Below are 60,948 nucleotides of genomic sequence, written 5' to 3'. Positions count from 1 at the left end.
TTGAAGTTTTTTACACTTATTATTTATCTGGACTGCAATTCAATATTTAACCACTAATAAATCAAATTCCATATACGAAAAAAAAATTAAAAAAATGATATTCTAAAAGTACATATTGAGAGTTTGAGACTAATCTAACAAGATCTTACTCCCTTTATTCCATAATGTTCCTCATGTTTACTATTCATATGGTCAAAGTTTAAAAACTTTGACCGTAATTAATAGTATGATTAAGAGTATAAATGTTAACTTGCGGGATATCATTGGATTCGTTTCAATATAAATTTTCTATATATCAATTTTTTATAATTTTTACTAATACGAGATTAAAAAGATTAACGGTCAAAGTAGTGCATTGGAGACCGCGCATAATGAAAAAGTGAGGAACATTATGGAACGGAGGGAGTATATGATAATGTTTTGATGTATATAATAATGGTATTTACTGAAACTTTTTCATATTTTGGACACATATTCAAAGGCGTAATGAACTTTCGGGAATAGAGGTAGTATATACGGAGTACTTCTTAGGAAATACACTATCGTATTTCTATATATCATTCCTATTTTGTTAATAGTTTGACCTTTCTTACTTAATAAAAAAGTAATATGGAGTATTAAAATCTAAAATCTATTATTAGTAAATTTATGTTTAAGATGAGTTAATAATAATTTGATATAGAATTATACTTTTTTTAAGCTCATTCTTGTGATACTCCGTATAAAAGTATTACATGTAAGTATTACGGAATCATTATAACACATAGTCCAGTCCAAAAGGGAATTTTTTTTGTTAAAATCACAATATCATATATCATATAAAGGTTAAAAATCATATTGGATAAACTTATTCTTAAAGTTATTTTAAGTGTCGCCTTCGTTTTCGTGCGTCCATGCATTATATTCACTATATTTATATGGTAAATGGAGTTGTACGTTTGAAGTGTCGCATGTTTTAGAGAAACTATTTGAAAGTTTTTACAAATGTATAGTTTTTCGATCTTCTTCTTTTTAAACTAAGTAGAAAGTCAATCTACCGAGCATGAAAAACTTGATGCAAAAGAGGGTATTAACAAAAAAAATTGATGCAAAAGACAATTAAATAGGACGAATTCACTAATTTAATATTGTATAACAAAAACATTCATACTTAAAGTATAAGTATACGATTGAAAATATGTAAAAATTGTACTTTTAAACTTGCATAATACCATACAAAATCTCTTTTGATATTTTTTTTTTGTTAAAAATTAATAATAAGAAAAGCTTCATACTTTGTAAAAACTAGGAAAAAAAAGGGTTAGGGCATTATGCAAATTTCAACCCTGGTAAAAATTAACTACCATTGACCAGTATGTAAAAACCCGAGTAAATCTTATTTCGGATTTTTCATGAAATGAACCCGAGGTTTGCGTTAATGCACCAAATACCCCTAATGTTTCCCAAATGCACCAAGTACCCCTGACGTTTTAAAAAATAACACAAAATACCCTTAATAAGCATTTTCCGTCCATTCCGTTAACTTTAACTCTAATTTATTTACGTTTTTTTCATGAAATACCCAGAGGTTTGCAAAAACGCACCAAATACCCTCGCGTCTTTTGAATCACATAATATACCCCTATTTTTCATACTGTTCATGAGATGCACTTAGAGTTACACGTTAGTCCTCCGTTAGCTGTTGTTTACCATTTTGCCCTTAATACATTTTTTTTCGGCCTAAATTTTTTTTTAAAAAAAAACTCAAACTTCTCTCCAAACTCTTCCTTCGATTCCCTAACCTCAAACACATCTCCCTTCCCGATTTCCATGGCGAACCCACTTCAATTCTTCAATTCATTTCACTTTCCTTGACCTATCTAATCACACCGATTTACCTTCGAATTCGATTCAACAACCTCCCAATTCATCTCTCAAGTCGATTAAATCGTTTAAGCTGCACAATCTTTCAATTGTTATTGATTCCGATTTGGGGATTATTTCCCAGTTCATCACAAATTTGGAGGAGTTGGATGTTAGTGATCCAAAGGATGATTACTGTGTTACTGATGTTTCTGGTGGTTGTGGTGGTGGTGCTTTAGGGATCACTGATGATGGCGTTGTTTTGATTGCTTCGAAGCTCCCTCGTCTCAGAAAAGTTAATTTGTCTGGTAATTACTTCATTTTTGATAAATCTCTCATTAATCTTTCTGAGAAATTCTTAAATTTGGATGAGATTATAGTCAAAAATTGTAATTTCGTGACTCAAACTAGGTTTGCTTTTGCTTTACAAAATTGCCAGAATTTGAATTTTGTATCTATTCTAGGGATGGATTTGGTTGTTTATCTTGAGATTGATTGCAAGTCTGCAAGGGTGCAGCTATTGAGATTGATTGCAAAGTCTGCAACTAATCTGTCATTTGAAATATTGGTTTTTGCCATTATTTTGTCAGTGTAGAGTGTACTTAGATGTTGCTGACTTGCTGGTATAGTACTTGGGACCCATTTGTTTCATAAATATTGAAGTGGTAAAATTGGGGACTTGACATAGAATTTGATTGGTGGCCTATATTGCAACTGATTTGGTATTCCTTTTTACTGGTTTGGAAAATTAGGCTCTTTTGATTACTCCCTCCGTCCCGGAATACTTGACCTGTTTTCCTTATCGGGTCGTCCCTTAATACTTGACCTGTTTCTAAAAATGGAAATATTCTAACAATATTATATTATTTCTCACTCCACCCCTATTAACCCACCTACCCCTTACTCCATACAAAAAATAATTAAAAATTCAACCCCTATTCTCTCCCAACCCCACCCTTTCACACATTTCCCACTAACTACATTAAAATAATACCCCACTATCAAACTACTACCTATTAAATTAAATAAGTCAATTCAAGTCCCTTAAACTCTGTGCCGGTCAAACTGAGTCGAGTATTCCGGGACAGAGGGAGTTCAACATATTAACTTACTACTCCGTAGATAGAGACCCAGATGGAGATCGACCAGATAGCTGAGCCTGAGCATGAGCTTCAGGCCTTCAGCCTGAGTCGACTGACTTCACCAATATGACACTCAAGCCTGATTCTGATAGTCGTCCGCTCTGGACTTGTCCGAACGGCAGAATTTTCCTGGAAACTTGTTCGAAATATTATGAACAAGCTAGTGACTTCTTGATCACGGTTGCTGAACCAGTTTGCAGGTATGATTATATATATATATATATTTATTCTTTTCGGCGTTATTAGGTCCATTAGTTTTAAGGAATAGGTCCATTAGCTTTAAGGAATAACGAGTGACAAATTATTGAAGCTTGATTATTTTTCAATGAATTAATGATCAGTGAAGGTTAATTGGGACTTGGGAAAATTTTATAGTAAACAAAGGTTAATTTAGTACTTTTACGGATACTTAACCATAGTTAATTAGTAGAAGATAGGTTAATTAGATCAAAATTAATGAAATAATATTATATTAGAGAAAACTTAGATTATTAATGTTATTTTAGAAAAAGTGACAAAGATTTTGCAAAAGTATAACGAGAATTAATTAATGACGGTTGTAGGCTTATGGACTAATTGACTAAAGAAAGGAAAGAATAAAAAAAGGGTAATGACGGTTGTAGCCTGTAGGCTTAGGAATTCGCTGTGTACGATAAATATATGGTAAGCTCTCATTAATCCGTATAAGCAAAACGCAATCGCCTACTCCTACAGTCCTACTCCTGCTGCCATTATACCGCCACCGCCGCTGCCATTATACCGCCACCGCCGCTGCCATTGTACCGCCATCGCCGCTGCAACGCCAACGCCACCAGAAGTAAGTTTTTGTTCAATTGTTTTGTACAATAGTTATGTAGAATTGAATAAACCCTAAGTATTGTTGAATATTAAAGGTACAATCAATAATCAATCAACATGCAATCTTCAAAGGCTTTAAACGATGCCACAAATAGCACGGAAACCCAACAACACCATAGGAGAATCAAGAAGCTGAAATCATCAAATTGCGACTTCGACTTCCCTAAATCATACCTCGCCAACAACAACATTATAGTCTACGGTATGATTTGATTTGATTTGTTTATGTTATAAACCCAATTCCCAGTTCCCAATTCGCAATTACAAGTCTCGAATCCAATTTTTAATCAGATTTGGTTTAATTTTTATAGCTGAGCCTGAGTCTAAGACTGACTTCACCAATATGACACTCAAGCCTGATTATGATAACCGTCCGCTCTGGACTTGTCCGAACGGCAGAATTGTGCTGGAAACTTGCTCGAAATATTATGAACAAGCTAGTGACTTCTTGATCACGGTTGCTGAACCAGTTTGCAGGTATGATTCGACGACTCTTCCGATTAAATCTCCTGTATGTATGTGTAACTTATGTTTTTACTAATGTTTTGCAGGCAAGAATACATGCACGAATACAAATTAACCGTGCAGTCATTAAACACTGCTGTTTCTGTTGTTGGTATTGGGATAGAAAAGATCCTAAACATCCTCACTATCTTGTCAAAGAACATTCTTCCTAAAGAATTAATTGATAGGGTTAGTGTTTTCAACATTCACCTACACATTTTCTTTCATTGTTTGAAGTTGTTATAATTATAACTTACTATTTTCTTGTTTACGTACAACATACAGGTTGAAAATATGAAGCTGTCAGATCCAAAAATGTTGGAGGAATATGATTTTCTTAATGACACAGTGGGTGATTCTCTCATATATTTATAAGCATCATTATCTCATCTCATCAACTTTGTCTGTGGGTGTTTAACATCTAATGTTTTGCAGAGTTGTCCTGATATCAACATGCTGTTGAAGCCTAATGTAGAACTGCGACCATACCAGAAAATGAGTCTCTGTAGAATGTTTGGGAATGGTAAAATCTATACTTGTTATGCTTATGATGTACAGAGATGGATTATGATACAAGTATATGAATTGTTTTTGATAAGATTTATTTACAGGTAAAGCTAGATCTGGCATTATTGTGTTACCTTGTGGGGCTGGAAAGTCTCTTGTTGGTGTATCTGCAGCATGCCATATAAAGAAGAACTGCCTTTGTCTGGCCACAAATGCTGTCTCAGTGGATCAATGGGCATCTCAGTTCAAACTTTGGTCCACTATTAGAGACGATGACATATCTTGTTTCACTTCTGATAGCAAAGAGAGATTACCTGATAATGTTGGAGTAGTTGTGACAACATACAACATGCTTGCTTTTAGTGGTAAACGTTCTGAACAATCTGAGATGATCATGGAACAAATAAGAAATACAGAATGGGGATTAGTTCTCATGGATGAGGTAACTACCTAGTTGAACAAATAAGAAACTTTGCTTCAAGTTGAAGGATACCTTACAATGTCTGACTTCTCATAATTTTCTGATTTTATGTTAGGTACACGTTGTTCCTGCTGACATGTTTCGGAAAGTCATCAGCATTACAAAATCGCATTGCAAACTCGGTCTTACTGGTATTCTTTTTGGTTACAATTTGAATAATGAAATGTATGTGTTGATTTGATATGTTGAGCATATAAGTTGATAAGTGATATATAATTGTTTATAATCAACAGCTACCCTTGTGAGAGAGGATGATCGAATCTCTGATCTAAACTTCCTTATTGGCCCCAAACTGTACGAAGCCAACTGGTTGGATTTGGTAAAGGCTGGCTACATTGCAAATGTACAGTGTGCTGAAGTTAGGTGTCCGATGACTAAGGAGTTTTTTGCCGAATATTTGAAGCAAAAAGTTTCCCAGAAAAAGCAGGTATATATTTGATTGACAGATTGTAGTTAGTTACCCTGCTTCAATAACTTTGAATTAAATTACTTTTTGGAATAACTTCTGCAGGCATTATATGTGATGAATCCCAACAAGTTCAAAGCATGTGAATTCTTAATTCGGTATCATGAGCGGGAGCGTGGTGACAAAATAATAGTTTTTGCTGATAGCCTTTTTGCTCTCGAGGAGTATGCAAAGAAGCTCGGGAAGCCTATGATTCATGGTGGTACCAGGTATTGTTGATCACTTCTGCAGATGCATCTTGTCTACTTTGGCAATCCACCTACCTACTTATGCTTATGTTTCTTCTTTTTTATTTTGTTTATGTGAAAGTCATTTTGAGAGGACTAAAGTTCTAGAGGACTTCAAGACTTCTAAGAATGGGAACACAATATTTCTTTCTAAGGTATGATGTCTAAAATCAAATTATCTAATTTGGCTCATATGTTAATATCTAATCAGAGATGTTGTGTACACTTTATGATACATCATGTTGGCTTTGTAGGTGAATAAGTCCCTTCCCTAGTAGTTCAGTTTCTCCCTGGATTGGGTAGCTTACTTTACATTCCTTTGTGCATGCATGAGTGACTGGTAACTTAGGTAGTAAATTCACTATACTGAGCATTTGTATGTTTATGTTTTGTGAAAACACTATATGACCTCTGTGGGTGGTATTTTAAGATATACGTAGTATTTATTTGATTATTGAGTGGTGTCTTGAGATATATCTCCAAGTCATTGGTGTTGTTTTGAGGATTTTTAGATCTCTTGTGATTCCATTTTTTTCCTCTTCCAATGATATTCCTATGCATCTGAATTTTGAAAACATTGTCTTAGAAGCTAATATTTTGTTTCTGGGATGCACGCACAGGTGGGTGATAACTCGATAGATATACCTGAAGCAAATGTGATCATTCAAATTTCATCCCATGGTGGTTCAAGGCGTCAAGAAGCTCAACGTCTTGGCCGTATTCTCAGGGCAAAGGTGAGAAAAAGTTATAATTATTTGCTAAGCAAAAAAAACAAGATCAGTTGAACTTGCACATCTGTTGAAATGAAAATAATTTACACATGGAAACTCAAGATTTTAGCAGCAAAGATAGGAGTTTGCGATAGAGATAAGCAACTAAAGGAAGAGTTGTAAGCTCATGTCGGTCAGTGGTAGCTCCGGGCAGTAATAGCTCGCACAGTAGTAGCTCTGAGTATTTGGTAGAACATCATAAACTAAAGTAATTATTGTCTCTCTAAGAACACTAGGGAATGAACACATATATTCAACTTCAACTGTGTACTTGTGTTTCCACTCATATTTCACATCCAACAAATGGATTGTAATTGTTTCCCGGTTCTCAAAATTCAGTGAAAACACTTGTATATTTGATTTATTCATGTTTAATTTACAGGGTTGTCTTGAAGATAGGCTGACCGGAGGAAAGGAAGAGTATAATGCCTTCTTTTATTCACTTGTATCCACTAATACACGGGTAATGTCAACGTTTGATTGTTTTTGGAAGTGATTATTTCTTGGACATTGTTGTATTATATTTGCACTTAATTATTCCGTCTCATTTCTTTTAAAATGCAGGAGATGTATTACTCTACTAAAAGGCAGCAGTTTTTGGTTGACCAAGGTTACAACTTTAAGGTAACATCCTGCTTTTGTCTTTTGACGAGTTAATTGAAATGGATTTGTCATCCTATCTATTACGAAGTAACTTGCACATGTAATTTGACGAATTCATTTTTGGTTTTTTAAGGTAATAAAAAGCTTGCCTCTTGATTATGGAGCAGAAGTCAGCGACCATGCACAAGAGATGAATCTCCTGTATAGGGTATTCCTACTTTTAACAATAACAGATAGAATATCACCTGTATAATTATTTCAGGTTAGATTATAATTATCTACTTTACATATATTTTGGTTACAGGTACTAAGAGCAAAGGATGAGATGTTTGAAGATGAGGTATCACAGGATGGTTTACAGCAATACAGGTAAGAATATATATTTGGTTCTTGAAGGCCATGCTCTAAGCTTAAATAAATCTGCACATGATTTCCACCACTGGCCTGGTGGTTGAGATTTTCAGTCAACAACTTCCTTTATCATCCATCGTAGGATTTAACTCTATAGTATCTATACTTGACATCTCCTTTTACTGTCTTTATGAAACTGTCTATGCACACTAACTTTTGGTGCCAGTCACTTCATTTTTTCCTGCCATAGTTGTAAATCAGAGCTACAAAACATGTTCTATAAACCCCTTTTCTGAATATGGAGCAGTTTCCATTTCTCAAGCCTATGATTAAACTTTTGATACTTGTGAACTTTTGACTAAAGCCGAGCCAAGTCCCACATAACAGACACTGTTTGTCTGCGATTATACCAAAGATCATAAGTTTGTCCTTGGTTTTTAGCCTTTGCTTCATAACTATAAACTTGTTTTTAGTCAGCTGGCAGGATTATACACACTTTTCATTTTTTTTACTTGACTTAACACACTTGTTTCCAGTACCAACTACAGTTACTCTTAGGCGTACACTTGCATTTAGCTTTTTGTATACATCAGTCACTATCCTAAGTCCACTGCGGTTAATTAACAACATGCATTAATTTTGAGAGTTACTGCTGGCTTATATGTTCACCGTGTAATGTGCAGCACTGGACATAAGAGGCCTGCGCATGTGAAGACCAACCCCAAACATCCACCCAAACGGCATCATCTTTTCAAGAATAGAAAGTTTTGAATGCCCTTGTGCTGTAGCTCTGTTCCCACTGTTCAGTTTGTAAGCAGTATAATCCAAACATTGTGCATATGCAACACGATAGTTGAGTGTAATTAGTGGTCTGGTGGTAAACTTACAACTTTGACAGTTTTATGTGTAATTAGGACATCAGAGTACCCAAAACAGAATGCAAGCATAACCTTGTCCTTAGTGTCTTGGTCCATGTCTCTGTGACTGGCCGAAACGGTGTGATCAAGGGCTATGCTCAACAATTTGATCAGTATTTCAGTAATGTGTCAAGGTTTTTAAGCTTCTTTTTTGTTAATTTGTGTAAATTTGTTTGATTATGAACTTCTTCATCTGATTGTACATTTGCAAAACCCTAACACTGGAAGTCTTGTGTTTGAGAAATCAATCGACTAATAAGTTTGCTAAATTGCTAAATCAATCAACCCCTAACAGCATATATGTTTATTGAAAGTTAAATGATATTACAACATTCCCTCCCTAAGTGTCCTTTACTTGGATTCTTGTCAACTTCACCCTGCAATTCCATCATCAACAATTCTTCAACTGCTCTTGGTGTTGTTAGCCTTCGATCTAACCATTTAAATGACACTCCTATATATATTCCAATGGTTGTTCAACTTGAGTGAAAACAATAACCAAATACTATATCTTGACCTTTCTCATATCAATAATGTTTACATAGCAAAATCATCCTTAAAACACAAAATAGAGTGCAACTGGCCAAATCTTCATAAACTATACAACCAAACCTTCAAAGAACAGGAGAATGGAAACACCAAGTTCTTCATTCAATTGCATCACCTCAAATCTCTGTATATCAACTAAAATCACAAGCTCACCTACGTTGACACGGAGAGAGCAAAACCAAGATTTGACAATGGCTATAATAAATATGGATTGGAACAGACTATATTCTGTCCTCCACTGTATCAACACCACCTTAAATAGAACCTGTTTCTTCGACTCAAGGCCATACAACAGTGAAATACCAGAAACTAGTATAACATGATTCTTTAATCTAACAATAGCTGCTACATATGAACAGGAAAAGGAAGAGGAGATACACACATACATACATGAGAAATCACCAACATATTTAATGGACACAAAATTACTGTAAAGATCAAGTATAAGCAACAGTAGTAGTAATACTAGCGCTTGTTTGTTCTTGACATAGCAGCTGCCTTTTCTTGGAGACTTGTTTAAGGATCTTAAGCTGATATACTTGGCACAAAATATATCAGCTTTTGTCACTAGAAATAAAGAGCTAACTGTATCAAGAAATGCAGTTAAGATCCTTAAACAAGTCTCCAAGAAAAGGCAGCTGCAATGTCAAGAACAAACAAGCACTAGTAATTACTACTACTAGTCTACTACTGTTGCTGATGATGTGTCCAAGGAAACAAACGTCAACGTGCTGCTGTCCAAGTTGATCAACCTCAACAATCTGGTGTTTTGGGTATGGTTCAAGAACAAGAAACTAATAATACGGTGAATGCTGAACAAGAACAAGTCAATTTTGAGGATTTTCAGGTGATCATAAGAGTAACCAACAAGTCAATTTTGAAGATAATCTGAATTCTGATGATAGCTTTCTACAAATAATCAATCAAGAAGTGTTGCAGTAAAAGAATCAAGTTGGTGGCGATGATGTTTATTATGTTTTTGAATTTGTCTACAATATAAATTAGATTTGGCCTACAGGTTTTTACCTTCCCTTCGGAAGGGTTTTTCTTGTTTGAGACATTAGGGGTTTAAGGTTTACGAGTCTTTTATACTCTTATAAATAAAGACTTGATTCGTCTTTGTACATTACATAACGTACCTTCAAATTCAATACAAAAGTTGGAAGCTTAATTTGCTTATACTTGATCTTTACAGTAATTTTGTGTCTATTATGTTGGTGATTTCTCCTGTAGGTATTTTATGTATGCATCTCCTCGAATCATGTTCTACTAGCCATTATATATATAGTCTCTTTCTCTTCCGATCCATTATATATAGCCATTGTCAAATATTGGTTTTGCTCTCTCCGAGAACATCGAGGCAAAGAGATTCATCCAGAGGGGTGTGTCTAGCTATAATGAATATCTCATCCGGTATGATGAAAGAGGCTACCGGACAGTGAGACCTCGTAGGAAAAAGAGGATGATCTATGGCAATTCCGGGGCAAGATCGCGGAGTTCGAGGCACGGCCTTGACAGGGTCGTTAAAGACTTGGGTGGGGGAGAATGTCACGAGCCATCTCTAAAGGTCCCTCACCAAGGCAACAAGGCATCCGAGGCAACAAGGCATCACTAGGCGGCAAGGCAACAGCTTGGGCCACAGGGGCGCCCATGGGCACTAAATGCAAGAGGAGCACTCACCCTCTATAGAGGATTATTTTGAATTAGCCATAATTTGCTAGTGACCCACATGATAGTAACATAATAATGGACTGTTTGGTGGGCCAAACGAACTTGGATTGCGCTCAAACTTTGGGGTGCTATATATTTTGGCCCATGAACACAATGGTTGGGCCATAATTGGGTTTTGAGACCCGCATGGGCCCGATGGTGCAGCAAGCTTCTCAGTATGCCTCCGGAAGGTTATAGAGTGCTCTTGGGCATTCTAGCTTGGCCTTCTCTATAGTGTTCTAGCATGGATGACTCTAGAACACCCTTGTACATACTTATAAGTATTTTCTTACCTCCTTGTATTTTCTGATTCCTTGGAGGTGGGAACATTCTAGATTCTCAAAGAGAACTCCTTTGAAGGAGCATTGTAGAAACTTCAGTGTAGAAATGTCTAGGGCATCAAAGACCCGAGCATTGTAGAAACTTCAGTGTAGAAATGTCTAGGGCATCAAAGACCTATAAATAGGCATTGGCATTCATTTATACAGACCACCAAACACTTGTACAATTCTCTCAAGAAATACAAAACATTCTTTTAAAAACCAATCACTTGTGCCTTAGCATTTTCCTCAAAATGAAGGATTGTTTTAACCCCAATGGGCTTAGGATATTGACTAATCTATACAAAAAAACCAAATGCAAACTCGCAAAGAACATGGGTGTTACCTATATTGCGGTATACCATCATGTGATACCTCATCAGCATCTTCAAACATCTCAGGACTTGCTGTTAGTACTTGTTACCAAAAATATATAAAAAGTAGATAATTACGTATAATCTAACCTGAAATAAGGCACTTAATTATACATGTGATATTCTATTTTCAACAACATATTGTTACATTTTCAACAAAATAGAATACATGTGATAACAATATGTGATTTGCTAAGCAAATAAAACATACTAGGGAATTGAACACATATATACATGTGATAACAATATGTGATTTGCTAAGCAAAGTTATAAAAAATTAGGTCAAAGTTATAATGATCTGCATAAAACTTATCTTGGTGTACAATAAATTTATTGTATACCTTGTACGCGCAAGACCTTTTGAATAAATAATTGGTGCATGGGAAGTTAACCACTTTTTAAAGTGTAGAGATATATGCAAACCTCAAAGGTAGGCATTAAACGGGCTAATTAATTATCTCAAATCAAATTCTCGTACTAAGTTTTCTTCTACTTGTCACCACAACAATCTAGTTAGTTTTCTGTTAGATTATAAAATTTATGCATTTTTTAATATTATTACGTGGTGAGATGTGTTGTAGAGAAATAAATAGGGGAAATAAGAGAAAGATTTTTGTATTTTAAAAGACGGGAAAGATATTACCACGCATAAAATCAGTTTGGAATTATCGTCTTATGTCCAGCTTCGAGATCAATTAGACTTGAACTCATACCATCAAGACTAAAACTTAACGATTTTTACCATCGGTTAAAGATTTAATCGATTCTAAAAGAATGAATTAGCATGTATGGATTGAAAATTTGATAAATATTTACTCCGTAATTAATCAATTTCATAAAATATACAATAGTCATGCATGCAAATATGGTGCTTTCCTATATTGCATATTTGCATGTGCATTGTGAAGTATGTGCGTCGTTGTAGGCCTTGTAAGTTGTAACCGATCTTCTAGTGCATGCGATTTAATTAAAATGTGAGTGGAAGTGTGATTTAGCAATATATCTTCTGTCCCTTTTTGTCTGCTTTATTCAATTTATTACAATTTTCGAAACGCAATTTGAAATCTACAAATCTAACCGCACACGTAAAATTATAAAATGCGAATTGAAATTTTAAAAATATGCTTTAAATCAAATCTAACAAGTTTTCTCGTGACTATTACGGAGTATTTTATATAGTTTAATGTTAATTTATAGTCAAACATTTTAAAGTTTGACTCAAAAAAAAAACAATGGTGCAAATATTAAAAGGGGAAAGGAATATGCATTAAATCGAATCTAACAAGTTTTCTCGTGACTATATTATTTTTTTTAGTTTAATGTGAATTTATAGTCATAAAATTTAAAGTTTGACTAAAAAAAAGCAATGGTGCAAACATTAAAAGGGGAAAGGAATACTCCGTAACCAAAGTAAAGAATAGAGACGTGTACAATTGTACCTAATTAATTAAATTGAAGCATATAAAAGGTTTCTTTATTAATTAAATTGAATACGGATATATGAACATTCAAAATTTAAAAGAGAATTTAAATTATTAAAATACTTCATTTATTAAAGAAAGAAAAAACAATTAGGATTGACCGTGGTCCAAGTGACGGTTGACGAACAAAGAAATGGGTTACAAAAGGAAGAAACAGAGAAAAGGAGCGACAAAGACAAACAAAAATGTCGATGATGATCAAGAAAATCTACCATTCTACCCATCTTCCAATTTTCAAAGCTCTCAATTTGCCTGGAAGAAGAAGATGATCTGCCACACCCTCGTCACCTTTGCTTCAGTTTCCCCTTCGCCGTAACTTGTCCGCATCTTCACTGTATTAAGGTATTCAATTTCACTTTAACAATCTCCTTAATTCTTGTTCGGATTACTAATTTGTACTTATTTACTCTTAATGCTTGAATTAGTGTTTGTTTCTAGGGCATGATTTGTTTTCTTTTACATTTGTGATTGTTTAGTGACTAGGGTTTTGATTGGTTTTGGTTTTTGTGATTGCAATTAAGAACAGATTGTGGGTTCAATTGTTCAATTGAGTGAATATGTAATGTTAGTTGTTACCAAATTTAACTTTAACAAGGAGGAAATCAATACCTTTTATAGCATTAATACGCTTCTGATCGGCAGAAATCAGATTAGGTCATTTTGGTGCTAGTAATGTTATTGACATGGCAGCTAATTGAAGAGCAATACTAGCATTATCATGTTTTTGAGCAATTATTAAACAGCTGCCCAGATTGCCAATTGAAAACGTAGTCAAGGCCATTTTATAAACATGTTTTTGGCATGTCTAGAGGTGTTTTTGGATTTCAGGACTTGGCAATCTATAGAGTTGATCATTAGTTCCTGTTAATGTTGTTAAATTACTGTGATGCTTCATCCATGATTGTGCACAGAAATCATGTAGGGCGATAGAAATGTAGTACTTGGAGAGTAACTTCAAGAATAGTATAGGGTAAACCTTTGTTCAGTCCCTCACGATAAAAATGGACAATAATGCTTCTTGGTTGCCCCTAAATGCTTCCCCTAGTAGCATGAAAGAACCTCTATATTCCGGTAGATTTGGAGCGCAATCTGGTTTTGAATGCATGCATTTTCATATACTTGTTCTCAACATTTACCCTTGATAAAACTGATCTTGTAAGGATCTATTCTTTGAGGGATACTAATGTTTTGAAATAAACCCTTGTATTCCACGGTTCCATCACGAGGTGTTTTAGGCTTTGAATTTCAAAAGCGCATAAGAATATAACTTCTTGGCCATTGAACTTTGAAGTGAAAGGGGAAACATTCTATTATAGAATAAGATCACAAGCCGTTTGATGCTGGTTGTTTGTCTGCGTTCCCGTGGCCTGTTAGTAATTTTTGTTTTACTCCATTCTGTTCTGTTCTGTTTCTGCCTTTTTCTTTTTTGTTTCTATTTGATTCTGATAGAGGGCTTTATTTAGGTAAAGCAAATACCTCCACCCGAACTCCAATCCCTCTTTTCTTTTCACTGGCTTAGTACTCAAAATTACTTCATTTTGATTTGATTGCAACACAGTGCTACTGTTATGTTTGTGAAGAAGTTGCCCCCTTGCAAAGAATGGAGTAAGTCGCCAATAGGTCATTGCCATGCTACAGCAGAAGATGAGATCTGGAGAACAGAACGGGAATGCAGGAAGAATGTCCCTGCAACTAATATGACAATGGTTAATAAAATTTATGCCATACTTTATAACAATTATGCTGTTACAGATTTTATTGCTAAAAATTATGTCTAATACTTTCCAAATGCAGGCTCGTCACATGCTGACTGTGTGCTTTGAGCAATATCCTCCTGATCAGCCAGAACTAATCAATGGTTTTGCTGGTGGACTGATATGTGATAGTAGTGGAGATTGGGTTGCTGGATTCTCCACGCACATCAATAATGATATCGGCATTCAGGATTGCTCGGTTTTGCCTTACCTTGCTCTCCTCAAAGGCCTTAAACTTGGATGGGCAAGAGGGTTGCGTTTCCTTGAAGTTAAGCTGGGTTTCCAGTACCATGAAGGGTTCTGGGCAGACTTTGAGAAGGACGCTGCAACTGGAAAATTCGATCTTCTTACTCCTGATGATGAGGATCGTGTTTGGACAATCCTATTGGAGGTTGAGAACTGCCTTAACCAAGATTGGTTCATCGATGTGAAAAACACTGCTTCATTTAAAGAGGAAGCTGGTGCAACTGCATTGGCAAAGGTGGCCAGTATTAAACCTCTCAAGCAAATATATGACTTCCCTTCTCACCGCCATACTGCAACAATTAAGGGTTTGGCTAAGTATGTTGAGAGAAATCCCCAGTATCTCCGAGGCAACACTGACAGCAGCAATGATTTGAGGATATATGCTGGACTAGCTCTGTAATGTAAAATTAATAATTGGTACAGGGGAGTTAACCACTTTTAAAAGTGTAGAGATATTAGATATATACAAACCTCAAATTAAGGTAGGCATTAAAGGGGCAAAATAATTACCTCAAATTAAATTCTCGTGCTAAGTTTTCTACTTGTCACCACAACAATCGAGTTAGTTTTCTTCTATTTTTTATGCATTTTTGCAATATTATTATAAGGTAAGATGTGTTATAGAGAAATAAATAGGGACAATAGGAGAAAGACTTTTTTTTAAAGACATGGAAGATGTTACAGCGCATAAAATCAGTCTAGAATTATCGTCTTATGTCCAGCTTCGAGATTAATTAGGTTTGAACTCAAAACATCAAGATTAAAATGAACTTAACGAATTTTACCATCGGTTAAAGATTTAATCGATTCTAAATGAATAAATTAGCATGTATGGATTGAAAATTGATAAATATATACACCGTAATTAATAAATTTCATAAAATATACTATGGTCATGCATGCAAATATGGTGCTTTCCTACATTGCATCATGTGCATTGTGAGTATGTGCGTCGTTGTAGGCCTTGTAGTCGATCTTCTATTCATGCGAAAATATTTTGGGACTAAGGCTTTGTTGTTGTTGTTGTTGCGAGTGGAAGTGTGATTTAGCAATATACCTTATGTCCCTTTTTGTCTACTTTATTTGACTTTTTACGATTTTCGAAACGCAATTTGAAATCTACAAATCTAACCGCGCACATAAAATTATAAAATGCGAATTAAAATTTTAAAAATATGCATTAAATCAAATCTAACAAGTTTTCTCAGGACTATTATTTTTTTATAGTTTAATGTGAATTTATAGTCAAACATTTTAAAATTTGACTCAAAAAAATGCAATGGTGCAAACATTAAAAGGGAAAAGGAATACTCCGTTACAAAAGTAAAAAGTAGAGACATATACTATTGTACCTAATTAATTAAATTGAAGCATATAAAACGTTGCTAGAATACTCCATATGGGATATATGAACATTCAAAATTTAAAAGAAAATTTAAATCATTAAAATACTCCATTTATTAAAGAAACAAAAGACATTTCAAGTAGAATATGAAGTATAATACTTCAATTAATTTCATTATATCTCTAAAAAAAAGCTTAAATCGTAGCGTTTAAGATCACCATGTTGCTGAAGTATTACTAGCATACTCGGACTGGATTGTTTGTTGATGATTGCTCCGATTACAACCGCAATTACCACAAAAAGGTGATGACCCTTGATAGTGAAAGCGTTGACACGTTGGACAATGTTGGCATTTCCCATAAACCACCCTTGTAACTACAACCCTTTTGTCATTCGCATTAGAGCCATTAGCATTATAGCGTTCCATTATAAAACAAAAGGTTCTTTTAGAGAGAACAAAGTAATTGAGAAAAGCTTGAATAATATTGACTCGGCTGGCCAATATATATATACATCTTATAAAAGTGTATTCAACTATACATATCAACATGTTCCAAAAATAACAAGAATATTGTACATAATTACAGGATTTTCATGAATCAAATTTACCACGTATTTTCAACATAATAAGAAATGTTGATTAAAATGAGAATTTTAGTATATAAATAATTGTAATCGAAGCAAGAATATTGTTTTTGTAATATTTGCTGTGAGTATATTAGTATATAGTATCAAGAACTCCGTATAAATTAGTTAATATATACTTTATTAGTTACCTATATTAGTATATAATATTCTTTACTAATTAAACTATATTAGTTAACTATATTAGTATATAGTATATATATAGTACCAAGCACTCCGTATTTTACTTAAAGTTTATGATACGAAATTGTAATTTAGGTAATATAATAATATACTATATTAAACTATATTAGTTAACTATATTAGTATATAGTATATATATAGTACCATCCATGGTCGCTGCTTCCTTTTTCTGGAGATTGTGATTCCTGTTTCTTCCATTGTTGTTCAGCCATCTATGGGGAGCATATATGAATTAGATGAATTAGTACTTGGTCTTGGTTATAATGACAAGAGCGTATTACAATGGAGTCGTGTAAACACCCAAGGGATTTGCATTTGTCATTTGTTTAATCTACATTATTATATCTTGTAAAGACCTAAATTAAAGGACCTGAAGGATCTACATTATTATAACTTGTTAATCTACTTGGTCTTGGTTATAATGGCATGGTGTTTGTTTAATCGACTTAATGAGTTGGATTTTTTTATTACATAAACTTCCATTTGTAATGTATATAAGATGTTTGATAAAATGCTCAATTGAAGTAATAAATTGAATGTATATTTTCTAAATTAGTTTTAGTTGTAACAATGTAGGATTGGAATAAGATGTAGAAGAGAACTAGCTAGCTATGTTGATGTTTTATTCTTGAATGACGGCAAAAGCTCGATCATTTTCAGAATTTGATATGTTTTTCGCTAAGGTTGATGAAGATGAAAATGGCTTTTCTAAAGTGACAATAGTCGTATATTGAAATATGCAATCTGATTATAGATGACGCATTATGATTCCATAAATTGTAACAAGAACCCATAAAAACTCGCCGGTGAGTTTGTGCGTATGTATTGGTGTTGATTGTGAGTATTGGTGCTGATTGTGCAAGCACTCGTCGGTGGGTGCTCGGTGCATTTTTGGTGTTTTGCGCAAGTATTGGTGCTGCAGTTTCAGTGAACATTCCAGCCATCACTCGTCATTTGTGTTCTCCCTAACCAGTTTGACAATTCAGGTTCGGTCAGTGTCTTTTTCCGGCAGTTTGGCAGTTGCGGTGGGTTTGCTGGTGTTGGTGCTTTGGTGGCTATTTCTGGTGAGTTTTAGGTGGCATTTTGGTGTGTTCTACAGCTTGTTTTTTGGGGGCTCGTGCGCTGCGTTTCCTTGCGTGGCTTGAAGGCAATTTACTGGTGTTGTCTTGTTGTGGTATTGAAGTGGCAGGGGTTTTGTGTACTCTATTTCCTTTGGTTGTCTTATTTATTTAGGATAACCTTTCCACGGTTGAAGTGCTTTGATATGGCGGCTTCCGTGGAGAAGTTTCATTGCCCTTTTGTGGGTCTTAGCGGGTGCCAGGATGGAGGTGGGCGTGGTATGGTAAGGAGTTCTCTGATCACTCACTTACGGGATCGTCATTGTTGCTCTGGTGTGCGGGATGTAACCCGTCATTCCCTTACTACCAATTTGCAGGTTTTTTCTGCGGCTGAGGTGACTTTTCGTCGTATGGGAATTTGGCTGTGTGGAGATTGTTTCAAGACGCATACTCATCGTACTAGGTGTCGACATGGCAGTGGTTCTAGTACTGTTTTTGTGGACCCACCTAATTCTGGGGATGGTATTATTCGTTTTATTCTCTTCGGTATTCAAAAGCCTCAAGCTCCTACTGCCGAGCTGTCTTCTTCTGATGCGCCTCGAGAACATCATTTTTCTTTTGATGTTGCTCTTCTAGACACTTTATTGTCTAAGCGGTTGCGTTCTGTGAAATCCATCCCTCCCAAATGTCGTTTGGGTTTTTCGCGAGTTCTAAAAGGGGCGCTTGATAAGGTGATTTGCAGACCAGATGACATTGCTTGTTGGGTTCAGTTGCTTGTGTTGCCTCTTTGTGTGCTCTCGACTTTTTCTCCGCGAAGTAATCGCGAGTGTTCCTCTGGTGTTAGGCGGCGGCGACAGGAAGAGAGTATCACCTCTGCTATTCGTTCTTGGGGTGAGCCTGGTGGTTTTGAGCAGCTTGTCATCGACACATTGGCTAGCGTGTCTCCATTGGATGTTGACGAAGACCATGATTTGGCGGAGCGTAATATTAAGCAATGCAAGAGAAAGATTTCTGACGGTCACTACACTGCTGATGTTAGAGTTCTTTCGTCCTCTGGCCTTGCTCCTTACTGTGGTGCTACTCTGGCTGATTTGCAAGAAAAACACCCTTCCTTTCCGGTCCCTACCTTACCGGATATCCCTGTTGATCATCACCTTACTGCTTCATCCGCTGTTGTGTTGGAGCAGATTAGGGGCTTTCCGCGGGGTACTTCGTGCGGTAGAGATGGCTTGCGTGCTCAACACCTTTTGGATTGCTTGGGTGGTGCTGCTGTAGCTGTTTCTGATGAGTTGGTGGATGCTATTACTCAGGTAGTTAATCTCTTTCTTGCTGGAAAGTGTCCTGGTGAGCTTGGAGGATATATTGCTAGTGCTCCTCTTACGCCGCTTGTTAAGCCTGGTGGTGGTATTCGGCCTATTGCTGTGGGCACTGTTTGGAGGCGCCTTGTTTCTAAGGTCGGGGCTGTTTTGATTGGTCCGCGTTTAGGAAACTACTTCGGAGGGCTTCAGTTTGGTGTTGGGGTTCCAGCTGGTGGTGAGGCTATTCTCCATGCTGTCAATCGTTTGGTTGAGGCTCGTGGGGCTGATGTTGGCCTCTCTATGTTATTGGTGGATTTTCGGAATGCGTTCAATTTAGTTGATCGATCGGCTTTGTTGCGTGAGGTTCGGCTACACTGTCCTGCTCTTTCGTGTTGGGTTGAATTCTGCTACTCTTCTCCAGCACGGCTGTACTATGGGGAGCATACCTTGTGGTCTTGTCAAGGTGTGCAGCAAGGGGATCCTCTCGGCCCTTTGCTTTTCTCTCTGGTTCTACATCCACTGGTGTGTCGAATCAGAGACTCTTTTGATCTATCTCTTCAGGCTTGGTACTTGGACGATGGCACTATCGTTGGTGATACTTTGGTGGTTGGAAAGGTCTTGGAGTTAATTTTGGAAGAGGGTCCTCATTTAGGTCTCCATGTTAATGTTGAGAAGACAGAGGTTTTCTGGCCCTCGGAGGACCCACGTAGTCGTCTAGAGGGTGTCTTTCCTTCGGATATTGCTCGTCCAGCGCTTGGTGTTAAGTTGCTTGGTGGTCCAGTCAGTACGGATTCCTCTTTTTGTAAGGAGTTGGTTTCGCAGCGTGTGTCGAAGACTGTTGTGTTGATGGATGCTGTGGCTAAGCTTAATGATCCCCAGTGTGAGTTGTTGCTTCTTCGTGCGTGTACTGGAGTCTCTAAACTCTACTTTGCTATGCGCACTTGTCCGCCTCATCTTTTCGAAGCGGCCCAATTATCCTTTGATGTGGCTCTTCGGGCTTCTTTAGAGCGTATCGTGACTGCTTCGGGACCTGGGTTCGGTGACTGGCAATGGAGTCTTGCCACCTTGCCTTATTCTTATGGAGGATTGAGTGTTTATTCAGCTGGTGATGTTCGGTATTATGCTTTTCTTGCATCCCGTTTGCAGTCTTCTGGTTTACAGGATTCGCTTCTTCGGCTTTCAGGTGTTGATGGTCGGGGACCGGCCTTTGATGATGCTCTTGGTCTTTTCAATAGGACCGTGGATACCGACCTTATGAGTAGCCCTAGTGAGATCGCTGCCCCCACACTCATGAAGAAATTGGCAGACATATATTTCACGAAGGTTACGGATGATGCGGTATCCGCCTACTCCTTATCTTCACGTCATGTTGCTTTATGGAAATCACAGCAGGGGGATCACTCCTCAGCTTGGTTGCGGGCAGTCCCCATCTCAGGTTTGGGCCAGACTATGAACAGTAAGACTTATCGTTCGGTTCTTTGCTATCGGTTGGGTATTCCTTTGTTCTCTGATTCGGCGTCGTGTTCTGCTTGCTCTCGGGTTTTTGATGGGGACATTTATGGGGATCATGCCGTGTCTTGTGCTGGGATCGTGGGTATCAAACATCGGCATAATGTTGTGCGTGATACCCTTTTGGATATTTGCTATCGGTCGGGGATTTCTGCTCGCAAGGAGGTTGATGTTGGGCTGACTAGTGAGGGTGATGGAGCTCTTCGTCCTGCAGATATATTGCTTTATTCATGGGATGGCGGTCTAGATGTGTGTGTTGACTTGACTGGGTCTTCTCCTATGACGCAATCTGGGTTGTCAGGCTTCGTTCCGGGTCGGGTTGTGGCGGTTGCAGCGCAGCGGAAGCTGGATAAGTATGCGGCACGTTGTAGGGCTTTGGGTTACGGTTTCTTTCCTTTTTCCTTCTCTTCTTTTGGGGAATTAGAGAAAGGGGCAGTTTCTTTGCTGAAGCGGGTCCAGGCGTACTCCAGGGCTCAAGACATTGGGGCGCGGGCTGCTGCCCACATTTTCAGCAGGATCAGGTTCGCCATAGCTAGAGGAGTGGGGGCCCAGATTGTATCTCGGCTCCCCTCCAACTTCTTGTAGTCCACTTGATCTTTGTAGCTTGTTAAGCATGTAACGTTTTGGTGTTTTCTTATAATAATAATAATAATAATAATAATAATAATGATGATGATAATAATAATAATAATAATAATAATAATAATAATAATAATAATAATAATAATAAATAACCCCCAAAAAATACCGTTCCACATTTAAAGGATCAAACACGGGTACAACAGTCTAAGGATGGTCGAGTAAGCTTCGTTTTAAACAGTTTGATAGGGGTCAACACATCCGATACTCGTGCTAGATAAATTGTTTACCGATCACTAAATGACTTTTTTTGTTACCGTATTTCTAAACGTGTAAAATGGTAAATAATTGTACGATGTAAATAAACTGTTTAGGACATAAATACGTAGAGGTAGCTTTTAATTACCAAGAGTGGCTATGATTGAACGGGATCATCTAACTTTTTAAAATAATTAATTTATATAAAACCAAACTCAAGTAAAATAGATGCATAACTCCTAACATTTTCTTAAAGATCAAACTTGTTTATTTCATGTTATAGCCCAAAATTACGATCCACCACCAAGATTGAAAAGGTAGCCATATCATATTATATATGAGTATAAAGTATCATTTAAATTTTAAAGAAATCATATTCAACTGTCTTAAACTAGGTAAAATTTGCTTAAAACATATTTGGTTGTCATAACTTACGTGCTGATACCCCCTTGCTTTAATGGTAAATACGCCGCTCTAATATCTTCATCTCTCCTTTAACTGCGCGCTCATCCGAGTTCGATTCTTGTCAAGGCATAAACTAACAAAAAAAATTAATTCTGACAAACCATTTTATGGGATCATTTTAGTCATGGAAATATCAAATAATGCATTTTTAACTTTTAAAATATGATTTTTTGCAACTCATTGCCTTTATAGGGACTATTAGGTAATTAATTGTCCTCGTTATAAAGAATGAGTGGTTGTTGAAAACATAAAATAGATTTTTTTATGACTAAACAAAGGTTTAGAATATAAATTAAAAATACCAGAAAATGTTTATCGATTTCTAAATGAATTGTTTTGTTACCGTATTTTCTAAACGTGTAAAATGGTAAATAACTTCGTACGCTCTAAATAAATTGTTTAGGACATAAGTCCATAGATTTAGATTTTAATTACTAAAAGCCCGTCTAACTTTTATTTTTATGGGCGTGTTAAATCTAAAGTTATTTATATTTTCTGTAGCACATAACGATGATCCGCCACCAAGTTTGTAAAATGGTAAATAATTAATAACTTCGTACGCTCTAAATAAATGATAGAAACTCCTCACTTCCCTCATTCAACCCCCCACTTCCATTTTTTCTCTACTCTCACACGTCTTCTCCACTGACACCACCACTCCACCCACCTATGAAAACTCCTCCACCATGGTTCTCACAAGCAACAACACCGATCTCACCTCCCTCAAAAGAAAAAGAAACCCATCCTCTCCAGTTCCCATGGATACTTCACCCATGCAATCACCAATTCCCCTCCAATCTCACAACCCAATACTCGCAATCACCCAAGGGGAACCAATCGACATCGATGTTGAGATGAACACCCCAATCTCAAACCCTAGATCCTCAAGACGAAAAACCAAGAAGCGCCTGGTAGAAGATTCCGGTGACCAGCTCGAGGAAACATAGGAACCAAAAGGGAGTTCTCTATCTCAGGGGGAAGGGAAGAGACTCTCTGCGAAGGATAACAATCTGGTTGAAGGGTTTGCAATCAATTCAACATGGTGTGAAGCTTCGAAATTCAATGAATTGATGGAGATCCTCGAGCACCAAAAATGGGTAAGCATGTTGAGTAATTATGCTAAATCATCCCTAATTCCCGAAGCCATGAAAGAATTTTGCAAAAACTTTACTTGTGTTGAGAATGTGTGTTCTAGTAAAGTGGATGGAACTCGTATTGAATTTGATGCTGCGTATTTGGAACAGCTGTTTGGTACTCCCAATAGGGGATTTGATACGTGGTTAAAGGGTCAAATAACAGTTACAATTGATAATGTCAATGAGGATGATATCATAGGTTCAATTGGGGGAGATAGTTCAAGTTCCACCTCCACCACACAAAATTATTTTTCCCCACTCCAAAAATTGTTGTTTAATATTGTTTGGAGGGGAGTAGTACCTCGCACCCAAAAGCGGAACATAGCAAGCCTATTTGATGCATGCCTCATGTATTGCCTTGAAAGAAAAATCTCAATAAACTTTCCTGCCATTATTATCAAACACCTCTCCACTTGCATTCCCAAATACAAAATTCCATACTCTTCTCTCCTCACTGAAATCTTCAAAAGTTTCTCAGTTGATCTAAGCAAATATGATGTCCTTCCGCTAAAATCAACCCAAATCCTCCAATTGAAAATATTAAATATGCTAAACCTTAAGGTTGTCCAGGGAAAGGTGATTAAAGCAGGCAAGGAAGAGAGAAAGGATGAGGAAGAGAGAAAGATGTTGAATTAGATGAGGAAGAGGATGCGGAACTCACTCCTTTAAAAGTGAGTCTCTCTCGAGTTCCTAAAGGGAAGAAAAAGAGTATGGGTTCCCAAGGGAAAAGAAAAAGCATGAGGGTGGCTATGCAGGAGAACAAGAAGAGAGGTCCAGTGTTCATGGAAATTACGGAGGAAGAAGAGGTAAAGGAAATGCCTATAGAAGAGGATGCACTTCCCATCAAACAGGAGGAACTGACTGAAGAAGTTCTGTCAAGGAACATGGCACCTAAATCCTCCAGAAGGTCAAAAGCTTGACATGTTCCTTCAGCAAAGGAACCTGTCTCAGACTATGGTGGTGCCTGGAATGCCAAGGATGACCTGATCAAGGAACTCAAGGCTACAGTCTCTCTCCTGGTGGAACTGCAAGAAGGAACAGACCACAGGATCAGTCAGTTGCAAGCTCACATGGGTGCCTTGGTTGAAGCTGTCAAGTCCCTACAAACCAATCTCCAACATTACTCTGACCAAGCCAATGCAACTCGAGCCACCATCCTCTCCAAGATTAACAACTTGGAAACCTTCGAGGAAACTGTGATCGAAGAAACAACTGCTTCTGGTTCCCCATCCCAAGCCTAAAACCTACTCTGCTTAATCTTATCTTTTTTTTGCCATGGGAAATTTTTTTTCTTTTGGTCTGTATAATTTAAACTCGGGTACTTGTTCCATTTTCAAATAGACTTGCTTGAATTAGTATCTTTTATTACTGGTTTGTTGAATATTGTGTTTGTCTCTTCCTTGTGGTGTGAGTAGGTCCAATACTTTGAGGTTAACTTAACTTGCCAAACGTTGATCGTGATGCAATGAGTTTGGAATTTCTATATTTCGTGCTATACTTTTTGTTAATGTCAATAGGGGGAAGTCAGTTGCAAACTTCCAAGGTGAATCAAACCTAGTTCCTGACTCACCATCTTGTGTACTCCTCCCTGTAAGTTTTTTTCTTTCTTTGTAAGTTACATGATTGGAATATGCATCTGTTCCTAATATTGATTACTCTCTGGTTGTAAAAAGTTTGCATGTGTTGTCATCACCAAAAATGGGGAATATTGTTGTTCCTAGGTTTTGGTTGATGACACACATATTGCAAACTCCCTGATTGCTGTTGCTAATTAATATTGATAGGTAAGTAAGTGAGTTCTTGTGAGGATAGGAACTAGGAATAGCTACTGAAGTTCCTGAGTTGGAAGCAGTAAAAGCTAGAGCACCAAAGGTCAATAAAATACGAGCAACAACTTCAACAATCAAAGTGGTTTACAAATATGCAAAAGAGGATGAAGTTCCTACTCTTGAGTTCCTCTAGCATACAAGAGGAACTCACCACTGTTCCAGAGGTGGAACGTCTGAAGCTTCTGAGTTGCAAGTTTCAGAAAAAGGGAAGACATAAAAGTCTAAGTAGTTTAGTGTACTTAGAATTTTATGTAAAGTATTAATTTCGCGAATGGTATATAAAGAACTCGAGGAACTTAGGATTTACTTTATGTATTTATCAAATGTCTGGCAACAAAGTTTTAAGGAAATTATTTACTTAAATAAATAATTCTTTGCGTTCAATAAAAATCAGATTTTTCCTAAAAATCTTATTTCCTAAATAAAAGCAGTTTTAATATTCCTAAAACTTCTCCTTATATTTTGATAAAACTACAAGCTGATTTTGTGTAAAACTTAAGTGGTTGATTTGGTCTAAACCACGTTCAGTGATTGAGGAAGTTGAGTGGGAAGTGGTCTTCCCTTGTTCCTCAAGTCAAGGGACGTGGAAACCAAAGTTGAGTTTTTGAAGGGAACAAACCCTAGGGATAAACTCTATAAAAGGCCAAACGCTTTTCTGGTAAAATACACAAACATTCTAAGAGTTTTTGCAATCTATCCTAAAACGTTTTAAAAAGATTTCCTAAACAAGTTTGTGTCCTAGTTTAATCCAAGTTCCTAAGGTTCTTTATACATACTTAAGCTTATTAATATTTAGAGTTCTCAAAATTGAATTGTATTTTGAAGCAGTAAGGATAGAATTACTGAGAGGAACACGAGTTAGAGAGGAACTCGTGTTAGTGAGTTATTGCAATCGAGGCATTACTTTAATATAAAAGGTTTCTCTTCTTGATTAGTGTCAAGAAGTTTTTCTCAAATTGTTACTTTTGCTTCTTTATTTCTCTGTCCCTTTGTTATTTCTAAATTCCGCAAGAAACTTGTCCAAAGTTCCAACTACAATTCACCCCCCCTCTTGTGTGTGTTCCTACTGAAATATCATGCTTAATGTTCCTTACCCTATATCAGTTTGCAAACATCTTCACGAAAGACCTTCTGCGCCAGTTATTTTTTTTATTTCAGGGACATTCTTAGCGTACGACCTCCTCCCGCTATGACTGCGGGGGTGTGATAGAGATCGAATCTCTTAGGATATTTTATGTACAATAGACTTTTCAATCGGAAAATATTTTCCTCCCACTTTCCATCATTGGAAAAAAAAAAATCACTCTTCCTCGAAACAAACCACGGAAAAGATTGAAAATGGGAAATTCATTTCCAAGAAAACATTTTACACCAAAATAAACACTCCCCGATCAAAGAAAAAGTACATAAACTTCTTCCTATGCTCAATTTATGATTATAAAGCACAATATCCACACTAGTCAATGGAAATGACGGATACCTGAAAAAATCTTGGCAAAATATATGGAGTTTCACAGTAATAAATTCATTTGATAAATAGAAATTGATAGAGTCGGGGTTGGACAACCTCTCCAGAAGATAATATAAGAAGTACTCCGTATGGAGTAGACGAGAAGCTAACAATAGCAAATAGAACAATGATCTCTCCAAATTCCAGAATCAGAATAGCTTCACATTGCTTGAAACAGAAAACTAACAATAGTACGTTTATGCTGGTCAAATCCCAAAACAGAACCATTTTGCACCTACAGAGTGTTCTTGACTGGATAACTTAGAGTAACAAAACTTACAAAAGGACTGGATATCTTATACTCCAATTTAAGTAATCGGGATATCATCATTGCATAATTTGCAATTACATACATATATTAAGAAGTCATCAAAAACAGGCAGGGTGTCTTAGAAAGTCAGCAGTACCTTACTAGATTTACTGTAGCCATCAGATTCAATTCAGACTGTTTCAAAAAGTTTCATCTATTAGAATTGCGGAGGGCAAGTGAAAGGTTAGTATTGAAGCCTTCTTCGATAATCCTCTGAAACTTGCGCAAAATACTCCAATACGGATAAAGATCTGTAGCATCACAATGAGTTGACCAGTGTTTGCATGGGGCAGCTACATCACACACATAGCAGTAGCACTGCAATTAAACCATCACATACCCCATAATGAATTCAACACTGAACTTAATTGCCTTATAAGAGGAGAATTTGTGTTGTGTATAAAAGCTTTGAGCAAGAACAACAAAAAGGAGCAGGCAAGAAAACTAGACATGTGTAGACCAATCACAGCGAGACCCAGTGTCAACCCCCCGGGGGATGAGTTAAGCTCATGTCAAGACTTTTTGCAACCGCTAATCTATTATCCCAATCTAGCAAGCATGCTTTGGGAGTGATAATACCCCAGGTTAGCATTTATCAGGGCAAGATAAAACAAAATCAGTCCACTCTTTACCAATGATACATCAACAAGTCTACTCGTCTCTCAGTTTTCTGTATTTCGAACTTGGAAACAATCATATTCATCACTTCACCGTAACTGCCAATACACTTGATCAATGAAAGTATCAAGTTTTGTCATTGGATTGGGACAATCAAAACCATGTATGTAAAAATCTAAGAATTCTTCACTTTCAAGAGAACAACGGTTTAAACTCAAAAGTGACAGTTATGTTGGACCATGTAAAAATTTTCAATATAGGTCGCAAGTTGCGACAACATTTTGTTGTCGCAATCTTACGTGTCGGCATTTCATTGGTACAAATAAGCACCATGTAAGCTACACGTCATCAATTTATTTTTACTATCAATTCAATATTTTTACTATGAAATTATATAAATAAGGCAATCAATACAAAGAAGGAAACAAATATTTATTATATTCATAGTAAATATATATTTCCTTTCATCTCATAAATTACACATTAAAAAAATAAAAATTATAATTTAATAATATATTTTTGTGCAATTAAAAAAATACATCAATTTAATTTAAAAATACATCAATTTAGTCACGCACCATTATCATCATCCCATCTAGAGAAGAAGAAGAACCCAGTAAACCAATAAAGACAAATCATTTTCCTAATTTTTTTTATTTTCTAATGTATGGTTAACCTTGGTAACCTGTATGTATGGAACGATCATTACATTTACTAATTGGTTAACCTTATGAAATGTACAATCATTACAGGCTTCCTTGCATTATGAAATGTACAACAATTTTATAACATGTAACTTTCTAATGTACGGTTAACCTTGGTAGCCTGTAATGATTGCATGTAATCGCATAGGTTGTCCCTCATTGAAATGAACTTCTGTCAACAGTCGCATAGGTTAAGATTATATGACCTATTGCCTGTAATGATTTACTAATCTAAGTATAAATTAGTAAATGTATTTTTTTTATTTTTATTTCCTATATCATATTATTCATATAAATAATTAAAAGTATTTTTTCTAATTTTCTATACAAATTAGAATTATTTTTCTGAAATAAAAAATTATATTATTCAATTTGTAAATTAGAATATTAAGATATTCCTACTTTTTTTATGACATTTATAATAGGTCATATAATCTAAATATTTTAGTTTCCAAATACATTTATGACACATAGGCGTGCCATGTCACCACTGTGACACGGCTTAAAGGTCGCATGTTGCGACCTTTATCATTTCCGAATTTTCAAATCTGATTACAAACAGAGTTCTTTATCTTGAATTCTTGATGTATAGATTCATAGTCATTAGTTGACCCAGAAAAACCCATCAACTCTATCAAATCAAACTTAAATATAAAACATTTTGCACAAATCCACAACAACGATCTCAAGTTGAACCAAAACAAATCCCAATCCTTAGAAATTAAATCAAGTTTCAACAGCAAATTACTACCTTTTGTTGGCGAAAGAGGAAACAAGCATAGCTAATTACCACACTCGTCAATCGTAGATTTTATCATGTACTATGAATTATTCATACTAATACACTACATTATAAACTACCAAAAACACATAAAATCCTAAATCAACAAATCAGCTACAAAGAGAAGATGAAAGTTGGACCATTTACAAACCCGAAATTAACCCAAAACGAATTGGAAATCGGAAGAGTAAGTCCCATATCTATAAGGTCATGATTATCTCTCAATTTCTACAATGAACTAACAGATCTAGGGTTTAACAACAGTCAACACAAATTCATTCACCCAAAGCAAAAATAAATTTACCCGACTACAGAATTTACTGTGAGGCGTTTTGTGAAATGGGTAACGAGTACAGAGATGCCTTGGATGTGGGTAGTCTTTAAGAGCCACCTGCAGATTAAGACCACAATCAACAGCAGCAGCTTTTCAGCTGTGATTCTTTAACTAAAATCAAATTGAAGTAATTCTTGGTATTAATCAAAATTACCTGCCCCTTTTCAGCTGTGATGTAAACACCATCATATTTCTTGAAAGAACAGGATTTTTGTTCATAAGGATTGAAGTCCAAAATAAAACAGTCATGAAGTTTTTCAATCATCTTCATGTCCATATTCTTCTTCATTACGAACATGGGTCTCCTGACAGTGAGCCTCTGCTTCTCATGGCGGCGATGGGTCGGTAATAGATATTGATTTGGACGAAGAATGGTAGGTTTTTGACGGGTTTGATGCTGATAGTTTCGTGACATGATAACAGTACAAGTTTGAGTCTAGCTGAAAAAATGAAGAACAAACTAGAGGATGAAATGAAATCATCTACTCTTGTCTCGTAGCCAAAGTCTTGTCATGATTGCGAATAACTTATTTTTCTTTATTTTAAATTTGTCAAAAAATATCTCGTTTTCGCTCTAGTTTCTAAATAACAAGATTTCATTGGATTATATTTTTCTCATATAATGGTGAAAAAAAATTGTTAAATTTGGTCGATAAATAGTGGCCATATGAGAAAAGATGTAAGTATTGCGATACGGAAGTAGTATTACCTTATTGAATACTAGTATTTTATGCACGCGATGCGTGCGTGAATTTTAGAAACTTTATTGTGCCTATTATTTCATGCACGCGATGCTTGCGAAATTTTACAAATTTTAGACACTAATAATCATTCGCAAAGTCCATATTTTGCGACATTGAGGTCATACAATACTCGTAGCCTTACATGACGAATTTAAAGCTATTAAAAAAAATTAACATTATTTTGATACAACTAACATATCCTATTGAAAAATCAAAATTGAAGTACATACAAAATAGTAAATATCATTTTCTTTTTTTGCTCGCAATATATTTGTTTAACCACATGCACTCCTCCGCCCAATCGACATGCAACACATATCCAACCGTATACGAATGTTCAGGATTAAAATCTCCAATTGGTGGATGTAGCACCCATGAAAAAGCTCTGTTTCCGAAACATGCAAATACTTTTTCCATCACTCGATTACGTCCATTAGGCTGCATGAACGTTAAAAAATATATTCAAATGTAAAATCAACATGAGCTAATATTTTTAAAACAATTATGTTGTTAGAGTATTAGATTGAAACCTGTTGAAGTACTGATTTTATTTCAGTAGCTAAACAACCTAAAAGGTGTTGTGCAAGATCGTGTAATATTGTGACTTTCAAATTACCACTTTTATCAAATATGGTAAGTCGAAGAAGCAACCTATAAAACGAAATTAAATCAATTTATTAATATAGATATTTACCAATATATAATGTGTGTTTAAGTATAAAAAAAATTTAGATAGTTACCTTGGGATAGTTACAGTGTTGGTGAGATTGCAAGATTGACATTTTTGTAGTCCTTGAAAAATGACAACCTTTTTTAGGCAACGATTGCATGCCTCATATATGATGTTATCAACACTATCAACGCGACATGCATATGCAACAACTCGACAGTATTGAACCTACCAAAAAAAAGACGCAAAGTCCGACAATTAAGTACATAATACCGTATTTAATTTGTTGACAACACTCAAACTTCAAGGTTAAAAACGATACCTTTCTCACGCTGGGAAATTGAGATAATCGGATACGGGGAGTGTTAGAAATATCAATCGACGACTTTAACGAAAAAGTCGACGAACGAAACCAATCTCTCCTTATCTTTGCCAATTTTTCCGATTTATACCTATACGTGAAAAAAGTTGTGAGCATAATACTTAAGGTTATGTTGTACATGTATTTGGCGAGATTGTGCGTACCATGTAGATAAGGATGTTGTTTTTTCATTAACCGGGTTAACATAAACCCTAGTGTGGTATCCCGTGGAAAGATATGTACCTGTTTGTATTTATCAATTAGAAATATTATCACAGCTGGATATTATACTTTAAACTACATATTAAAAAGACAGCATTTACTATATAATTTAATTTGGATGATGTACCATAGAAGCTCTTGACATGCAGACCACATGCTACAATGATTGGTGCCACGTCAACATGATTAAGATTTTCATCAAGAACGTGCACAAAATCATTCCAAAGTGTTAATTTAATAACAGTCCAGCTGCAAGTAGAAATTAAAACAATATTAAGACAAATTTATCGAAATAAAGGTAAATTCGATTTGTAATTAACATTTTAATAATTTAGAGGACTTACGTTGTATCCATTATTGCCACGTCTCGCTTAAATGAATCCACACCAATATTCTCAACCGGTGAAACGTATAGGACCAATCCCATTGCATCTAAAACATCATCAATGTTTCAATTAATAAACGACATATGCATGATAACTAAATATTGAAAAAAGGCAAACAAAAGTACCATAAACTCTATCAGTACAGTCGATGTGACAACTTAATCGGTTCAACTGAACCAAATTATAGTGGAATGAAGGTATGGAAATGTCATCCTCCTCTTCACGTATCACATTTGTTTCTTCTTTGATGATCATCTGTTTCCAATTGGGGACAATTTTGTTTTTCCCTTCAGCAAATATATATATCACTTGTACAGCAAGGAGTATATAAATGAATCCCTCTTGAAACCGTCCTATAAACTTTTCAATCGCGGGGCCGAAAATATTGCACTGTATGGCCTGACCCTACAAAAGGAAACACATGAAAAAGTTATGATATAGTTCAGATTCAATGAAAATTTGAATGAAGCGTAAGGTCATTTACCTCAACATCGACAAAAATCATTTTCCATGTTTGCTTGGTTGTTCCTTTATGGTTGTAGTTGAAAATATCATAATTGCGAATCAGTCGGGCTCGTACATCATATCGTTGTACCCCGCTAGGATATAAATGCTCAAAAGTTGGATAATGGTACTCTGTCATCCTGTAAAGTTAGTTCAGAATAAAATTAGAATTACATAAACCGAAATTCACAACGTATGAATAGGTATATCACATGAAAAGAAAGTTATGTACATGAAAACATTTAATTACTCCGATATATAAAATTCACATCTCTCAATTCGTCCGTAGCTATATGGTAAATCAATTATTATTACAAAAACTACTCAATGTCAAGAATACAATAACGTTTATTACAAAATTGGGAAATAAAAAATAATACTTTAATTCCGTATCTCTAATCATAAGACAACAAAACTTCTTTGTACACAATATTTTTAGTGAATATGCCTTCACAACCTTGAACCTTTCCCTTTTCTACCACGATCTTTGTCGTGTTCTCTGAAATTCCTCGTGATAATGCCACATATAGCTGGCCGTGGCTAAATACATGATCAGGGAGGAATATCCCAACATGTGGAATAGTTTGTCCCTGAGACTTGTTGATAGTCAAGGCAAAACTCAACTTCACAGGAAATTGCTTTCTGACCATCTCGAATGGCAATTTAATATCTTCAGCAGTTTTCAAGGGAATTCTTGGCAAAAACACTCTGTTCCCCCTAGAATGTCCGGTTAAAATCTCAGCATCAATGAAATTGTCCTTTAATGAATGGCAAAGCAACCGTGTTCCATTGCAAAGACCATGTTTAGGATCAATATTTCTCAAAAGCATTAAGGGTACCCCAGGTTTCAGGGTGAGAGCATGGGGAGGCAATCCCGACGCAGAAATCGAATTCAAAAACTCTTGTTGATACAAATTTCTCTTATCTTCGGGAACAGAATCAAACGAATAATACGTTTTTCCTTCTCCGAGAAACTTTTCGACAACCTTATTATTTATTCTATCAGCGTCTTCGTTCAGGGGTGTGATGATCGCCCTTTCAACTATAAAATTTCCATCACCAACGTGCTCACTTAAATTTGGAAAGACCTGGTCGATCAAAGCCTCGATCGAACTATCTGCCACTGTTGGTATAATCATGGCAGTGGGTAACCTTATCATCTGATCTGAAACAGTAGGTTCATTACCGTTCCCAACAGAGAGTAAGAAATTAGCAAAGCCGTTATCATCAATTGATCTCATATTTTCTCTCAAACGCAAAATACGAATGTGTCTCCACATAGGGGACCTGACAAAAGATGCGTCAATCATTTGAGCTCTAGTTCCATTTCGAACCACCGGTAAAACCTGTCTGAAATCACCACCGAACACAATAATTTTCCCCCCAAACGGCAAGTCATTCCCCATTAAATCCTTGAGTGATCGATCAACAGCTTCAAATTGATATCTGTGTGTCATTGGGGCCTCATCCCATACGATAATAGCAGAATTTTTTAGGAGAATTGCAGTTTTAGAACGTTTGGTAAATGAGCAAGTTGATGAGCTGTCTGGATTAAGTGGGAGCTGAAAAGTCGAATGTGATGTTCTTCCCTGGTGCAACAACGTTGCTGCAATTCCAGATGTTGCAGTGGGGATAGCTATTTCGCCTCTACTTTGTACAGTAGCAAGAAGGGCTTTGTATAAAAATGTTTTTCCGGTGCCCCCAGGACCATCGACGAAGAAAGAACAGCCAGCCTTTGAAATGACAGCATTCATTATTGTGTCGTATGCAACTTGTTGGTCACTATTGAGAGTGCCAACGCATGCCAAATCCTCATCTGGAACCGGAACAGAAAAGTACTCTTCCATGATAGAAGGAAGCTCGTCAATGTCATCAGTACATTCGGGTAAGCTTGGCAACTCTGTGTAGTCAGAAATCCTTTTTCTAAGTGGTCTTAATAACCTATCTATGTCTTGCAAAAGTTTGTTAGTGAGGAAAACATAATTACTTGTTGTGTTTGAGGCTGGATAATCCTCAACCATGTAAGGGAAAAACTCATCCCAGAGTGCTCGTAATCCAGTTGGTTGACAATATACCAATATGGTTGCAAATAACCGACGTAATGCAGATGGCATTCGTACTGAACATGCTTCTAAAAGACATTGACGAATGCTTTCGTCATTCTCGATTAGACCGAGGGCTTCAGCTGCAGCCCTGAATGTAGGGTGTGTGACGCCATTGATCGTTCTTAAATGTTCGAACGATGTACGCTCCCTCACATGATTGAGTAACATTCTCAAATAAAATCGTTCTCCTTCCAATGGTGAAGCTACATACAATCGACCCATAACTCGTTGTGTACTTTTTCTCTTCTGCCATTCACGTGAACTCGTTAACCATCTGTAATGCTCAGGAAATTCTCGATAAAGATATTTCCTTGCATTTGGATCGACTGAATTCATCTTGAAAAATTCAGTGAGCATCGTCTTAGAGTTTCTTGGGTTCGCTAACACGCTTGAGATTTGCTGGTTCCCTTCGAACTTCACTTGATGCATGTTTGGCAAATGAACCTGCAAACGATCTACGGCAGGACATATTCTAGTCATGGGGAATTTGTAAAGTTTCCACATAGCTTCGGGTGCACAAATCCACCGTGCATCAACATATTGTGCAATCTCATCTCCGTTATGAACTTCCATTGAAACTCTATCTGAACCCTTATGGATGTACTTATACAGATATTTGACACACTTGATGCTGCTGCATATCTCAATATTGATGTGACAATCGTACTTTAAGAGCAAAAAAGGATTATATGGGACTACCCACCGATTATCTACACGAACTCGTGAATTCTCACGCAACGGTACTGCTGGACGATCTTGTGGACGACGGTAAAGAGGATATGAGTCATTGCCTTGCTTTGTATCATTGGAGAATTCCTTAGGGAATCCTTTCTTACAACTTCCTTGTTTCATACACGGGGATTTGTGGTTGAGAACACCACATGGGCCATGAATCATGTGTTTAAGAACTGCCTTATACAATTTTGGTTCTTGTTGTTCATCAGGAATCACTGCTCTCACAATCTTATCAAAGTCATCCGGAGTGGTTAGCTTGTCATTTTGATCAAGAATTAATAACATATGAACATGTGGAAGACCCCTCTTTTGGAATTCAATCACATATACATAAGCAACAACCGTTCCGAGGACGCCCCTTTCGAGAACATCCTTTTTCAACTCTTCAAGTTTAGCATGAAAAACTCGTGTCAGCAGATCTGGACGATCGTTTGGAACTTGTCCGGCCAACAATTCTGATTGTATCTCTGGCCAAGATGGATTGCATGTCATTGTAAGAAATATATCGGGCTTGCCGAACTTATGAACCAATGCCATGGCATCTTGATACCTCTGGTGCATATCTCTTGGACTTCCAACGAATGAAGATGGTAGTATGGTCCGTCGTCCAACATTTTCTGCAAATAGACATTATATGAATTATGTGAAACAATGTATGAATTATTGAGTGTAATATAATTGATTAACTTAAATCAATATGGACCTGTGTTATGCTCTCCAGCATGTAAAGAATCCTCTAAACCCTTGTACAAATCAGCACGTATCTTATCTTGGTTGAGTGCAATCCACCTCAAGTTATTGGCTTGCATTTTGACACAGTTATCGACAACAAATTGTTGCAGTAGACGACCGCCTCTTAAGATTAGAGAATCAAGATGTTGTCGCATCTATAACACAAAATACTTGTTTTGGTCATAAAGGTCTAAGTATATGATTTTTAGGATAAGGCTTAAAAAAGAGTTATTAGAAATATGCACCTGAAACATGTATGCATAGAATTCCCGGCATGTCAACTTCTTACCAGTGGAACTTCGACTGTTTAAATCCCAGCCGTAAGAACCATAAGGGAACAATAGAGGATACTGCAGTGGGTCATAATAACCGGCAGTGTCTTTGATATAACTTATTTGCCCAGTTACTGACTCTACCATGATGTCCCTATCCTTCAAGTTGGAAATGTCATCACCTCCAACGACAACTGCTGCTACTTGCGAAGCTGTCGGCATCGAGTATTGATGTTTATTTGTAGGTTGCTCTTTGATGACAAATTTGCAATCACTTAAGTCACTACGCTGAGCAAGATGACGGAGATTGTGGACAAAAGGATTGTGAGCATTCAAAATATTCTTGATTCTGTCGATGACATCGAGGCGTAATGATGAATTCTCTGCTGCACGATTTTCATTTTCATGCTCAGTATCATAAATGTAGAGTTGAAGAAATCGAGGACGATCTCCTTCGTTCAAAGGTAAAAAACCTCCAATACGATGGTAAATTGAACCTTGTGCACGGAATGTGTAAACGCCTTGACGTGCATTTGCTAGTTCGTCATCTAAATGAACTCCCATTGAAGTGAATGAAAAGACATGGTTGTACTTACGAATGTTTTGCCTAAAATGAGCCCCATATTCCGATTGATCAGAATATAAATCAAGCATATCAGAGGATAATGGAAAATCAGGTAAGTTGACCTTCCCACTTAAGCAACATAGTTCAGGAGATTCACAATGGAAAAGTCGTGCTTGGCAATGCGGACATGTTTTCATGGGTGGCAAACTGAATATAGGAACCCCTTGACTCTCTTGGTAATTTCTTGCACAATTTCTATAACCAGTTCTCCCTACTTTCCAGACCCTTATATCATCAGAAATGGGGTTTGATATGTTGTTGGTGTCGATTGCACGACTTTCACCGACATTGAATAATATGCCAGGCATGCGTATTTCATTTTCCGCCTCAACAAAACGCGGCAATTCCACATCGTCTGAAGTAGGGTATGTTATACGTGCATTGGTTGTACTGCTCTCGCCAACACAAAAGAATCTATTGGGCATGCCGCTTGAGTTTGATGTTGGGTCTGGGATGGTCACGGTGGGTGCACTACTTTCACCGACACTAAAAAACCGATTTTCTAGATTTGCCCGAGTATCGAGTAAACGAAGTTCATCAATAGGTTGCACTGCATTATCAAATCATGTTTTTGATTGGTTAGGTAAGTTGTCATGTTTACATACTTAAAATGAATTGATTATGTTCAGATTTCTTACGTTCACGCCTTTCACATCCAGTCGTGACATTGTGGGCACGATTTGTGATGTCTGCCATAGCCCTTCTAACTCCCAAAGTGTTGGGAGTATTGGTAACAATCACAGGCCCTTCCGAACATGGAGTTTGAGGTTGGCTTTCAGGAGTAGCTATAACATCTGATTGGTTTTCACATGCATAGCTGAGTCGTCTTTTTGCATTTTGACGATCTCTTTGTTCTGGAGTGAGTGATTTTCTCTGTTGTCTTTTTTTATCCCTCCATATCGACCTTTGATCTTGCATACATTGATCTCCATTCTCGTCCATTATGAAACTCTAAAACTACACATTAATTTGGTTACTAAAAGTTGTTTGCATTGTAATTTTGTTGCAATATATAAACGGATAAATGAAAATATTCATTTTGATGCATTTTTTTCCTTTTTTGCTAAAACGAACGTATAATTTTAAAATAAATTAAATATTTTATGTTGTTTCCTTTCGCTTTTCTGTTTTACTTAAACGAAAGTTTATATTTAAATTAAATTCAATATTGTATTTGAATGTTTTTTTTTATATGCTTTTTTACTAAAAGGAAAGTCAAACATAACTTGTGTTTTTTTTTTAAATTTTCGTATTAGTATTCGAACTTTAGATGATACTCCGTATTTGGTTCCGTTTATTTTATAAACCACCATAATAGAGGTACAAATTTTCGTTTTAGTACAGTTTAAAACAGAGGCCCATTTTGTTCTCAAAGCCCAATCCTTTCCATACTTAACAACAGAAACCCTATCTGATGTTGTTGTTGTTATCCGCCGTTCCTCTCCCAAGTCAAACTTATTTTCATTTGTTGCCTCCCTTCTCTCTCATCGTTTATCAGATCTCCATCTTTTCTCTCCTTCATCTTTTCTCTCCTTCATCGTTTATCAAACCCATATACATAGATGATTTAGAAGAAGAGCTGAACGTAGGCTTGGATTCTTTCAATACAACTGCGGATGACGGCAGCGTCGAGGAGGTTAGTGCTTCATTTAGTTTCTCACCTTCTCCAAGTTACATGCTGAATTTCCATGTTGAATTGAATTTAAATTCTTAAGATTTTGTATCCGAAATAATGGGTTTATTCCAATTTAGACTTTTGTTTCTGATTTGTTGTGTATAGGTGGCAGTGCAATTGATGGTTATGTATGAAGAGTGTTTGGAAGGAAACTATCAATCAATTCAGAAGTTGAAGCAAATGAAATCACCGCCTATTCCTCTCCCAACTCAGATTAAGGCTTTTATGTAAGATGTTGGGCCAAAAATCGCTAATTTAACTAATTCAACTCAGATTAAGGGTATTTTGTAAAATAGGCGCAAGTTTTTTCTGATTGGAATGGGTATTTAGGATTTAATTTAGCGATTAATTGTTGAGTAACTAACTGATTTTTTTTTTTTTTTGGTTTGCATGTCGTATCAATGTGGAGGGTAAGGTCGCTGGCTGGGCGAGGCGATGGCGAGGCGCTGGGCGAGGCGCTGGGCGAGGCGATGGCGAGGCGTTGGGCGATTGCGAGGCGATGGGCGATGTTGGGTAATGACCCTACCTAGCTTATGTTTTACATGCTCTGTTAAATTGCGTGCCTAATTTAAGTTTGTTTTAATTTGGTGAGATTTTTTGTTACTATTCTTGGTTTGTCAATTATTTGTATGTTTCTTGAATTTAACGTTAATTTAACCATTATTGGGGTTCATCAAATTTTTTTATCTGTTAATTTGAGAATTTATTAGGTTTTGAGAATTTAACCATTATTGGGATTTCGTCTGTTAAAGTTGATATTTTGAGAATTTGACCATTATTGGGGTTTTGTCTAATTTGTTGTTACTATTATCGATGTCTAGTTGTTTGTATCTGTTAAATTTGAGAATTTTTCTTTATCACGATCTTCTCGTGATTTGTAGTGGAGGAATATTTGAGATTTCCGGCTTGATTTGCAATTGTAATTGAGTACTCAGTATATTTGCAATTGTAATTGAGTACTCAGTATATTTGTAATTGACAATAAACTTACAAATTGGTAGATTTGAACTGAATGTCGTTTTAGAAATATTTGATGAATTGTGAATTATTTGTTGATGTTTTATTTGTTCATTTGATTTTGCTTTTTCTGAGACTATTGGGTGTTGTCTATTCCGTATGGGACACTAAAACTGCAATTACTAAATTGAATTTGTTTGACAATTATGATCAAATTGGTAGATTTGAACTGAATTTCATTTTAGCGATATTTGATGAATTGTGAATTTTCTGAACATTGATTTTGGAATAGTGATCTGTTTTTTGATGTTTTAATTTGGTGAGGTTAAGTGTTGGGATTATATTCTGAGTTGTGGAATTGGGATTTGTGAATTGGGATTTGTGAATTGTGATTTGTGAATTGTGGAACAGTGATCGAATACTTGAGTGCATAGGATATGCATACCTTAAGTAATTTTTTCCCCTAAGACTATTTATAAGTTATAGCTAGATGTAATAATCAATTTCTAATTTTATAGAACACATGTTTAACCGATTTACATGATAATTAAGAAGGGTATTTTAAAATCAACTAACAACTTATTCAAAAAAAAGCATGAAAAGTAATGTGTAATAATTATTTAAAATCAATAAAAAGTATGCATATTAATATTTTGTTAAGAGTTTGGTGGGCCTACCTTATGCCGTTGTTTATAGTATGCCTTGATGAACTTAACACCCAACTTGGAATTTAACTTAAAACCGAAATTATAACCTGCAAAACAATAATTTATTTCAGATTTTTTGATTTACATAATTGAATTAAAAAATGCAAACCCATCTGGCAAGAGTACTATAAATTTAACAAAAGAAATGCAAAAAATCTGAGATTTGACTTGGGAAAGCAAAGATCTGAAAGATGAGGAGTTTAGTTTTCCTTCCAGATTTTAAACATTAAGAATTAACCGTATGTCTTTGGTTGTTGTACCTCGTTATGAACTTCAAACCCCAATTAAATTCTAATGTGATTGCAATTTAAAATTTAAAAAATTATGATATTATTTAACCAAATGCATAAATTGAAATATAAAATCATTAAAAAGCAAGAATGCATATTAATATTTTGTTAAGAGTTTGGTGGGCCTACCTTATGCCGTTGTTTATAGTATGCCTTGATGAACTTAACACCCAACTTGGAATTTAACTTAAAACCGAAATTATAACCTGCAAAACAATAATTTATTTCAGATTTTTTGATTTACATAATTGAATTAAAAAATGCAAACCCATCTGGCAAGAGTACTATAAATTTAACAAAAGAAATGCAAAAAATCTGAGATTTGACTTGGGAAAGCAAAGATCTGAAAGATGAGGAGTTTAGTTTTCCTTCCAGATTTTAAACATTAAGAATTAACCGTATGTCTTTGGTTGTTGTACCTCGTTATGAACTTCAAACCCCAATTAAATTCTAATGTGATTGCAATTTAAAATTTAAAAAATTATGATATTATTTAACCAAATGCATAAATTGAAATATAAAATCATTAAAAAGCAAGAATATTACCTACCTTATACGTTGAAATCTGCAAAATAAATTAATGCAACAATATTAGAAAAGAACATTGGTTTTATGCATAAAATCACAAATTTAATTACGATTTTATTTTTTATATAGCCTTGTATACATAAAAATTATAATGTTATGCGTACAATATTACACTGTATTTGTATGCATACACAGATTTGTGATTTTATTTTTTGAAAGTGTTTAATTTCTGTTTCTGATTGTATTTGTTTTGCAAGGATTCATACGAAAAAGTGTACTTACGTGTGGGCGACTTCAAGAAGGCAGAACAGTGATGCGGCAGTAGATTTCTGGAATTTTTTCGCCTCTTCTGGTTTACAATGGAGTTTTTTTGGATGTTTTTGGTTTCTGCAATTAAGTTAAAAAAATTTAAATTGTTTAGCTGTATTGTTCTTGTTTTGTCTTGTAATAATTTTCGTTTCATTTAGAAACTGTAATAATTGTCTTGTTTTTGGTTTTCGTTTCATTTAGAAACTGTAATAATTGTAATATTTTATTTTCCCTTTTTTCATTCCTTTCCTGATTTAATCCATCAATCAACACTAACTTTGGTAACTGAGTTAAAGGGGATTTTATTCTGTGGTAATGGGCCCATATTCTTCATTTTGGGCGTTAAATTCTTTCAGTCAATAGAGGTCTGTAGGGCAAACAAACTGTAGAACTCTGGGGGGGTATTTTTGACTTTTAATTGGGGGACACGAAAAGTGACATTACCAAAATGTCCCTCAGCTGTTCCTTTATAGAATAGAGATCAATACCTAGTATTTAAAAAGGAAGACCATGGTTTATTAGATGACATGTGTCATCCCTCTTTTCTCCATTAATTTGTTATTTTTTTTTCAATTTTTACTTTTGTTGTTTGTTTCCCAAATCATTTTACAGCTTTAACACCCCAATTCATCTTCCTCATTCAAAATCAATTCACCATTTAATTCATGTAACTTTTCCCACCACATCTCCCTCATTAATACTCGATATTAAGCCACCCTCTAATTTGTATATTTTTTTCAACTTTAAATTCACTGAAATCATAATCCCACAACAAAAGTAGCACTTTAAAAGACCGCTTAACAACCACTATATAATTACCGTTCATTGAACGGGCTCATAAGCTAGTTTTTTTTTATTAATTAGATACTTCTTCCGTCCCTTTTTTGTTCTTTACGTATTCTGTTCAGGATATCCCATTGTATTCCTTACATTGAGAACCTTTCCTTTTATATTACTCCGTATCATGTAAATGCGTTAATATTTTGTCAAAAAATTGTGTCTCGAATATTTTAACCAATTAACTTTATTGAGGCATTAATCTCTCACAATTTTTCATTGGGGCATTAAATCTTTCACATTTTACCAAGGTCATATATTGAATAACAGTGAAAACATTATAAATAAACGTAATTTGCATTGTTCAAATAAAAAACAAAAGGAATTTGAATCCACATTAATTAATCGTTAAATAGCGTATATGATATCAAACGTAAAAAAACAAATAGAAATGGGGAACAGTGCCTTGAATTAAATTAAAAGAATTAAAAATAGCACATTTGGTCAATTTTTCGGCAAAAAGTTAACATTTCGAGAATTGATTTCGATTTCCCTTAAAAAAATTGTGTGTACGGAGTAATAGACTTGGGCCAAAATATCACGAGCTCCATTTCTCTTCTACGGAGTATAATACGGAGTACTACTCATCGAAACATCTGAATTCCGACAATACAATTTTCCTCCCCAAATCTTTGTTGTTCTAGGATGTTAGTTGCTACTACTTACTACCTCCGTTTTTAAATTATCTTTACACATTTTGTTTTAGTTTGCTTTATAACGTTTTTTACATTATATTTTATTCTATTTTCAAACTTGAAAATTTAGAGCCTTGCCCCTGTTATCACCCCAACATTTACTATTTTTCACTCAATTTCTTTTACTTTATTCATTTTTTTCTAACACACAACTAATTTTTCACACATTTTTATTACTTTATCCATATTTATTATATTTTCTCACTTTTTTACACTGTCTCTTTTATTTGTCTTAAAATTTATGTAAATAATATCTGTGAAGATCATTATAGAACGAATGTACGTAGTAATCCACAACATCAAAGGTATGAATCCTTTCTCTTCTCTTAAAACTTTGGATTTTCAGTTACTGTAATTAGTGCCAACATCCGAAAATTGAACACCCCTAATACGTATTATAAGTGATTATGTTCTACGCTTTATTATCTTAGATAAATTAGAATACAATAATGATAGGAGGCTATGCTAATTTCAATGTATTTTTCCTTTTTAAAAAAAGAGTTGACAAGTTGGATGCTTGAAACTCGATACTATGCACAATACATGTCTTACATTTCATTTGAATGAAAAATGACATGCGAACGTATATGAGAACTTTTATATTGTCCCGACTATATTTATAGTTAGGTGTACTCAGAATCGGATTTTTTTCCCCTTATTGATCGGATGTACTATATTATTTTTTTTAGTTTAATGTGAATTTATAGTCATAAATTTTAAAGTTTGACTAAAAAATAGCAATGGTGCAAACATGAAAAGGGGAAAGGAATACTCCGTAACCAAAGTAAAGAATAGAGACATGTACAATTGTACCTAATTAATTAAATTGAAGCATATAAAAGGTTTCTTTATTAATTAAATTGAATACTCCATATGGGATATATGAACATTCAAAATTTAAAAGAAAATTTAAATCATTAAAATACTCCATTTATTAAAGAAACAAAAGACATTTCAAGTAGAATATGAAGTATAATACTTCAATTAATTTCATTATATCTCTAAAAAAAAGCTTAAATCGTAGCGTTTAAGATCACCATGTTGCTGAAGTATTACTAGCATACTCGGACTGGATTGTTTGTTGATGATTGCTCCGATTACAACCGCAATTACCACAAAAAGGTGATGACCCTTGATAGTGAAAGCGTTGACACGTTGGACAATGTTGGCATTTCCCATAAACCACCCTTGTAACTACAACCCTTTTGTCATTCGCATTAGAGCCATTAGCATTATAGCGTTCCATTATAAAACAAAAGGTTCTTTTAGAGAGAACAAAGTAATTGAGAAAAGCTTGAATAATATTGACTCGGCTGGCCAATATATATATACATCTTATAGAAGTGTATTCAACTATACATATCAACATGTTCCAAAAATAACAAGAATATTGTACATAATTACAGGATTTTCATGAATCAAATTTACCACGTATTTTCAACATAATAAGAAATGTTGATTAAAATGAGAATTTTAGTATATAAATAATTGTAATCGAAGCAAGAATATTGTTTTTGTAATATTTGCTGTGAGTATATTAGTATATAGTACCAAGAACTCCGTATAAATTAGTTAATATATACTTTATTAGTTACCTATATTAGTATATAATATTCTTTACTAATTAAACTATATTAGTTAACTATATTAGTATATAGTATATATATAGTATCAAGCACTCCGTATTTTACTTAAAGTTTATGATACGAAATTGTAATTTAGGTAATATAATAATATACTATATTAAACTATATTAGTTAACTATATTAGTATATAGTATATATATAGTACCATCCATGGTCGCTGCTTCCTTTTTCTGGAGATTGTGATTCCTGTTTCTTCCATTGTTGTTCAGCCATCTATGGGGAGCATATATGAATTAGATGAATTAGTACTTGGTCTTGGTTATAATGACAAGAGCGTATTACAATGGAGTCGTGTAAACACCCAAGGGATTTGCATTTGTCATTTGTTTAATCTACATTATTATATCTTGTAAAGACCTAAATTAAAGGACCTGAAGGATCTACATTATTATAACTTGTTAATCTACTTGGTCTTGGTTATAATGGCATGGTGTTTGTTTAATCGACTTAATGAGTTGGATTTTTTTATTACATAAACTTCCATTTGTAATGCATATAAGATGTTTGATAAAATGCTCAATTGAAGTAATAAATTGAATGTATATTTTCTAAATTAGTTTTAGTTGTAACAATGTAGGATTGGAATAAGATGTAGAAGAGAACTAGCTAGCTATGTTGATGTTTTATTCTTGAATGACGGCAAAAGCTCGATCATTTTCAGAATTTGATATGTTTTTCGCTAAGGTTGATGAAGATGAAAATGGCTTTTCTAAAGTGACAATAGTCGTATATTGAAATATGCAATCTGATTATAGATGACGCATTATGATTCCATAAATTGTAACAAGAACCCATAAAAACAATAATAATAATAATAATAATAATAATTTTCTCTCTACTAGGGTGATTTGGGCACGATGGTGTTCCACGGCAACTTCACCGGCGACAGCTAGTTTTTCTCGGCGGTTCAGGCGGTGGTTCCTCGGCAGTTTATCGGCGTTCAGCGGTCCCACGGAGGTTATTGGTGCAAGTTTTTGGTGCAGTTTCTCGGTGAAGTTTTTCTTGCAATTCCGGTCTGTTTCAGGTACGTTTCTCAAGCGTAACATAGGGGTTCAAGCGAAGGTTTAGGTGGCGCAGGTCCCGACGGTAAAAAGGGTTGTTCAGTTCCGGCAACAGGGATACTAGATTCCAGCGAGTTTGAAGGCAATTCGAGACGGCGAGAGAAGTTTATTGTTGGGTGTGAAATTGCGAATTGGTTGCAGGTATCGAAATTCAGTTTGCAAATTCAGGTACAACGACGGTTCGTCGATCTCCGGGAGTCTCACATTCGTGTTCAGGGGGTAAGAGCTTCATTTATCGGCGTGAAACTGTCTGAAATTTCGGTGTACAAGGGCCTTCGAATGTCGCAGTTTTTGTGAGTTTCTGCTGGCTAATTACTTGCAATTTCGCGAGCAACAACAAGGGTGATTGAGTGTTGATCTTGGGGTTGTGCCCACATTTTGTTGTTGATCGGTTTGCTGGCTTTGTGGTGGCTTTGTGTTCGTCGGTTCTGTGGCAGTGTGGTGTGAGCGTGTGGGTGCAGTTTTTGGTGCTTGAGGTTTGTTTTGTCTTGTTGCCTATTTTGTCCTATTGTGTTGTTGTGTTGGCACACTACTTCTTTTGGCCGACATCCTTGGAAGAGTTTCTAGTTTCGTGAGCAGTAGGGGTGTGAATTGGGCTATATTTTCTGGTTATTTGTTCGAAGACAAGTAGTTGACAAGCAACAGGTATTCCGGCGTGGTGGTATTGGCGTAGTTTTGGGCTGTTTCTGTGCGATCATCAGGCGGTTTGGTGTTTAGTGTGGTGGTTATTGCGTGGTGGTCAGTGTCAGTTTTCGGCAGTTTGGAAGTTTCGGTGAGTTCCGTTTCAGATTCTGTGCGGTTGAAGTGCTTTGATATGGCGGCTTCTGTGGAGAAGTTTCATTGCCCTTTTGTGGGTCTTAGCGGGTGCCAGGATGGAGGTGGGCGTGGTTTGGTGAGGAGTTCTCTGATCACTCACTTACGGGATCGTCACTGTTGCTTTGGTGTGCGGGATGCTACCCGTCATTCCCTTACTACCAATTTGCAGGTTTTTACTTCGGCTGAGGTGACCTTTCGTCGTATGGGAATTTGGCTATGTGGAGATTGTTACAAGACTCATACTCATCGTACTAGGTGTCGACATGGCAGTGGTTCTAGTACTGTTTTTGTGGACCCTCCTGATTCTGGGGATGGTATTCCCCGTTTTATTCTCTATGGTATTCAAAAACCCCTAGCTCCTACTTCCGAGCTGCCTTCTTCTGATGCGCCTCGGGAACATCATTTTTCTTTTGATGTTGCTCTTCTAGACTCTTTGTTGTCTAAGCGGTTGCGTTCTGTGAAATCCATCCCTCCCAAATGTCGTTTGGGTTTTTCGCGGGTTCTGAAAGGGGCGCTTGATAAGGTGATTTGCAGATCAGATGACATCGCTTGTTGGGTTCAGTTGCTCGTGTTACCTCTTTGTGTCCTCACGACTTTTTCTCCGCGGAGTAATCGTGAGTGTTCATCCGGTGTTAGGCGTCGTCGTCAGGAAGAGAGTATCACCGCTGCTATTCGTTCTTGGGGTGTGCCTGGTGGTTCTGAGCAGCTTGTTATGGACACATTGGCTAGCGTGTCTCCCCCTCTATTGGATGTTGACGACGACCATGATTTGGCGGAGCGTAATATTAAGCAATGCAAGAGAAAAATTTCTGACGGTCACTACACGGCTGCCGTTAGAGTTCTTTCGTCCTCAGGTCTTGCCCCTTACAATGATGCTACTCTTGCTGATTTGCAAGCAAAGCACCCTTCAGTTCCGGAACCTACCTTTCCGGATATCCCAGTTGATCATCACCTTACTGCTTCCTCCGCTGTTGTGTTGGAGCAGATTAGGGGCTTTCCGCGTGGTACTTCGTGCGGTAGAGATGGCTTGCGTGCTCAACACCTTTTGGATTGCTTGGGTGGTGCTGCTATAGCTGTTTCTGATGAGTTGGTGGACTCTATCACTCAGGTAGTTAATCTCTTTCTTGCTGGAAAGTGTCCTGCTGAGCTTGGTGGATATATTGCTAGTGCTCCTCTTACGCCACTTGTTAAGCCGGGTGGTGGTATTCGGCCTATTGTTGTGGGCACTATTTGGAGGCGTCTTGTTTCTAAGGTTGGGGCTGCTATGATTGGTCCGCGTTTAGGGAACTACTTTGGGGGGCTTCAGTTTGGAGTTGGGGTTCCAGCAGGTGGTGAGGCTATTCTCCATGCTGTCAATCGTTTGGTTGAGGCTCGTGGGGCCGATGTTGGCCTCTCTATGTTATTGGTGGATTTTCAGAATGCATTCAATTTGGTTGATCGTTCGGCTTTGTTGCGTGAGGTTCGGCTACATTGTCCTGCTCTTTCGCGTTGGGTTGAATTCTGCTACTCTTCTTCAGCACGGTTGTATTATGGGGAGCATACCTTGTGGTCTTGTCAAGGTGTGCAGCAAGGGGATCCTCTCGGCCCTTTGCTATTTTCTTTGGTTCTACATCCATTGGTGTGTCGAATCAGGGACTCTTTTGATCTATCTCTGCAGGCGTGGTACTTGGATGATGGCACTATCGTTGGTGACAGTTTGGTGGTTGGAAAGGTCTTGGAGTTGATTTTGGAGGAGGGTCCTCATTTAGGTCTCCATGTTAATGTTGAGAAGACAGAGGTTTTCTGGCCTTCGGAGGACCCACGCAGTCGTCTAGAGGGTGTCTTTCCTACTGGTATTGCTCGTCCCGCGCTTGGTGTTAAGTTGCTTGGTGGTCCAGTCAGTACGGATTCCTCTTTTTGTAAGGAGTTGGTTTCGCGACGGGTGTCGAAGACTGTTGTGTTGATGGATGCTGTAGCTAAGCTTAATGATCCCCAGTGTGAGTTGTTGCTTCTTCATGCGTGCACTGGAGTTTCTAAACTCTATTTTGCTATGCGCACTTGTCCACCTCATCTTTTTGAAGCGGCCCAAGTATCTTTTGATGTGGCTCTTCGGGCTTCTTTAGAGCGTATCGTGACTGCTTCGGGACCTGGGTTCGGTGACTGGCAATGGCGTCTTGCTACCTTGCCTTATTCGTATGGAGGATTGGGTGTTTATTCAGCTGGTGATGTTCGGCATTATGCTTTTCTTGCATCCCGTTTGCAGTCTTCTGGTTTGCAGGATTCGCTTCTTCGGCTTTCAGGTGTTGATGGTCCGGGGTCGACCTTTGATGATGCTCTTGGTCTTTTCAATAGGACCGTGGAGAGCGACCTTATGAGTAGCCCTAGTGAAATCGCTGCCCCCACTCTCATGAAGAAATTGGCAGACATATATTTCACGAAGGTTACTGCTGATGCGGTATCCGCCTACTCCTTATCTTCGCGTCATGTTGCCCTTTGGAAATCCCAGCAGGGGGATCACTCCTCAGCTTGGTTGCGGGCAGTCCCCATCTCGGGTTTAGGCCAGACTATGAACGGTAAGACTTATCGTTCGGTTCTTTGCTATCGGTTGGGTATTCCGTTGTTCTCTGATTCGACGCCGTGTTCTGCTTGCTCTCGGGTTTTCGATGGGGATATTTATGGGGATCATGCCGTGTCTTGTGCTGGGATCGTGGGTATCAAACATCGACATAATGTTGTTCGTGATACCCTTTTGGATATTTGCTATCGGTCGGGGATTTCTGCTCGAAAAGAGGTTGATGTTGGGCTGACTAGTGAGAGTGATGGAGCTCTTCGTCCTGCAGATATATTGCTTTATTCTTGGGATGGCGGTGTAGATGTGTGTGTTGACTTGACTGGGTCTTCACCTATGACGCAATCTGGGTTGTCAGACTTCGTTCCGGGTCGGGTTGTGGCGGTTGCTGCGCAGCGGAAGCAGGCTAAGTATGCGGCACGTTGTAGGGCTTTGGGTTACGGTTTCTTTCCTTTTTCCTTCTCTTCTTTTGGGGAGTTAGAGAAAGGGGCTGTTTCGTTGCTGAAGCGGGTCCAGACGTACTCCAGGGCTCAAGACATAGGGGCACGGGCAGCTGCCCACATTTTCAGCAGGATCGGGTTCGCCATAGCTAGAGGAGTGGGGGCCCAGATTGTATCTCGGCTCCCCACCAACTTCTTGTAGTTTACTTGATCTTTGTAGCTTGTTAAGCTTGTAACGTTTTGGTGGTTTCCCATAATAATAATAATAATAATAATGATGATAATAATAATAATAATAATAATAATAAATAACCCCCAAAAAATACCGTTCCACATTTAAAGGATCAAACACGGGTACAACAGTCTAAGGATGGTCGAGTAAGCTTCGTTTTAAACAGTTTGATAGGGGTCAACACATCCGATACTCGTGCTAGATAAATTGTTTACCGATCACTAAATGACTTTTTTTGTTACCGTATTTCTAAACGTGTAAAATGGTAAATAATTGTACGATGTAAATAAACTGTTTAGGACATAAATACGTAGAGGTAGCTTTTAATTACCAAGAGTGGCTATGATTGAACGGGATCATCTAACTTTTTAAAATAATTAATTTATATAAAACCAAACTCAAGTAAAATAGATGCATAACTCCTAACATTTTCTTAAAGATCAAACTTGTTTATTTCATGTTATAGCCCAAAATTACGATCCACCACCAAGATTGAAAAGGTAGCCATATCATATTATATATGAGTATAAAGTATCATTTAAATTTTAAAGAAATCATATTCAACTGTCTTAAACTAGGTAAAATTTGCTTAAAACATATTTGGTTGTCATAACTTACGTGCTGATACCCCCTTGCTTTAATGGTAAATACGCCGCTCTAATATCTTCATATCTCCTTTAACTGCGCGCTCATCCGAGTTCGATTCTTGTCAAGGCATAAACTAACAAAAAAAATTAATTATGACAAACCATTTTATGGGATCATTTTAGTCATGGAAATATCAAATAATGCATTTTTAACTTTTAAAATATGATTTTTTGCAACTCATTGCCTTTATAGGGACTATTAGGTAATTAATTGTCCTCGTTATAAAGAATGAGTGGTTGTTGAAAACATAAAATAGATTTTTTTATGACTAAACAAAGGTTTAGAATATAAATTAAAAATACCAGAAAATGTTTATCGATTTCTAAATGAATTGTTTTGTTACCGTATTTTCTAAACGTGTAAAATGGTAAGTAACTTCGTACGCTCTAAATAAATTGTTTAGGACATAAGTCCATAGATTTAGATTTTAATTACTAAAAGCCCGTCTAACTTTTATTTTTATGGGCGTGTTAAATCTAAAGTTATTTATATTTTCTGTAGCACATAACGATGATCCGCCACCAAGTTTGTAAAATGGTAAATAATTAATAACTTCGTACGCTCTAAATAAATGATAGAAACTCCTCACTTCCCTCATTCAACCCCCCACTTCCATTTTTTCTCTACTCTCACACGTCTTCTCCACTGACACCACCACTCCACCCACCTATGAAAACTCCTCCACCATGGTTCTCACAAGCAACAACACCGATCTCACCTCCCTCAAAAGAAAAAGAAACCCATCCTCTCCAGTTCCCATGGATACTTCACCCATGCAATCACCAATTCCCCTCCAATCTCACAACCCAATACTCGCAATCACCCAAGGGGAACCAATCGACATCGATGTTGAGATGAACACCCCAATCTCAAACCCTAGATCCTCAAGACGAAAAACCAAGAAGCGCCTGGTAGAAGATTCCGGTGACCAGCTCGAGGAAACATAGGAACCAAAAGGGAGTTCTCGATCTCAGGGGGAAGGGAAGAGACTCTCTGCGAAGGATAACAATCTGGTTGAAGGGTTTGCAATCAATTCAACATGGTGTGAAGCTTCGAAATTCAATGAATTGATGGAGATCCTCGAGCACCAAAAATGGGTAAGCATGTTGAGTAATTATGCTAAATCATCCCTAATTCCCGAAGCCATGAAAGAATTTTGCAAAAACTTTACTTGTGTTGAGAATGTGTGTTCTAGTAAAGTGGATGGAACTCGTATTGAATTTGATGCTGCGTATTTGGAACAGCTGTTTGGTACTCCCAATAGGGGATTTGATACGTGGTTAAAGGGTCAAATAACAGTTACAATTGATAATGTCAATGAGGATGATATCATAGGTTCAATTGGGGGAGATAGTTCAAGTTCCACCTCCACCACATAAAATTATTTTTCCCCACTCCAAAAATTGTTGTTTAATATTGTTTGGAGGGGAGTAGTACCTCGCACCCAAAAGCGGAACATAGCAAGCCTATTTGATGCATGCCTCATGTATTGCCTTGAAAGAAAAATCTCAATAAACTTTCCTGCCATTATTATCAAACACCTCTCCACTTGCATTCCCAAATACAAAATTCCATACTCTTCTCTCCTCACTGAAATCTTCAAAAGTTTCTCAGTTGATCTAAGCAAATATGATGTCCTTCCGCTAAAATCAACCCAAATCCTCCAATTGAAAATATTAAATATGCTAAACCTTAAGGTTGTCCAGGGAAAGGTGATTAAAGCAGGCAAGGAAGAGAGAAAGGATGAGGAAGAGAGAAAGATGTTGAATTAGATGAGGAAGAGGATGCGGAACTCACTCCTTTAAAAGTGAGTCTCTCTCGAGTTCCTAAAGGGAAGAAAAAGAGTATGGGTTCCCAAGGGAAAAGAAAAAGCATGAGGGTGGCTATGCAGGAGAACAAGAAGAGAGGTCAAGTGTTCATGGAAATTACGGAGGAAGAAGAGGTAAAGGAAATGCCTATAGAAGAGGATGCACTTCCCATCAAACAGGAGGAACTGACTGAAGAAGTTCTGTCAAGGAACATGGCACCTAAATCCTCCAGAAGGTCAAAAGCTTGACATGTTCCTTCAGCAAAGGAACCTGTCTCAGACTATGGTGGTGCCTGGAATGCCAAGGATGACCTGATCAAGGAACTCAAGGCTACAGTCTCTCTCCTGGTGGAACTGCAAGAAGGAACAGACCACAGGATCAGTCAGTTGCAAGCTCACATGGGTGCCTTGGTTGAAGCTGTCAAGTCCCTACAAACCAATCTCCAACATTACTCTGACCAAGCCAATGCAACTCGAGCCACCATCCTCTCCAAGATTAACAACTTGGAAACCTTCGAGGAAACTGTGATCGAAGAAACAACTGCTTCTGGTTCCCCATTCCAAGCCTAAAACCTACTCTGCTTAATCTTATCTTTTTTTTGCCATGGGACAATTTTTTTCTTTTGGTCTGTATAATTTAAACTCGGGTACTTGTTCCATTTTCAAATAGACTTGCTTGAATTAGTATCTTTTATTACTGGTTTGTTGAATATTGTGTTTGTCTCTTCCTTGTGGTGTGAGTAGGTCCAATACTTTGAGGTTAACTTAACTTGCCAAACGTTGATCGTGATGCAATGAGTTTGGAATTTCTATATTTCGTGCTATACTTTTTGTTAATGTCAATAGGGGGAAGTCAGTTGCAAACTTCCAAGGTGAATCAAACCTAGTTCCTGACTCACCATCTTGTGTACTCCTCCCTGTAAGTTTTTTTCTTTCTTTGTAAGTTACATGATTGGAATATGCATCTGTTCCTAATATTGATTACTCTCTGGTTGTAAAAAGTTTGCATGTGTTGTCATCACCAAAAATGGGGAATATTGTTGTTCCTAGGTTTTGGTTGATGACACACATATTGCAAACTCCCTGATTGCTGTAGCTAATTAATATTGATAGGTAAGTAAGTGAGTTCTTGTGAGGATAGGAACTAGGAATAGCTACTGAAGTTCCTGAGTTGGAAGCAGTAAAAGCTAGAGCACCAAAGGTCAATAAAATACGAGCAACAACTTCAACAATCAAAGTGGTTTCCAAATATGCAAAAGAGGATGAAGTTCCTACTCTTGAGTTCCTCTAGCATACAAGAGGAACTCACCACTGTTCCAGAGGTGGAACGTCTGAAGCTTCTGAGTTGCAAGTTTCAGAAAAAGGGAAGACATAAAAGTCTAAGTAGTTTAGTGTACTTAGAATTTTATGTAAAGTATTAATTTCGCGAATGGTATATAAAGAACTCGAGGAACTTAGGATTTACTTTATGTATTTATCAAATGTCTGGCAACAAAGTTTTAAGGAAATTATTTACTTAAATAAATAATTCTTTGCGTTCAATAAAAATCAGATTTTTCCTAAAAATCTTATTTCCTAAATAAAAGCAGTTTTAATATTCCTAAAACTTCTCCTTATATTTTGATAAAACTACAAGCTGATTTTGTGTAAAACTTAAGTGGTTGATTTGGTCTAAACCACGTTCAGTGATTGAGGAAGTTGAGTGGGAAGTGGTCTTCCCTTGTTCCTCAAGTCAAGGGACGTGGAAACCAAAGTTGAGTTTTTGAAGGGAACAAACCCTAGGGATAAACTCTATAAAAGGCCAAACGCTTTTCTGGTAAAATACACAAACATTCTAAGAGTTTTTGCAATCTATCCTAAAACGTTTTAAAAAGATTTCCTAAACAAGTTTGTGTCCTAGTTTAATCCAAGTTCCTAAGGTTCTTTATACATACTTAAGCTTATTAATATTTAGAGTTCTCAAAATTGAATTGTATTTTGAAGCAGTAAGGATAGAATTACTGAGAGGAACACGAGTTAGAGAGGAACTCGTGTTAGTGAGTTATTGCAATCGAGACATTACTTTAATATAAAAGGTTTCTCTTCTTGATTAGTGTCAAGAAGTTTTTCTCAAATTGTTACTTTTGCTTCTTTATTTCTCTGTTCCTTTGTTATTTCTAAATTCCGCAAGAAACTTGTCCAAAGTTCCAACTACAATTCACCCCCCCTCTTGTGTGTGTTCCTACTGAAATATCATGCTTAATGTTCCTTACCCTATATCAGTTTGCAAACATCTTCACGAAAGACCTTCTGCGCCAGTTATTTTTTTTATTTCAGGGACATTCTTAGCGTACGACCTCCTCCCGCTATGACTGCGGGGGTGTGATAGAGATCGAATCTCTTAGGATATTTTATGTACAATAGACTTTTCAATCGGAAAATATTTTCCTCCCACTTTCCATCATTGGAAAAAAAAAAATCACTCTTCCTCGAAACAAACCACGGAAAAGATTGAAAATGGGAAATTCATTTCCAAGAAAACATTTTACACCAAAATAAACACTCCCCGATCAAAGAAAAAGTACATAAACTTCTTCCTATGCTCAATTTATGATTATAAAGCACAATATCCACACTAGTCAATGGAAATGACGGATACCTGAAAAAATCTTGGCAAAATATATGGAGTTTCACAGTAATAAATTCATTTGATAAATAGAAATTGATAGAGTCGGGGTTGGACAACCTCTCCAGAAGATAATATAAGAAGTACTCCGTATGGAGTAGACGAGAAGCTAACAATAGCAAATAGAACAATGATCTCTCCAAATTCCAGAATCAGAATAGCTTCACATTGCTTGAAACAGAAAACTAACAATAGTACGTTTATGCTGGTCAAATCCCAAAACAGAACCATTTTGCACCTACAGAGTGTTCTTGACTGGATAACTTAGAGTAACAAAACTTACAAAAGGACTGGATATCTTATACTCCAATTTAAGTAATCGGGATATCATCATTGCATAATTTGCAATTACATACATATATTAAGAAGTCATCAAAAACAGGCAGGGTGTCTTAGAAAGTCAGCAGTACCTTACTAGATTTACTGTAGCCATCAGATTCAATTCAGACTGTTTCAAAAAGTTTCATCTATTAGAATTGCGGAGGGCAAGTGAAAGGTTAGTATTGAAGCCTTCTTCGATAATCCTCTGAAACTTGCGCAAAATACTCCAATACGGATAAAGATCTGTAGCATCACAATGAGTTGACCAGTGTTTGCATGGGGCAGCTACATCACACACATAGCAGTAGCACTGCAATTAAACCATCACATACCCCATAATGAATTCAACACTGAACTTAATTGCCTTATAAGAGGAGAATTTGTGTTGTGTATAAAAGCTTTGAGCAAGAACAACAAAAAGGAGCAGGCAAGAAAACTAGACATGTGTAGACCAATCACAGCGAGACCCAGTGTCAACCCCCCGGGGGATGAGTTAAGCTCATGTCAAGACTTTTTGCAACCGCTAATCTATTATCCCAATCTAGCAAGCATGCTTTGGGAGTGATAATACCCCAGGTTAGCATTTATCAGGGCAAGATAAAACAAAATCAGTCCACTCTTTACCAATGATACATCAACAAGTCTACTCGTCTCTCAGTTTTCTGTATTTCGAACTTGGAAACAATCATATTCATCACTTCACCGTAACTGCCAATACACTTGATCAATGAAAGTATCAAGTTTTGTCATTGGATTGGGACAATCAAAACCATGTATGTAAAAATCTAAGAATTCTTCACTTTCAAGAGAACAACGGTTTAAACTCAAAAGTGACAGTTATGTTGGACCATGTAAAAATTTTCAATATAGGTCGCAAGTTGCGACAACATTTTGTTGTCGCAATCTTACGTGTCGGCATTTCATTGGTACAAATAAGCACCATGTAAGCTACACGTCATCAATTTATTTTTACTATCAATTCAATATTTTTACTATGAAATTATATAAATAAGGCAATCAATACAAAGAAGGAAACAAATATTTATTATATTCATAGTAAATATATATTTCCTTTCATCTCATAAATTACACATTAAAAAAATAAAAATTATAATTTAATAATATATTTTTGTGCAATTAAAAAAATACATCAATTTAATTTAAAAATACATCAATTTAGTCACGCACCATTATCATCATCCCATCTAGAGAAGAAGAAGAACCCAGTAAACCAATAAAGACAAATCATTTTCCTAATTTTTTTTATTTTCTAATGTATGGTTAACCTTGGTAACCTGTATGTATGGAACGATCATTACATTTACTAATTGGTTAACCTTATGAAATGTACAATCATTACAGGCTTCCTTGCATTATGAAATGTACAACAATTTTATAACATGTAACTTTCTAATGTACGGTTAACCTTGGTAGCCTGTAATGATTGCATGTAATCGCATAGGTTGTCCCTCATTGAAATGAACTTCTGTCAACAGTCGCATAGGTTAAGATTATATGACCTATTGCCTGTAATGATTTACTAATCTAAGTATAAATTAGTAAATGTATTTTTTTTATTTTTATTTCCTATATCATATTATTCATATAAATAATTAAAAGTATTTTTTCTAAATTTCTATACAAATTAGAATTATTTTTCTGAAATAAAAAATTATATTATTCAATTTGTAAATTAGAATATTAAGATATTCCTACTTTTTTTATGACATGTATAATAGGTCATATAATCTAAATATTTTAGTTTCCAAATACATTTATGACACATAGGCGTGCCATGTCACCACTGTGACACGGCTTAAAGGTCGCATGTTGCGACCTTTATCATTTCCGAATTTTCAAATCTGATTACAAACAGAGTTCTTTATCTTGAATTCTTGATGTATAGATTCATAGTCATTAGTTGACCCAGAAAAACCCATCAATTCTATCAAATCAAACTTAAATATAAAACATTTTGCACAAATCCACAACAACGATCTCAAGTTGAACCAAAACAAATCCCAATCCTTAGAAATTAAATCAAGTTTCAACAGCAAATTACTACCTTTTGTTGGCGAAAGAGGAAACAAGCATAGCTAATTACCACACTCGTCAATCGTAGATTTTATCATGTACTATGAATTATTCATACTAATACACTACATTATAAACTACCAAAAACACATAAAATCCTAAATCAACAAATCAGCTACAAAGAGAAGATGAAAGTTGGACCATTTACAAACCCGAAATTAACCCAAAACGAATTGGAAATCGGAAGAGTAAGTCCCATATCTATAAGGTCATGATTATCTCTCAATTTCTACAATGAACTAACAGATCTAGGGTTTAACAACAGTCAACACAAATTCATTCACCCAAAGCAAAAATAAATTTACCCGACTACAGAATTTACTGTGAGGCGTTTTGTGAAATGGGTAACGAGTACAGAGATGCCTTGGATGTGGGTAGTCTTTAAGAGCCACCTGCAGATTAAGACCACAATCAACAGCAGCAGCTTTTCAGCTGTGATTCTTTAACTAAAATCAAATTGAAGTAATTCTTGGTATTAATCAAAATTACCTGCCCCTTTTCAGCTGTGATGTAAACACCATCATATTTCTTGAAAGAACAGGATTTTTGTTCATAAGGATTGAAGTCCAAAATAAAACAGTCATGAAGTTTTTCAATCATCTTCATGTCCATATTCTTCTTCATTACGAACATGGGTCTCCTGACAGTGAGCCTCTGCTTCTCATGGCGGCGATGGGTCGGTAATAGATATTGATTTGGACGAAGAATGGTAGGTTTTTGACGGGTTTGATGCTGATAGTTTCGTGACATGATAATAGTACAAGTTTGAGTCTAGCTGAAAAAATGAAGAACAAACTAGAGGATGAAATGAAATCATCTACTCTTGTCTCGTAGCCAAAGTCTTGTCATAATTGCGAGTAACTTATTTTTCTTTATTTTAAATTTGTCAAAAAATATCTCGTTTTCGCCCTAGTTTCTAAGTAACAAGATTTCATTGGATTATATTTTTCTCATATAATGGTGAAAAAAAATTGTTAAATTTGGTCGATAAATAGTGGCCATATGAGAAAAGATGTAAGTATTGCGATACGGAAGTAGTATTACCTTATTGAATATCAATACCTAGTATTTAAAAAGGATGACCATGGTTTATTAGATGACATGTGTCATCCCTCTTTTCTCCATTAATTTGTTATTTTTTTTTCAATTTTTACTTTTGTTGTTGGTTTCCCAAATCATTTTACAGCTTTAACACCCCAATTCATCTTCCTCATTCAAAATCAATTCACCATTTAATTCATGTAACTTTTCCCACCACATCTCCCTCATTAATACTCGATATTAAGCCACCCTCTAATTTGTATATTTTTTTCAACTTTAAAGTCACTGAAATCATAATCCCACAACAAAAGTAGCACTTTAAAAGACCGCTTAACAACCACTATATAATTACCGTTCATTGAACGGGCTCATAAGCTAGTTTTTTTTATTAATTAGATACTTCTTCCGTCCCTTTTTTGTTCTTTACGTATTCTGTTCAGGATATCCCATTGTATTCCTTACATTGAGAACCTTTCCTTTTATATTACTCCGTATCATGTAAATGCGTTAATATTTTCTCAAAAAATTGTGTCTCGAATATTTTAACCAATTAACTTTATTGGGGCATTAATCTCTCACAATTTTTCATTGGGGCATTAAATCTTTCACATTTTACCAAGGTCATATATTGAATAACAGTGAAAACATTATAAATAAACGTAATTTGCATTGTTCAAATAAAAAACAAAAGGAATTTGAATCCACATTAATTAATCGTTAAATAGCGTATATGATATCAAACGTAAAAAAAACAAATAGAAACGGGGAACAGTGCCTTGAATTAAATTAAAAGAATTAAAAATAGCACATTTGGTCAATTTTTCGGCAAAAAGTTAACATTTCGAGAATTGATTTCGATTTCCCTTAAAAAAATTGTGTGTCCGTACGGAGTAATAGACTTGGGCCAAAATATCACGAGCTCCATTTCTCTTCTACGGAGTATAATACGGTCCATACGGAGTACTACTCATCGAAACATCTGAATTCCGACAATACAATTTTCCTCCCCAAATCTTTGTTGTTCTAGGATGTTAGTTGCTACTACCAGGGCCGGTCCTGACTTTTTGGTGGCCTATGGGCGAAACAAAAAATCGAGGCCCTTACTTTTAAAAGGGCACATAGAAAAAAAAATTGTGAATCGATGTAATGTACTTTTATTATTGAAAAATTTATGTAAATAATTGGCGTTTCACTCCTTAAGACTCAATACTACTCTATATCTAATTAAATTAGCCATGAGAAATTAACTCTATTACAAAATATGAAGGCTTGAATACTTTCAACCTTGTGCCATTAAACATGAATTATATTCTAATATTTTAAATATTAATCATCAAGCATAAGACAACGATGAATTACTGAAGGGAAATGAAATTTGAAATTTTATCAGTGATAATTTTTGAAGTACAATAAACTATAATCCAATTATTTTTGCTAAACTCCAAATTAAAACAAGGAGTGTGATTATATTAACAAATGAAGAAGAAAATATATGATTCTAAGGATAGTACACGGCTCTACTTTTGGTGTTTATTTGGATTCTAATTGGGTAATAGATTATAATTGCATAGTTAGCAAATGAGAAATAACAAAAAAAATAAAAAAATAAAAACAAACTACCACCTCTAGTTGTCGAACCTTGGTGGACGCCCTGATATATCAGGCAATCAAACCACTGCTCTACAGTGCATACTATAAGTTTTTCATTGAATATTACATATTTTTGCATTAACTGGCTTAATAAATGTTGGGCTTTTTCCATGGGGCCCAGGGCGGCGGCCCCTTATGCCCTGCCCCAGGGCCGGCCCTGGCTACTACTTACTACCTCCGTTTTTAAATTATCTTTACACATTTTGTTTTAGTTTGCTTTATAACGTTTTTTACATTATGTTTTATTCTATTTTCAAACTTGAAAATTTAGAGCCTTGCCCCTGTTATCACCCCAACATTTACTATTTTTCACTCAATTTCTTTTACTTTATTCATTTTTTTCTAACACACAACTAATTTTTCACACATTTTTATTACTTTATCCATATTTATTATATTTTCTCACTTTTTTACACTGTCTCTTTTATTTGTCTTAAAATTTATGTAAATAATATCTGTGAAGATCATTATAGAACGAATGTACGTAGTAATCCACAACATCAAAGGTATGAATCCTTTCTCTTCTCTTAAAACTTTGGATTTTCAGTTACTGTAATTAGTGCCAACATCCGAAAATTGAACACCCCTAATACGTATTATAAGTGATTATGTTCTACGCTTTATTATCTTAGATAAATTAGAATACATTAATGATAGGAGGCTATGCTAATTTCAATGTATTTTTCCTTTTTAAAAAAAGAGTTGACAAGTTGGATGCTTGAAACTCGATACTATGCACAGTACATGTCTTACATTTCATTTGAATGAAAAATGACATGCGAACGTATATGAGAACTTTTATATTGTCCCGACTATATTTATAGTTAGGTGTACTCAGAATCGGATTTTTTTCCCCTTATTGATCGGATGTACTATATTATTTTTTTTAGTTTAATGTGAATTTATAGTCATAAATTTTAAAGTTTGACTAAAAAATAGCAATGGTGCAAACATGAAAAGGG

General features: G+C 36.0%; 5 protein-coding genes across 7 annotated transcripts; 2 read left to right on the top strand and 3 right to left on the bottom strand.

The window, feature by feature from the left end:
* Positions 1-3,652: 3,652 nt before the first annotated feature.
* Positions 3,653-8,885, top strand: LOC110797073 (general transcription and DNA repair factor IIH helicase subunit XPB1-like). Its single transcript, XM_056841159.1, has 17 exons — positions 3,653-3,801; positions 3,878-4,044; positions 4,154-4,319; positions 4,394-4,535; positions 4,632-4,694; positions 4,782-4,869; positions 4,958-5,295; positions 5,390-5,465; positions 5,568-5,761; positions 5,846-6,009; positions 6,110-6,182; positions 6,648-6,761; positions 7,180-7,260; positions 7,362-7,421; positions 7,534-7,608; positions 7,705-7,769; positions 8,435-8,885. Exons 2-17 carry the CDS (start codon positions 3,900-3,902, stop codon positions 8,520-8,522), a joined length of 1,932 nt encoding a protein of 643 aa, XP_056697137.1. The 5' UTR covers positions 3,653-3,801; positions 3,878-3,899; the 3' UTR covers positions 8,523-8,885.
* A 4,323-nt stretch (positions 8,886-13,208) lies between these two features.
* On the top strand, positions 13,209-15,736 carry LOC130470650 (uncharacterized). The gene is made up of 3 exons (XM_056841158.1): positions 13,209-13,444; positions 14,661-14,808; positions 14,897-15,736. Exons 2-3 carry the CDS (start codon positions 14,671-14,673, stop codon positions 15,500-15,502), a joined length of 744 nt encoding a protein of 247 aa, XP_056697136.1. The 5' UTR covers positions 13,209-13,444; positions 14,661-14,670; the 3' UTR covers positions 15,503-15,736.
* Positions 15,737-27,058: 11,322 nt separating this feature from the next.
* On the bottom strand, positions 27,059-30,130 carry LOC110796656 (RPM1 interacting protein 13-like). 2 transcript variants are annotated; one of them, XM_056841157.1, is made up of 3 exons: positions 29,819-30,130; positions 29,635-29,721; positions 27,059-27,520 (listed from the first exon to the last, which is right to left on the bottom strand). In XM_056841157.1, exons 1-3 carry the CDS (start codon positions 30,077-30,079, stop codon positions 27,368-27,370), a joined length of 501 nt encoding a protein of 166 aa, XP_056697135.1. In that variant the 5' UTR covers positions 30,080-30,130; the 3' UTR covers positions 27,059-27,367. The 2 variants fall into 2 exon arrangements, with proteins under 2 accessions (XP_056697135.1, XP_021857426.2); XM_022001734.2 differs by having other exon boundaries at positions 27,059-27,545; positions 29,819-30,124.
* A 373-nt stretch (positions 30,131-30,503) lies between these two features.
* Positions 30,504-37,961, bottom strand: LOC110799440 (uncharacterized). The gene is made up of 13 exons (XM_056838773.1): positions 37,658-37,961; positions 36,368-37,569; positions 36,094-36,277; positions 32,977-36,007; positions 32,531-32,690; positions 32,172-32,451; positions 32,005-32,092; positions 31,788-31,909; positions 31,603-31,681; positions 31,400-31,529; positions 31,148-31,305; positions 30,938-31,058; positions 30,504-30,845 (listed from the first exon to the last, which is right to left on the bottom strand). Exons 1-13 carry the CDS (start codon positions 37,959-37,961, stop codon positions 30,651-30,653), a joined length of 6,054 nt encoding a protein of 2,017 aa, XP_056694751.1. The 3' UTR covers positions 30,504-30,650.
* A 17,063-nt stretch (positions 37,962-55,024) lies between these two features.
* Positions 55,025-58,122, bottom strand: LOC110780536 (RPM1 interacting protein 13). Of its 2 annotated transcripts, none has more exons than XM_056841156.1 (3): positions 57,785-58,122; positions 57,601-57,687; positions 55,025-55,486 (listed from the first exon to the last, which is right to left on the bottom strand). In XM_056841156.1, exons 1-3 carry the CDS (start codon positions 58,043-58,045, stop codon positions 55,334-55,336), a joined length of 501 nt encoding a protein of 166 aa, XP_056697134.1. In that variant the 5' UTR covers positions 58,046-58,122; the 3' UTR covers positions 55,025-55,333. The 2 variants fall into 2 exon arrangements, with proteins under 2 accessions (XP_056697134.1, XP_056697133.1); XM_056841155.1 differs by having other exon boundaries at positions 55,025-55,511; positions 57,785-58,118.
* Between the last annotated feature and the right edge of the window lie 2,826 nt (positions 58,123-60,948).

Source organism: Spinacia oleracea, chromosome 3 (genome assembly GCF_020520425.1).
Source record: "Spinacia oleracea cultivar Varoflay chromosome 3, BTI_SOV_V1, whole genome shotgun sequence".
Taxonomy (NCBI): Eukaryota; Viridiplantae; Streptophyta; class Magnoliopsida; order Caryophyllales; family Amaranthaceae; genus Spinacia; species Spinacia oleracea.
This window is presented reverse-complemented; position numbering and strand designations above follow the sequence as displayed.

What these genes read in the sequence shown, in the direction of transcription:
- LOC110797073 (XM_056841159.1), top strand. Translation starts at nt 3,900, where the DNA reads ATGCAATCTTCAAAGGCTTTAAACGATGCCACAAATAGCACGGAAACC. An exon ending in GCCGTATTCTCAGGGCAAAG is followed by an intron (nt 6,762 to 7,179) that starts GTGAGAAAAAGT and finishes TTTAATTTACAG; the next exon opens with GGTTGTCTTGAAGATAGGCT. An exon ending in GATGGTTTACAGCAATACAG is followed by an intron (nt 7,770 to 8,434) that starts GTAAGAATATAT and finishes TGTAATGTGCAG; the next exon opens with CACTGGACATAAGAGGCCTG.
- LOC130470650 (XM_056841158.1), top strand. Translation starts at nt 14,671, where the DNA reads ATGTTTGTGAAGAAGTTGCCCCCTTGCAAAGAATGGAGTAAGTCGCCA. An exon ending in CTGCAACTAATATGACAATG is followed by an intron (nt 14,809 to 14,896) that starts GTTAATAAAATT and finishes TTCCAAATGCAG; the next exon opens with GCTCGTCACATGCTGACTGT.
- LOC110796656 (XM_022001734.2), bottom strand. Translation starts at nt 30,079, where the DNA reads ATGTCACGAAACTATCAGCATCAAACCCGTCAAAAACCTACCATTCTT. An exon ending in TCACAGCTGAAAAGGGGCAG is followed by an intron (nt 29,722 to 29,818) that starts GTAATTTTGATT and finishes CTTAATCTGCAG; the next exon opens with GTGGCTCTTAAAGACTACCC. An exon ending in ACAGTAAATTCTGTAGTCGG is followed by an intron (nt 27,546 to 29,634) that starts GTAAATTTATTT and finishes GTTTAATTGCAG; the next exon opens with TGCTACTGCTATGTGTGTGA.
- LOC110799440 (XM_056838773.1), bottom strand. Translation starts at nt 37,961, where the DNA reads ATGGACGAGAATGGAGATCAATGTATGCAAGATCAAAGGTCGATATGG. An exon ending in AATTTCCCAGCGTGAGAAAG is followed by an intron (nt 31,306 to 31,399) that starts GTATCGTTTTTA and finishes TTTTTTTGGTAG; the next exon opens with GTTCAATACTGTCGAGTTGT. An exon ending in TAAAATCAGTACTTCAACAG is followed by an intron (nt 30,846 to 30,937) that starts GTTTCAATCTAA and finishes ACGTTCATGCAG; the next exon opens with CCTAATGGACGTAATCGAGT.
- LOC110780536 (XM_056841155.1), bottom strand. Translation starts at nt 58,045, where the DNA reads ATGTCACGAAACTATCAGCATCAAACCCGTCAAAAACCTACCATTCTT. An exon ending in TCACAGCTGAAAAGGGGCAG is followed by an intron (nt 57,688 to 57,784) that starts GTAATTTTGATT and finishes CTTAATCTGCAG; the next exon opens with GTGGCTCTTAAAGACTACCC. An exon ending in ACAGTAAATTCTGTAGTCGG is followed by an intron (nt 55,512 to 57,600) that starts GTAAATTTATTT and finishes GTTTAATTGCAG; the next exon opens with TGCTACTGCTATGTGTGTGA.